Source organism: Varanus komodoensis, unplaced genomic scaffold (assembly GCF_004798865.1).
Source record: "Varanus komodoensis strain SLA01 unplaced genomic scaffold, ASM479886v1 scaffold80, whole genome shotgun sequence".
In the NCBI taxonomy this organism is placed as follows: domain Eukaryota; kingdom Metazoa; phylum Chordata; class Lepidosauria; order Squamata; family Varanidae; genus Varanus; species Varanus komodoensis.
In genome coordinates, this window is record NW_025336482.1 from 2269345 (window position 1) to 2323046 (window position 53702).

General features: G+C 54.0%; 3 protein-coding genes across 9 annotated transcripts; all 3 read left to right on the plus strand.

Moving 5' to 3' along the window:
* The first annotated feature begins 26659 nt into the window (after positions 1-26659).
* Positions 26660-31299, plus strand: LOC123036613. 3 transcript variants are annotated; one of them, XM_044455971.1, is made up of 5 exons: positions 26660-26763; positions 28021-28321; positions 29801-29897; positions 30728-30776; positions 31032-31299. In XM_044455971.1, the coding sequence occupies exons 1-5, from the start codon at positions 26738-26740 to the stop codon at positions 31186-31188; spliced, it is 630 nt and encodes a 209-aa protein (XP_044311906.1). In that variant the 5' UTR covers positions 26660-26737; the 3' UTR covers positions 31189-31299. The 3 variants fall into 3 exon arrangements, with proteins under 3 accessions (XP_044311906.1, XP_044311904.1, XP_044311905.1); XM_044455969.1 differs by lacking the exon at positions 26660-26763 and having other exon boundaries at positions 27746-28321; XM_044455970.1 differs by lacking the exon at positions 26660-26763 and having other exon boundaries at positions 27746-28312.
* Positions 31300-36360: 5061 nt separating this feature from the next.
* On the plus strand, positions 36361-41108 carry CCDC194 (coiled-coil domain containing 194). 4 transcript variants are annotated; one of them, XR_006417175.1, is made up of 5 exons: positions 36361-36574; positions 37849-37981; positions 38563-38652; positions 40183-40336; positions 40871-41108. XR_006417175.1 is itself a non-coding variant. In XM_044455967.1 (4 exons), exons 1-4 carry the CDS (start codon positions 36472-36474, stop codon positions 40878-40880), a joined length of 336 nt encoding a protein of 111 aa, XP_044311902.1. In that variant the 5' UTR covers positions 36361-36471; the 3' UTR covers positions 40881-41108. The 4 variants fall into 4 exon arrangements, 2 of the variants coding, with proteins under 2 accessions (XP_044311902.1, XP_044311903.1); XR_006417174.1 differs by having other exon boundaries at positions 38563-38637; XM_044455967.1 differs by lacking the exon at positions 40183-40336.
* A 5792-nt stretch (positions 41109-46900) lies between these two features.
* LOC123036648 (plasmalemma vesicle associated protein) lies at positions 46901-52768 on the plus strand. 2 transcript variants are annotated; one of them, XM_044456036.1, is made up of 5 exons: positions 46901-47537; positions 47918-48014; positions 50106-50722; positions 51219-51409; positions 52066-52768. In XM_044456036.1, exons 1-5 carry the CDS (start codon positions 47178-47180, stop codon positions 52160-52162), a joined length of 1362 nt encoding a protein of 453 aa, XP_044311971.1. In that variant the 5' UTR covers positions 46901-47177; the 3' UTR covers positions 52163-52768. The 2 variants fall into 2 exon arrangements, with proteins under 2 accessions (XP_044311971.1, XP_044311970.1); XM_044456035.1 differs by having other exon boundaries at positions 46904-47537; positions 51219-51417; positions 52074-52765.
* The last annotated feature ends 934 nt before the right edge of the window (positions 52769-53702 follow it).

Genomic DNA, 53702 nt, shown 5'->3' on the forward strand with positions numbered 1-53702 from the left:
TTTCCTTCCTTCTTTCCTTCCTCCTTCCTTTCTTTCCTCCTTCCTTCCTTCTTCTCCCTCCCTCCCTCCCTCCCCCCCTCCCTCCCTTTCTTTCCTTCTTCCTTCCTCCCCCTTCCCTTCCTCCCCCGCTCCCCCTTCCCTCCCTCCCTCCTTCTTTCCTTCTTTTCTTCCTCCTTCCTTCCCTTTTATTCTTTCTTTCCTCCTTCCTTCCTCCTTCCCTTCTTCCTTTTTCTTTCTTTCCTCCTTCCTTCCTGTTCTTCCTTCCTTCTTCCTTTCTTTCCTCCTTCCTTCCTTCCTTCTTCTCCCTCCCTCCCTTTCCCTTTCTTTCTTTCCTTCTTCCTTCCTCCCCCTTCCCTTCCTTCCTTCCTTCCTTCCTTCCTTCCTTCCTTCCTTCCTCCCTTCCTTCCTTCCTTCCTCCCTTCCTGCATTGTGCATTTTTCACAGCTTTTGTGTCTTTTTTACACCCAGGGTTCCCAAACTTGGGCACCTTGGGCTAAGTGCTTCTAAGCATATTCAGAGTGCCTTTTGCCTCTGCTAGAAAGCAACTTTTTGGAAGGTGTTTTTTCTTGAGGGGGAAAGAAAAGATGCATCCAATGCCAGATTGCTTCTGAGCATATGCAGAGTTCATCCTCCACAATGTATCACTAAAGCAACAAGGTGTTTTGCAGAAGGAAAGAAATGGGGTGGGGGACACCCCACTTGTGAGCCTGTTTCTGCCCATGCACAGACCCTTGCCCAAACTACTGGCTCTTTTGACCAATTCCTCGCAAACAGAGAAGTTGATGTTTTTCTTTGATTTCTACTCTGCCATTGGACCAAAAATGACACGCAGGGGTGTGTCAACTCACCCAGTTTCCCTGCTTTGTCTCAATTCATCTTCTCTTCCATCCTGTGCCAACATCGCCTGCTCCTCCTTCTTTCAGTCTCCCTCCTTACCAACTTTCAAGCTTCTAGTCCTCCATGTTCTCCACAGGTCTGCCCTACTGACTATTAGGGACATTTCTTAGTCCAGAGAGCCCCTTCCAGAAACATCCGCAAGCACGATAGAAAACCAGTGGTTCCATGGGATTGGTAGACCTCCGACTCTCAGAGGAATGGGGGCCACAGATGTGGACGGGTTTTGGGATCCTAGGCTGGAGAGGGAAAGAATTGGGATCCATGGGATCTGGAAAACAGAGGGGATAAATTTACTTGTTCCTCTGAAGGCCTATGAAACCCTCTGAAACTTTAGAGTCATTAGAAACACGCACTCTGAGCTCAAAAGCACATCTGGGGTGGATCTGGGGGCTTGGAAAGCGAACTGATGTTCCCCCCCATCCCACCTTTTGGGGTTTCTGCCTTTTTGTTCAACGCAGGCTTGCAAAGCCATGGATGTTCTGAGGCCTTCCCTCTGGAGTGGGCCAGTCCAGCAGCTGGAGCAGCTGGAAGCCGTGTCTGAGGCTGCCCATCTGTGGTGAGCGCACCAACGGCAGGAAGCTGCTGCTCTTCCCGGTGAAGTACCTCCGGGCCAGCGAAAGTGTTGCAGGAAAAGTTTCTCCAGGACACGCCTTCACTACAAATGCGCACGAAGCCAAGCCCTGTGGGCCCCAGCCTGGGGTTTCTGGCACTGTGGCACAGTTTTCCAAAAGGAAAAGGCATGCATTATGAACAGGCATTCTGCTAGGGGAAACAGCTTGCAAAATACTTTTATTTCAGGGTATTTGACCTTGATCCCTGCCAAAAAGACTTCAGGAGAAGCAGGGGAACTATTAATAAGGAATCATTGGAATGGTGGCTGATAATGAGTGGGGTCTTTTCATCAGTGACCTGGAAGAAGGGGTGACCAGTCTGCAAATCAAATTCAGGATGATACTAAAACCGGGGCAGTGGGCACAACTGAGGGGCAGGTACTCCGGATCCAGAAGGCTCTGGACAGACTATGGAAGTGGACGGGGGGAAACAGGGTGGCGTTCAGTGTGGATAAGTGTGAGGTCTTGCACTTGGGGCATTGAATGGGTGTCATGAGCACAGGGTAGGGGACAAGAGGCTGGAGAGCAGCACTTGTGAAAGGGACCTCGGGGTGCTGGTCGACTGCAGGCTGAACATGAGCCAGCTGAGTGACATGGAGGGGGTGCAGAGGTGGGTCATGGCCTTTTTCCCCCTGCAGAGGAGGGCAGGATGTGCTCCAACGGAGCCAAGCTCAGGGAACCATGGTCCCATTCGGATGCCAAGAAGACCTTCCTGATGGTTAGGACCCCCAGGGCATGGAACGGGCTTCCACGGAGGTGGTTGAGGCCCCATCAGTAAGAGTATTCAAGGCTAGGCTGGACATCCACATGGTGGGCATGTCATGAGTGGAGCCGGCTGGAGCTGGGGCCCGACTAGATGGCCCGGGAGACCCCTTCTGACTCGCTTGGTTTCTCTGTTTCCATGTTTCCACACTCCCCACAAGGCAAAGGGACTGGGGAGGGAAGAGGAGAACATTAAATCTTTCTCCAGGGTGTGCACGTTCACATCTATCAGGCAGAAAAGTACACGTGTATTTTGAGAGCGCTTCTGCATAGGACATTCGCAAACTGGTGCTGGAAGAAACAAGCCATGAGAGCCGGCGGATGAAGCTCGCTCTGCCTCCTCGTCCACCCTTGATCTTCCCGCGTCCGCCTTGCCCCGAGTCCTGCCCCGTGCGCTGCCCTGACTCTATAGTGTGTCTGATTACTGGCTGTCCACGCATCATTCGGGCCGCACCTCACGGCTCGGCACCGCGCTGACAAATATTTTCCTGGTCACTGACCTTCCTTCTACGAGGATGTCCAGATTTTTCAATTATGTGCTCCAAACCACCGGGGACGGTGACTCAAACAAGTCCATTTTCAAGATCATTAGCCCGATGGGTTTCTAGCTATAGAGGCTAATTTGCATAACAATTTGGCTGTCCACCTCTGTGGCAACAGCCTCCCAATCCCCTGCTTTTTCCGATTCTTTGTCTGCCTGTTTGTTTGTTTGGGGGGGGGGGGGGGGGGGAGCACGGAAGCTGTATGCTCCATTTTTCGTCATTTGGTGGCGGATTGCTTGCAGGAGCGGGAGAGCGGGAGCAGAAAGTCATCCTGGGGAGAGAAATCCATTCCATTTGCATTGATGTGAATGACCCTAATTTTGCACTTTTGAATCCTGTACTGGCAGTCTACTAAAGGCTTAGATACAGTAAAAAAAACTCAGTGCTGCGACAGGCTGGTATTTCGGGCCCCATCCCTGGAATGTGGCCACATTGCAGGTTTCTCCGAGAGGAAATGCAGACCTCGGGCTGAGAAACGACCCACACCCCCTTGCTCTGTGGAAAGCAGAACTCACTGTGCTTTAACATGTGTCCTCCTCTGCATTCTGGCAATGGATTGTCCAGTTAGAACAAATATTGTGCAAATGTGCATATTAGAGGAAGTGAATTTTGAGAAGGGTTGTTTGGGAAGGTGTATGATGACCTGCAACAGCAGGGAGTGGGACCTGATGGCCTTCTTGAGTCTCCCTACAAGCACCTTAATACAGCATGTCAGGGCGTCTCAAGTTCCCAGACCTGAGGATATCTGCTCAGACTCACAAGGAGAGATTTCTTTATGAACCACAGCAGTGTATTAGTCTGAGCCCTCAGGTACCCTCTGCAGAGACAACAGTGCTGCCAGGTAGAGACTGAGACCAGCTGCAAGCTTCCAGAACATGTGCAGAGTGTTTCAGAGGTCCTGAGCAACATGTTATAGCAGCAAGGCAGGTAGGGCAAAAAGAAGCACCACACAGTCAAGGGAAGGGGAGAGCTCCACGGCGGGGACAATAGCGTTGACTTCGAGAGACAGATTTAAGGATTCTGGAAGGTGTGGGACGGGGGAATCTTAGCTGTGAGCTTGAGTCATGCAAATGAGGGCAGTTGCAACGCTTCTAAAAACACTTTTCTGGCCGCCTATCAGCCTTGCTGCTGTTCGCACAAGATTCGCCGCTCGCAGGCAAGTCCCGGTCTCTCAGAGTAGCCGCACGGCTTGGGACTCTGCTGCTTTCTAAGAAAGAGGCACAGGTTTGATTTTGCAGCACAAGGGCGCATATAAACAACCCTTTTCTGCCAGGGTTTACCTGAATTTCCCAGCATTCCCCCCCTTTGTCAGTAGCACAACTATGTAACACAAACAAGTGAGGCAATCCAGATAACTCCCTGTTCTGTACTTTCCCTTTCTCACAGAGTAGCTGCCTTCCCAGGAGAAATAGTTAGTCCAAGGCTAAATTAGTGTAAGGTGTGAACTCCAGTCACCTTTTTGCACAAAAAAGTGAAACAGTCGCTTTTTTGTTTTTATATAATTTTACTTTACTTGTTACTGTTTTATTGTTTCAATTCTAAGCTGCAAGCCATCCCGAGATGCTGAGGCATGAGGGGACGGCATATAAAAGTTATAAATAAATAAACTATTGTGCGTGATGAGGGGCGCATTGTTGCTGAGATTTCAAAGGGGCAGGAAAAAGGGAAACAATTGGGAAAGAAACAAAGACCGCAGTTGCATACACAAGATCATCAACCTTATGCCACCAGCCCGTTTGGAAGCCCCATGGTCCTTGCCCCCCCCCCCCCCGGTTGGCTGCAGGAAACTCCGTGCAGGCCAGCTGGCTCTGGCCCTTGCCTGCTCCCCCACTTCAACAGGCAAGGGTACAAGCAAGAGCCCGAGGCACAGCAAACGGCGGGGGGGGGGCACCCAATTATCCTAGAGGGGATGGGGATGCGAGTTCCCACCAGAACCGTCACAGCTCTAAGTCTTCTGGGCAACAGGCAATGCGCTGGCGCAGCCCCCACACAAGTGCGATGTGTGAAGGCTCCGAGGAAGAACATGGGACACGCAGCTCAGGGCTGCCAGCCCGTTTGGGAGCCCCTTCGTCCTTCTGCCCCCCGTGGCTGCAAGGAGCCCCGTGCCGGCCGGCCGGCCCTCGCCCTCGCCCGCTCCCCCACCGCCCTGCAGCAGGGGACCAGCTCTCTGGCGGCCCGGCTCCTCTGCCCCCTCGGCTCCCGCTGGCCACGCGAGCCTGAGACCTTACTCCGCCTGGGCTGAGGCCCTCACGAGGAGGCGCATCCCGTCTGGCGGCCAACCTGGGCCGGCCACTTTGCCAGGTGGGAGCAGTGCGGGGCGAGGCAGTTCCTGTGCCCAGGGAGACGCCAGCTGCCTGCCTGCAGGGCAGTTTTCCGAGGTTTGTGCTCTATGCTTCACACAGTCCTTTCTGCCGTGAATTTGGGCACAGAACAACCTCCCCTCCACAGCTTGCCTGGTTTGAGTCTTTTATTTCCTTGTGGGTGATGGAAGGAGCCGGGGGGGGCACAAAAATGGCCCCATCACAGTGGCTGCAGCTCCTGGCGCTGGGACATCGTGCAAGGCCACAGAGGGCTTGTGCCCAGGGCTGGAGGGAAAGAGTTTTTCCTCTGGGGTGACTGGACATGCGTTTGATCACTTAGCTGTAATAGGTAGCAAAGCTGAACTGGGCCCTGAAGTATAGAGCTCAAAAACAGGTACATTAAAGAGAAAAGCTTTCACATTTTTCTCAGAAACTGGTTGTCGGCAGAAAGCTGCTTCCCCTGCTATTAGGATAATCAAAAGATACACATTAGTTGGGGAGAAATTGTAGAAGCTGAGAAGGAGATGGAAAGTCTTTGTCCTTTTAAAGCGTTGTCCTCACATAAGTAATATACAAAATAAATGAAATAAAATAAGTCTTTTAAGCACAGTCTCAAAATGTCTGAGTTATGCATCAGTCCAGCAAACAAAAACAGCATATGACATCACCAAAAAAAAAAAAAAAACCTTTGCAGAACTTCGGTGTTTCATAACCCTGCAGTTTGCCTGGGCTAAAGGAAAATGTGTTTTCTGATGGAGTTTGTGGACAAGGAGAATACAGTTCCACGCAATGTCTTATTTACAGAGATGGTATTTTTCCCACATACATAAGGTACAAGATGCCCCAACTCATCGTGCAGACTCACAAACCACATTTCAATCCAAACAATTTTTGGGCATTTAGATGAAATTGAATGCTTATGTTTGTGGAAAGAAAAATTCTAGGAAGTATTTTGCCTCTAGCTGCTCACACCTTTGGGCTGGCAAATGAGCTCAGCCCCCACCAAACATTAGGTTGCTCTAAAGGAGATTTTCTCTCAGAACCATCAATTAATTTCCCCCCCCCCTTTAATCTTGGTAGAAACCCCACCCTACAGATTACTGTCTCTGTGAATTTTGGGGGCTGATCAGAAATATTTGGCGATATTTCTTGTTGAACCCGAAGGGGGAACGTAGCCTCAGAGAGATTTGGGGAAGGAAATCTCCCACCCCGACAGTCCCTCCCAAGAGTTTCATCCATTTGCTTCCAACCATTCAGTTGTGGCACAGCAATGACAAGATGATAGACTCAGAATTCAGAACGTGGGTTTTCAGACCTTACCCAGATCCCACCTTGCATAACAGAAGAAACTTTTCCTACCTCTGCACAAAGAGAAAGTGTGGCTTTTATTTTGTCCTTCTTTTCTCACAAACAACAGATACATGCTCACAACATTGCTTTTAGAAGGCTTCCCTTCTTTCTTTGGGGAAAAAAATCACTAGCCCCTCATTGAGAGTTCTCAAAGGTCTTTTGCTACCTTCTTTTGCACTTAAGGGTCCTTTGTTTTCAAATTCTGTCCCCCCACAGATGTTTCCATGAGGCAAACAAGCTTCGGAACAGCCAAGAGCTTCAAACACCCAGATTCTCCCTGAGACTGTCTTGCCTCAGTTGTACAACCTTTTGAGTCTTAAACACCCCTACATTTATGTTGAGTTTAGAAACCCTGGGGCTTCTTTTGAAAGCTAGTGCAAGCACACCCACATCCTGTGGCTGGAAGCAGAGGGGCTCCAACTCCCAAAGGCACTTCTGCATTCTGCACATGCTCAGAGGCTATTGTGTGTGCACTCTTTCTGCAGCACTCACAAATTGGCGGTACTTTCCGGACAGAGCCCCCCAGATCAGTCCATAGTTTCCAGAATACATTTCTTTGAATCCAGTTGACCAGACCAAACCCGAGGAAGAAGCTGAGTTATTTCAAAATCACAGGGTCATCTTAACAAACAAGGCAGATCAACCCCCCTTTTTCTTTTCTGTACCCCAAACTCTTAATTCTGCATGAAAGCATCAATCAGCATTTACCAATTCTTTCCGACATGCCAAGCACCCCATGAACCAAGGAATTCCTGCCAAATGCATCAGCTTGCACCCTCTCGCTCCCACATGGTGCACACAGCCTCCAGCAAAACATCCCTATTGCCTTTCAGTCCAGCCCCACGTCCCAAGCAGTTGCATGCTCTACAGGGGACAAAGAAACCAGCCAGGGAGACAAAATGTATTTATTACCTGCCCCACAGCATGGACTTTCAAGCCCTTGTGGGGGCAAGACCTGCACAGGGCTTTGCACCTGCTCTTCAGCCCCCCCCCTCCCCTCCCCACCATCTCTGGGCGTCTTAATAGCCCATTGCAATCATCCTTCCCCGTTCTGGTTTTTCATTTCCCCTCATTGAACTCCAGCCTGCCACTGCACAGCTACTTGCTGAAAAACAACTATACAAACTTCTGAGAGCTTACCAACCAATTTCTGAAAGTTATAAAAGAAAACTCAGCCTCTGTACCTTCGGCTCCCCTCGGTCCTCTTTTCTTTCTCGAAGTCCTTTCAGAATTCACCCCCTGAGAATTCTCAACACTTTGTTTTTCTGGCCTCTTTTCCCCCTCCTTCCAGCCACTATCCCATCTCCCACCTGCCTCCCCTCCTGTGATAGCTAATGCAATCATTTATTCTAACAAAAAGGAAAGCTTCCTACCTCGAAGTGTAGAGTTAGGCAGATAGAGCTGGTTCAAAAGCGCTGAAAAGACTATAACTCCCGTTCTGGCAAGGAAAGGACTGGCATAAAGCTTTTTACCTACACAATCCCTCTCCCTCACATAGTATAAGCTAATTGAGGATGTCCAGATAACCGGGTAGGACCTGTGTTTTAAAGGGCCACACATACCCCACTTCTGCCTCAGAATTGGGGAAGGAAAGATCTCACATACATGTCCTGATCACGTCTTTCTATTTCCTGAGGAACCCCCCCCCCCGAAAAAAAAGAACCCCACTCTGAGCTATGCCTACCTCCCAGAAAGGGGAACACAAACAGACAAGATTGAACACACACAAACAGCAATGAGCAAAGCCTTCCCCAAACACTGAGCACAAAATTTTACCCAACCGCTTAGCACAAACTCGTCCTGCATTCAGGCACAGCATGTGGATCTTGCAACAAATCCTTCATTTTGTAGTGTCTGGTACACCAATTACAAGATCTTGCATGCAGATGTCTAATTAGTTAGCCAGCTTTATCTGGCCAGCCTTAGATTAATAAACACCAAATGACCAGGAAAGCTGTCCGACGGCTCCTGCAGAAATGGAGCAGTCAATTCCTAATCAAAGCAGGCTGTGAGGCCAACTAAACCCTGGTCCTGACATAATTAACATGGGCCGAGCAGAATGACACGAAACAAGTCAACGGTTTTTGTGATACACCAGGGTGTGTTCTGCCTAGACATCCACGCTGCCCCGCTTTCTCCTGTAGCAGTCTGCATGGGGTAAAATTTTGAGACCCTGAACCCCCATGCCCCTGGGGCAAACCCATGTGCAGTGAGGTTCTGTAACCACAGGAATTCCCTCAACTCGTCCAGCCTGCTTGGGGCGGCCAGTCTGTGGGTCCCCAAACTCAGGAGAATTGGCTGAACTTACCATCGCTCCAGCTTGGGAAATGGTCCAAGGACCTGAAACTGTCAGGAAATCTCAAGTTCCCAGACCTGAGGATGTCTGCTCAGACTCACAAGGAGAGATTTCCTTATGAACCACAGCAGTGTATTAGTCTGAGCCCTCAGGTACCCTCTGCAGAGACAACAGTGCTGCCAGGTAGAGACTGAGACCAGCTACAAGCTTCCAGAACATGTGCAGAGTGTTTCAGAGGTCCTGAGCAACATGTCATAGCAGCAAGGCAGGTAGGGCAAAAAGAAGCACCACACAGTCAAGGGAAGGGGAGAGCTCCACAGCGGGGACAATAGCGTTGATTTCGAGAGACAGATTTAAGGGTTCTGGAAGGTGTGGGACGGGGGAATCTTAGCTGTGAGCTTGAGTCATGCAAATGAGAGCAGTTGCAACGCTTCTAAAAACACTTTTCTGGCCGCCTATCAGCCTTGCTGCTGTTCGCACAAGATTCGCCGCTCGCAGGCAAGTCCCGGTCTCTCAGAGTAGCCGCACGGCTTGGGACTCTGCTGCTTTCTAAGAAAGAGGCACAGGTTTGATTTTGCAGCACAAGGGCGCATATAAACAACACTTTTCTGCCAGGGTTTACCTGAATTTCCCAGCAAGCACCTGTGCAAAGCCTCACATTCACAGAAGGGGATTTTGTGCCGAAGAAGAGGGTTTGCCCAAGCACGTTTGAGGCCTTCAGAGCAAAGGGTGAGTTACTCAAGCGAGACTCACCCAGTTCAGCAGTCGAGAGAGAGTCTTTCTCCCTCTGCATCTGCTGCACCCGTGCAGACAGCTTTTGCAGGTGGGGGGGTGGGCAGCCCATGAGTCTCAGTTGCCGGTCCCTCTTGCTGGAGGCGGGGGGGGGGGGGGGGTGGTCTGCGACATTCAGCAGAGCTGCCTCTTTCAGCCGTCACTGCTATTGGCAGGGGCGATATCAGCCTCCCCGGGAGGCTTCCTTGGGCGAGCACAGCTCAAGCCTGCCCTTTTCCCTTCCTTCCATCTTGCCTCCCGGGGGAAATGGACAGGAGGCAGTGCTTGCTGCCATCCTGCAGCTCCTTGCCTCCTTACTCTCTGGGCAAATTCCTCTCCAATGGGCAGTCCAGCTTTTGCCCCTCTGATCCCCCCTTCCACAGCTATGCTTCCTTTGGGCCTCGGGGGTATTAAACGGAGAGCCAGGACAACTTTGCACACAAGGAGACACATTTCTACCCTGGCCTCCATTCCAGGGCTTGGGGCATGGAGCCCACAGTTTGATCTGAGCCATGATCGAAAAGCGAGCTGGGGCTGTGCGACAGGGAGGTGATGTGGCTTTCTGTTTTGGTCAGGTGCTGAGCCCTGATCAGCAGGGGTGCTAACAAAATCAGCAGCGCAGTCAGACAAGTTCTTTCGCAAATCTCTCCTGCAGGCTCTGGCAGGTCGGTGTGACCACCTCATGCAGACCTTGTAGACAAGTTCCCTTGTGGGACTCTTCACACATTGCTAGCACCCATCAGGACAGAGTTGCGTAAGCTGTAAAGCACACTAGCATGACTGTGCCTTTGTGTTAATCTGCCCTGGGTGTGTGCAAACTCGATCAGCGTTCTTGTTTGTCACTCAAACATGAGCCTAGGATGGAACAAAAGAAGCCAGCTGAGATGCGAATGGGGTGGATGGATAGAACAGCTCCTCCACTTCCCTCTGCTAGGCAGCCAGATTCAGTTTGGGGGCCGAGCTCCTGCTTCTGTCTGGCTCCCCCTTGCATAGCTGGCTGAGTGGGCTGTGACCCCCCCCCACCACTCCAGTGGGGGTGGCCACCAGAGAGGCTCCGGGGGCCCGTCCATCCCATCAACAAGTGTGAGAGGCCAATGCAGTCACCCCTCCGGGGCCAGCCCCACTTCGCCCAAGAGAAGGAACTGTACCCCATTTGAGTCTTCCTGTTCAAACAGCTCATCGGCCGCCACAGGCACATTTATGCAAGCCATTTGGGCATCTTAAAATAGTTTGCGACTCCTGTGTGGCTGTACTTCTTAGAAGATCTGCTAAGTGCTATGGATGCTTCTCCTTCTGACCTCCCATTTGTACGCTGCTGTGACAATTTCCCCCTTCCTCTCTTTTGGCTTCTGCACATCTCGCTTCGTACCTCCAATTTGGCTAAAGTGCCCAACTCTCGCAAGGTCTGGCTGTCTTGGCACAGCTGGGTGCAGAAAGGGCAAAGTCCCCGAGATGGCTGGCAACCTGCTGCTTGTGGGAGCGTGGCCAAACACATCTGGCCACGTGTGATTCGGGGTTTATATTTTCCTGATACTGTCACTGTCTCTGATGACTCTGCCCAAGCATGGAGAGACAATGTTATCTCTATTTTGCAAAGACCCCTCTGGACTTGGATTAGCTCGTCTTTTTTCAGGGCTCGACAAGAATACCTTTCCCGAGTGCACACACACACACACACCCCTGTGCAAATGAGCTGCCTTAATGCACACTTGTGTAACTGCGTACCCCAGAAGTTAAAAGAAAAACAAATGGTCTGCAAACCTCCGGAAACTGAGTGGCATGGAAAAAACCTGTCTGCTCCAGAAACCCCATGTCAGCCTCAAAGAAAGCCGATTCCAAACCCCTTGGAGAGTTCTCTGACAGTAAATGTACTGCACGAAGGCAGGAAAGTGCTGTTCCTCAGTGGGGGAGACCTGAAGCTGGTGACACCTGTCTGCTGTAGGTGCGGGGGGCTCATGCCAGCCTGACACTGCCGGGCCGGATCCGTCCTCCCCTGCCTGGAGAGGGGGCCAGTGCCAGTGACCCCACACCCTCTGCTTTAGGGCGAGCGGGCGGGATGGGGGCACTGTCCAGGGTTGCTCGGCTGCACAGGCTGCCCACCCCATCGCTCAAAAGCCCGAGGTGTGTGGGGGGAGGCTGGTGCAGTCTGGCGGTGCTTCGAGTGAGAGGCCAAGCTGTGGGTTCGGCCCCAGGGCTCTGATTTCTGTCCCCAACCAATTCAGCTGCACAGGGTGTGCTCGCGGCCTCAGAGCCAATTAACATGGAGGTGCAAATACGCTTCCCTGCTAGCCCGCGAATTTGCTCTCCCCCAGCTCATTAATGCACCATCAGATGCTTCTCCTGCCCATTAATTCAAACCACTCTGAGCGGGTGGATGAGCTTGTGCCTGAGCGCTCGGAGGCCGTGCCTGGGCGGACGTGCCTCTGGGAGGCCCCGAGGCAGGATGCGAAGCCCACCACCTCTCCCATCATCCTGGCCTCTGCCGTTTAGTAAGCTCCATTTCTCCTGTGGGCAGGATTTCTATAAGGGCAGCAAGTTAGAGAGCCCTTCCCCATTGCAGATTTGCTTTTCGGCTTTATGGGGGATGTGCAATGGGGACCGGGCAGGATGAGACCTCCCAAGAGCGAGGCAGAAGCGTGGAAGCTGCCGTCTTCTTTCAGGAAGTGAAGGGCACATTTAAGAATGGCCGGAGGGACAGCTCTCGCTCGGAGCTGGGCGCAACCCCGCAGCAAACCTTTGCTGAAAGACGCTCTTCAGCACCCTGGACAGCTCCCAGAAAGATCTCACCATCGCGGCAAAGACGCAGCGGTGGGTGAGGCCCCTGTAGACCGCGGGGGTTCAAAGCCTGCTGGGTCAAAGCCAAACAGCTTCCTGGCTCGGCATCTTGTGTCCAAGGACTGAGAACCAAGGAACACGAGGAGAGCTCGCTGGACCCGACTGGCATCCACCGAGACCTCTTCATACAGCAGCCAAGCAATTCCCTGCAGGAAACCCACGGGAAGGATCGGAGTGGAGAGTACCCTCCTTCCCATGTTCCCCAGCCACCGGTGTGAACAGACACCGACTTTCACCCTGGGGGTAGCCTATGGCCCTCTCCTTTTCCCTTTCGACTTTCGGGGAGGGATGGTGCACTTTGCCCCTGCCTGAATTCGCATTTGCAAGCGGAGGGGATTATCCTGCGAAGGATCAATAAACAGGAGGGTGGGAAGATCAGGGAGGGGCTGCAAGACCCTTCCTGCACGAATTTCAGGCAATTCATTTTGGATCGCATATGGATGCTGACCTGTGGGGGTTCCTGTCATTTCCTGTCTAAACTCTGCACCCCCAACATGTGAATGGAGCACATTTCTCCCCCAAACCTATCACTAGCCTCTCTCATGGCCCAGCCCAAATCTTTACTCTGTCCTGAATCCCACGCCAACATTCACTGGGACGGCTCTCCACACTGGCATGGCAGGCGGAAGTTCAACAGGGAAAAGCTTTTCTCAGGTTTTTTCAAACTCTGGTCCCATCTGTTTGCAAGTCATAAAGAAAAGTCTGAACAAATCTATCCATTTCAGTTCCTCATTTGTTCATTCTTTGGTTCCATCGGAACTTTGAAAATTTTCTAATCTCATGTCAATTTGCCCTGGACATCAAGCATGGTTCCAGTCTTTAGACCATTTTGTCCCAGAGAGAAAATGCAACCTCAGTTTTGAAAACAAAACCTAAAAGTATTTTATACAATTTTCCTGAAGTGCTGTTAGTTGTAAACTTTCACACCAACTGAATGCATTTCTTAAAACTTTCACCAGTTTAGACATACTTGGTACCAGCTTTTTGACAGAAGACTGCAAAATGCAGAAGTGAGGGTCCAGAGTTTTTAAGATGACTAAGTTTCAGTTCACACATTATTTCAGTGGAACAAAATGCAACGAGAATTTCTGCTTCCTGAGATGCATGCAAAAGTGTACTTATGTCACTCTGCATTACCGGAACAGTCTGAAGCTACAGTCAAATTAGACAAATGTTCCTGAAATGTTAGCTTTCTGCAAGTTGGGGAGATTTTGATCAGAAAGTCTCAAACTGAGAATCTGTCAAGTCTGCCAGTGGGGGAGCCTGTACCCCAAGAACTTTAAAATGGAACTTCAGAGTCACAAAGAAAATGTAATTAAATGCAGTCCAACCATCCTCTGGCAGGAAGAGAAGGCAAAGAGGGTGGAACTCTCTCCCTGTGGATTTCTGCTTTTCCCCATCAATTTCTAAAGGCCTGCAGGCAGAAGCCCCAAATAAAAAAGCAACTTTGACTGCTCTGGCTGTGTTTGAATGGGAGCATTAGTCTTGGGTCTCACCTGTGGAAAGATACTCACCTGCCCTCTCCTTGCAGCTTGTTTTCGATGTGTCCAAGTTGGATCCCTCCTTCCCTTCTTCAGCCCTTTGCTTTGCCCTCCCCTTTTATTCTCTGAATGCATCGGAACTATTGTGAAAAAGTCCTAATCAGAACACTTCAATCACGAATTACTCCTCGGGGATCATTAAAGCAATTCACGCAAACTCCAGGATCTCAGATGAAATTGGCAAGGTCGTGCCCACCTCCTGAGCACCAGGCCGCCCCTCCCACCAATCTCTTCCTCACCCAGACCACAAACCTGCCTCTTTCCTGCAGCTTTCTCTGTTGGCAAAAGGTTTTGCCTCCCTGCACAGTGGCCGGGAAGCATGGCTACTCGGTCGGGTCAGCCTCCACACGAGTGGGCATCTTTCTGCCCTTCGGAACCGTAACGCAAGGCAGGACCACAAGATGCCCACTTCTCTGAGTTTTGGAAGGCAGCATTGCATGCAATCAATCTGTGCACAAATGCATAGATTGTGGAACATCGAGTTAAAATGCCGATCCGGTGAGGGAAATGGCTTGCGTGGAGAGGCGAAGTGGCAAGGACAGGTAATGAGAGATAACAGGCAAAAATACAGGTGCACTTACCCATTTTAATGTGGAAAAGAGAAGAACTCATGGTCGAGCAAACAGAACTGAAGACAAGAGTAATTCTCCAAGTTTGAGGCCACCTGAATTTCAGGTGGAGAAAAAGGAGAACCTGGGAGACCAGTCTGCATGATAGCTCACCAAATTTACCTGGGGAAGCCACAAGCAAGAGCAAGAGTGCACAGAGCCCCTTCCATCAGAGGTAGACTGCCATGGCACCAGGAGGTTCAGTTTGCCCTCATAATAAGCCTTCCCCCTGGGCTTGGGAGTCCCGCCAATGCATGCTTCCTGCGGTGTTGGACCTGGGTCAAGTGGCCAGATTCTGTCATTCCAGCTCCGGCGCATTTCCTTGTCCTCAAGGAGCTCGGGTTTCCAGGGGCATGCTGGGATGCAGTGTTGGCTCCTCACAGCTCCCGGTGTCCTGGCCACCCTTCGCCCTCCCGGAGAAGCTGGAGAGAAGAAGGAATTCCCATGCATTCCCAGCTCAGTACAGAGATGATATGGTCATTACAGCAAGCATGACCTGCTGACCTTTCTATTAAATTCCCTGGTTCTAGGAGGATGGGGGCAAGCCAGCAGTGGGAAAGCGTATTTCGTAACATTTTCATTACCCTGAAAATAGCCTTACAGCACACAATTAACTGCAGCATTATTGGGCTGGTGATTATTCACCGAAAAAGGGTGATAAGTAGAAGTTGGATGAACCAAGGGAGAGAGAGAGAAGGGCAGAATTAATGAAGATCTGATAAAGGTCAGCTGTAGCCCTCTTTCCACCTCCCCGGGCGATTATTGAAAGGAGAGAGTGGCTGCATAGGAGCCCCCGGGGTCCGGCCCCCACATCTGTCCTTTCAGTGCCTCCTGCTGGAAGGAGAGGGCTGCTGCAGCGGAGCCCACGGGTGCCGGATTGCGTGGGTGACACCCGTGGCCCCTTGCCCTTGAGGCCCGTGGGTCCCAAGCTCGAGACGCTCACACACGCCCTAGACTGAGCAGGATGCGCTCCAACAGAGGCAAACTCAAGGAACCAAGGTTCAGTTAGGATGCCAGGAAGCACTTCCTGAGAGTTAAGACATGCAGGCTATGGAACGGGCTTCCACGGGAGGCGGCTGAGGCCCCATCGCTGAGGGAGTTCAAGGATAGGCCAGACATGCACATGGTGGGCATGTCGTGAGCGGAGCAAGCTGGACTGGGGGTCAGACTAGATGGCCCAGGAGGCCCCTTCTGGCTCTCTCAGTTTCTATGTTTCTATGCAGTGTGGCAGCTGAGAGCAAGCCAGCAGGCTTGGCTTCCAGATTCCCCAGCACCTCAGAGCTGGGACTTGGGGTAATCAGCCTTGGGATGCGTGGGGTTCAGCCTGACAGCATTTTCATTCTGCTTGCTAGAAAACAAAAACACAGAAACAGAGCAAGTTAGAAAGGGCCTCCCAGGCCATCTAGTCTGACCCCTCCTCCAGCCAACTCCGCTCAGAGAAACATAGAAACCGAGTGAGGCAGAAGGGGCCTCCAGGGCCATCTAGTCTGACCCCTGCTCCCGCCGGCTCCACTCACAACATGAGCATGTCTAGATACCAAACAACTTGTTTTTCAACAAGACTCCAGTGGGCAGAGGGAATGAGGTGATCTCTTCAGCTCCAGCATCTTCGGGTGATGGAGAAGAGAGTGAGCGTTGGGTCCTTTCCTCCCCCACAACAGACACCCTGGCTGCCCACACCTCCATGAAGGCCCCACGGTGTCCCCAAGATCAGAGAGTGGAGGCAGCCAGGGAGGCTGCAGAGCAATGCAGAAGCATGGAACAGAAAGAAGGTACAGGTGGGGGAAAGAAAGCATGGTGAAAGGGGCGTGGCCGTGTGGGAACCCCGAAGCGATGTGTTTGGCCCCTGCGTGCGAGGTTTTGCACCCTGGTTCTACACTCCTACCTCTATCCTACAGTTCAGGGTCTTCAGGCCCTGCAAGGAAAAGGCCTGACAAACTCCTGACGGAAGCCAATTCCTGAAATGTAGGGCCACCATCAAAAAACTGCTTTTTCTCCTTTTTTGAGTTCTTTAACTCAAAATGTCTGTGATTCACCCTCACATCAATCCTGTGAAATAGGTTAGGGGGAGACTTCGTGGCTGGCCCAAGTTCCCCAGTGACTTCCGGGGGCAACTGGGGGGGGGGGGGGGGCGGAGACAGTCCAGCACTCTAACCAGTATGTAATACTGGCTCTCTCTCAATACTGGGAAAATATGGCAAAATATTTTTTAAAACCTTCCTCTGTGCAATTTTAGTTTTGTTAATGCAGGATTGGGATTCACTGGGACCAGCCGGGACTTAACTAGGCTTAGGTTAGAGCCACAGAGCTCAGGGGGCCTTCGGCCAGCCTGCCGGTTTCTGAAGCCCCAAGACTGAGACCGAGAAGCACCTCGTGCCACGGGGCCCCAAAGCCCATTCCGGGGCGGCGTTTGCGGCCCAGGCCGACTTCCAGAGCCTTTCTTCTCTCGGGCTGCGAGTCTTCACCAGCCTTTGAGGCCTCCAAGAGAGGATGCAAACCCCAAGCTTTGACCTGAACTTTTCCTGGGGAGTAAATTACCCGTTTCCATGGGAACCAGGAAAAGAAGAAACTTTTCTTGTCATCCCCGAGTCTCTCTCTGCGTGACACAAGCAGTCAACAGGCAGTGCAAAGGGGAGCAAGACAGAATGGCTAACAAGATCTCTCAGGTGGCACACCTGCCCCCTACAGCCGGTCTCGCTCACCCCCCTCTGCTTGTCTGGAGAGGGGGCAGAGCCAAGCCCCAGCGTATTCTTCCTGCCACAGCAAGTTCCCCCACCAACACTGGATCCCCCACCTCACCCTCTCTGCAGGGAGGACAGGAAATTAATGAAGGCCAAATTAACGATGAGAGACCATCATGTTCCCACAGAACATTTTCACTGCAGCAAAAATCTGAAAACACTTCTTGGTGCCACTGACAGATTTTGGATGACCGGCAAAGACCAAGGTGATTTTGGTCTTTGCATAGCAGACCTAGACGGACACCCAGATAGACAGACAGGCAGAGAGATGGAGACACCATGCCGGTTTTTTTTTTTTTCTTTAATTCTTCTCCCTTTTATTTCTAGAATTCTTCTCTTTTTCATTTCTAGAATTCTCTTCACTTTTTTTATTTCTAGAATTCTTCTCCCTTTTTTATTTCTAGAGTTCTCCTTTTTTTCTAGAATTCTTCTCCCTTTTTTATTTCTAGAATTCTCCCTTTTTTATTTCTAGAATTCTCCCTTTTTTTATTTCTAGAATTCTTCTCCCTTTTTTATTTCTAGAATTCTTCTCCCTTTTTTATTTCTAGAATTCTCCCCCTTTTTTCTAGAATTCTTCTCCCTTTTTTATTTCTAGAATTCTTCTCCCCTTTTTTATTTCTAGGATTCTTTTCCCTTTATTTCTAGAATTCTCCCTTTTTTTATTCCTAGAATTCTCCCTTTTTTTATTCCTAGGATTTTTCTCCCTTTTTTTTCTTCCAAATGGGGGTGTCCAGTGGAAGCAAGCCCCTTCTAGGATACTCACACACAAAGAGATTTTAAAGCATATCGTACATTAACCTTCGTAAATCTGTGTATTGTCTCTCCCACAGGGCAGGGCCTGGCACGCTTTGGGGCCCAGCACCCCCCCCCCCCCATCACAGCACTAAAAGCCTTCCACAGTCTTTGAGCATCCGATGAAAGGCAGGTTGCCCTGCCCTGCTGTTGACCAGATGCAGCAGGGGCTACAGCCCACGCTCCTCCAGTCCAGTCCCTCCACTCTGAGGGGCTGGGGGGGGGGCATGGCAGACAGCGATGGTGGGGACCACATTTCTGCCTGTAATGAGTCTCTGCTGTAAACAAAGCATTTCTGAGAAGAGGCTACCCATGAAGTAGCATCGAGATGTTCTGAGTGAGGAGCGATGCCGTATTTCCAGCTCAGCCTTTATAATCAGTTCTGTGCAAAACTTTAGACTATTCAAAAACTGCCTACGAACATGGAATGTCCTTTTCCTTTTCTGCGGGTGTATTTATAACTCATGGAAAAATCTATTAAGAATGAGCGGGGACAATTTTTGTGCACTGATTAAATAGAAAACTGTAAGAAATTGCCCACTGCGACAGTCCAGAAGTGTTAACTAACTTCTCTGCTTCCATCTGGGCACAGAACTTGGGCAGGGAAGGGTCTGTGGAGCGGCGCTGCCATCACTGAACCAGAAACTTTCTGCACAAGCACAGAGACCCTCATGCAGAGCCACGGATCCCATCATCCCCAGCCAGCGGCCTGCAACTTGCATCATCCTCAGGCATGGAAGACCCCACAGCACGTGCCGTTCCAGCACTGCTGTGCCCCTTCCCTGCTTGCCCGTGTGTGGGGAGCCTGGTGCCATGCCAGCCCTCCTAGGGCACCCATGGGGCGCACTCCCACGGGTGCGAGCAACAGAAATGGCGGTGGGGCGAGAACCTAACCTTTATTCCTGGAAGGGGTGTGATGATGGCGTCTGCGGGCATCGTGCGCACGCCCTCGGATGAGATTCCCGGGTTTGCACGGGAGAAGGGGCACTTTGGTGGGAGAGGGGGGCTCAGACTTGAGGAGGGGGAGTGGAGAGCGCCGATGCTGGAGTTGTTGAGAGTAGCGAGGCGCCAGGGCCCACACCCCCCCGGGAAGCCTGCCGGAGCCAGCGCAAGATCAGAGCACATCAAGGACCACCGCTGAGCCCCCTCCCACTCCTGAGTGTGGAAAGGAGCCAGCGGAGAACAGTCTGGGGCGGGGTTCTCGGGCATGGGGGCGGGGGGGGGACACGGGCACAAGTCTCACACTTGACACACTTGCCCGCTGGACCAATTAAGGGTTCGATGGGAAGAGCGTTGGAGTGTCCGCTTCCATAGGGTGCCCCCCTCCTGAGATGGCCCCGAAGGGTTCTTAAACAAAGCTTTGGGTGAGCGGGGCAGAGCAAGGGGCCATCTTTCCGCCTGGAGTGCCTGCTTTGAGGCTTGTGAATAGGTTGTTTCTGCATGGAATAAAGACTTTTGAGCACTGCTGAAGTGCCTGTCTGTTTGGGAGGGGGCGCCTAGCTCACAGTGGGAAGAAAAGCAAAACCGGCCCTTTCCATGCACCCCCAGCTCAGCCCCATTAGGGCCATATGGGCTGAGGTCTGCGGGGCTGGCTGCGGAGAGCTGCGAGTTGACGAGATTGCCCCAGAGTCTAGGAGGTGCCGTGGAGGAGCAGAGCCAAGGGCACAGCTGGGAAGCGGGGGCAGCTCCCCCGGCCGCTGTCAGAGCAGGCTGCCCTGGCACCCAACGAGTCACGCAGGAGCAGTCCTGGGCTTTTGCACGGCTTACAGCTTTGCAGTCAGGGCAGGCGCAGGATGGCACACGGAAGGCCTCTCCGGATGCTCCGCTTCCCCACAGAAAAGGAGTCATCCTGCTTGGGCCCCCCACTCTGCACTGCCTCTACCTGGCCCTGACTCACCTCTGGCCTCGCCACACCTTTGCCAAGCACCACAGCTGCCCTTCCTCCGTCCCTGCACACCTTGCTAGCCCCTGCCTTCCACCTCCCTCGCCCCCATCTTGGTCCTGGCCTGGGGCTGGCAGGCACGGCCTTGACCGGGCAGGTTCGCACCTGCAGCCCGAGATGAGATGCAAACCCTGAGGCCAGAGAGAACTGGCGAAGGAAGGACTGCTTTTCACAACTCTGGCTGCATGATAAGTGAACTCTCACTGGGAGGAGTGTGAGTGTGCGTGCGTGTGTGTGTGGAGGGGTGGGGTGGGATGGGGTGCCTGGGGCTGCTGAAGTTACTAGCAACAAGTCAACAAGTCGCAATTAGTTCTAAACTTGCCAGTCCTTTGTTTCTGTTTGAAACAAATAACTTGAGTGTTTTATTTTTGCTTTTTTAAAGAGGGAATTCTGGGAGGAAATGAAATGAGTGATCCGTCCATCTGGGCCGGGGGCTTCTGGTGCTGAGCTCTACCAAGCCGGGTCTAGAATCCCTGCGATGCCAATTTAGGCCTGGCCCTTTTAAAAATGTTCTTGCAAGCTTCTCACCTGGCAGGTTTTCTCTGCAACCTCCTTGCATTTGGAATGTAGATGCAATTTTATATTCAGGGAGTTAGACGTGCATATTTATGGATATTATTGTCCTCCGCTGTTTATAACAAACTGGGGAGACTCACCTGGCTGCTGGTTGAAAGGCCACGCAATTCCACGCTCACTGGGCAGAAACCCTTAATTGAAGGCCACCTTCTTCAGAGTAGACACATCGCGATGCCCCACGGATGCAGTTCGGGAGCGGGAAAGAAGATGTGGAAATGCAGTGGAGCCGTTGCTACATCCCCCGCTAGCTCCCCCCTTGGCTCCCCCCCGCTTGCCCCCCCTTCTCCCAACAGTTTGGTTCAGCGGCCACGTGCCTCCAAAGCCCGCCCCGCCGCCAGCAGCTGCAGCGGGAAATTCGTCTGGGAAGTGGCGCGCAGGGCCACGTGCGGAGGGCGTGGTGGTGCCGGGCGAGCTCACCTGGGCCGGTGGATCCGCGGGGCCTCTCTTTCAGCAGGCCCGGGCCAAAGGCGCCCCTCCCCGCCTCTTCAGAAACAGGCCAACTCTGCACCTTCCTAATGACGAGTTTTACAACCCTTTGCAACACAGTCAGGAAAGTTTCTTTGCGGGGTGGGGGGGAGCGAGCAGCACTTCCAATGTGCGAGCTGGATGCTTTGCTCGGTCTTCTTCTGGTTTCAGTCTGAGCATTAACAGGACACGGAGAACTCTGAATGGCGAGCAGGACCCGCTTCCACTCCCCTCTTGGGCCCCGTCGTTTCAGAAGCTTCTGTCTTGGAAACAAAAGCCGTCCAAACTTCACAAAGACCGTGGGGACTAATTTGCCTCCTTTCATCTTCTTTTCGGGCCCTCCCCGCGAACCGGATCTCCCCACTGGCTGAATAGGTGAACAGATCCCATTATCCTCAGCCAGCAGAGCTGCCCTGGAATAATCCCCCTCCCCTCTTCTTTCCTTCAGCTTGTTTGCTGCTCGACAAAGCGTGCCGTTGGCTGACTTTTGTTTCCGGAGCTGGCCCATCCCCCTGCTGATGCCACCGACTCCTGAATGACAGGCATTCTCAGAAAAGAGAGGGGGGCGTGGAAGGGGGTGTGCCAGGAGGGGAAATAGTTTGGCTTTGCTCTCCGAGCAGAACATCGCTCTCTCTGCTTTCTCCGATGGCCAGAAGCATCGCTTGCCAAAAGTGCCCTTCGGCTACGTCCTACAGCCTCCTACAAGATGCCCATTCCGCTGAGCAAGAACAAGATTTTGCTTGGATGTGGGGTTGCCCATATTATCCCCTGGGTCTTATTTTGTGCTTTCCTTACTTTGTATGTTTCTCTGAAGAGATCCAGCCCGGCAGCGAAGTGGAGCTCGTGTGAGGCGGACCTCTACAACCAGACCTGTAAGAAACCAGCCCAGACCGCACGCCTTGAAAAATGCTCGGACGTCCTGGAGGAGGCGCAGAGAAGCTACCAGGAGGAGAACGACAAGCTGTCAGTCCTCCTGGCCCAGGCTGACCGGAGCATGACTGACCTGCAGATCCACTTGCACGCCTGTCAGATGCAGCTGGTAAAACCCTTCATTACCTAGCCTGCCTTGCAGGGTTGTTGTGCACTTCATAAGCCGCGAGAAATACGTGGCCTCAGGAAGTACTGAGAGTGAGTTCAGGAAAAAAGGTGGTCACGATCAGGAAATGATGTTTATTTATTAATGATGTTAATGGGGAAGGGTCCAACCCTACAACAACCCTGTGAGGGAGGCCAGGCTGAGCCAGTGAACTAGGGAGCTAGGCTTGGATGCATAGCCCAGCATGTCCTGTAATCTTTATTTTCTTGTGCTTTAGTAAATTTATTTAAGAAATTAGCTAAAGAAATGCTTACAAAAGCGATGTCCAAAGAGAAGTCTCTCCAAAAATGCTTCTGTTCAGCAAAAGGTTGCACGAATCAGAGTTAACAATGCAATGACTTTAGGCAGGGAGCGATTTAACTTGATCTTTGTCTCTTTCCAGAAGAACTTGGAAGATAATGTCACTGCCGGTGTTGCGGAAGCTTCGATTCATGAGGTGGAGAAGCGAATAATTCTTGAAGGTGGGTTGTCCCACAGCTCGCCTGCGTAGAGTCTGGGGGAGGCTGGGTGCCTCCGAAAAAAGCAGGAATCGTCGCTTCAGCACCGGGGATGGAAGGCAGTCTGGCAGGTCTCTGGGCTGCCACTCCCAGTTCCTTGCCCAGGCAAAGCATCTCTCTTCTGATCCGGAGGTGCTCAGAAAAATCAAGGCTGCCCGCTCCAAAGACGCGCGGCGCCTGAATGCGTGCAGAGACAAGAGGGTCCAGTTCTCCCCAGAGAGGCGACGCGAGTCTTCCGGCAGCCTTCCAGACCCAGGCTTCCCGCCGGGGTGGCGCAGCTCCCGGGCTCCCTCCCGGAGCAGCGCGCTGGGCTCTCCTCCGGTCGCCCTCAGTCTGCTTCGCAGGCTGCCCGCAAGCAGAAGCGCGCCCAGCTCCTGGGGGACAGAGAGGGCGAGCGGGCGAGCGACCAGAAGGCAGCAGCCGGCGAGCGCCCGGCGCTCCAGCAGCAGCTCTCTGAGCCGAGAGAGGCGGCGAGGGCCGTCAGCGCCTGCGTGCAGCAGCCCCCTCCCTTGCGCGGCCCCTGCGCAGTTCGCACGGCGATTAAGCCTCGACAGACGCCCGTGGCTGCGCTCAGAGGCTTGGTCGGGCTGCAGGCGCTCGCTCGCTCCGCGCTCCACAGGCAGCCGCCTTCCAGCGCTCCATTTGAATAAAGGTGGTACTCGAAGCCCCCTGGCCTCCGGCGGGCTCGGGAAAAGATGCGTTCGGCCAGGCGCGCGAGACTCTTCCGTTCAAAAACGGGGAGAAAAAAGGAGAAAATGGGTAAAAGAACACGCGAAAAGCGGTGCTTAATGGCTCTGATGTTGTCTTCCAGCGTGGGGTGCTCGTGGCGCTGCTTTGCTCTTCCCTGAAAAGCTGCTGCTGCTGCCCGTCCCGCAAGAACGTGGGACGGTTTTCCGCGCTCCGCGGGGCGCCCACTTTCTGTCCTTGATCCGCTCCGGCCAGCGAAAGCCCGGCTGCCGCCCACCCGAGCCGCTCTCGGACGGGCAGCCGTGGGCAGCAGGTGGGAAAAGGATGCGGCCGCTTCCCCGCTCGCCCTGTGCCGGAGCCGCGCGAGGCGGCAGCTGGGCAGAACGTGGGCAGGTTCTCGGTCCTCCCGGATGGGCAAACGAACAGGCAGCCCACGGACCCCCTTCCTATTTTATTTTATTTTATTTTATTTTATTTTATTTTGCAGAAGAACTGATGCACCTGAAGCGGCAGCTGAAGGAGCAGCGGTAAGTAAGGCGCTTTTTTTTCCCGGGCTGGCTTCACTAGAAAGTTCACGGGCATCTGGAGGGGCTGCAAGGGCTCCAGGTGGCTTCTGAAAATTCCCCGAAGAAAGAGCATCAATTCTGCCTTATAGTCCAGTGCAGTTTGCTGTCGGGGTGCGGGGGGATCGTTCTGTTCATAGCATTTATTCCTTTGCTCTCTTCTTATTCTCAACCTTAGTCCAAAAAAACCTCCAATCTAAAACGGCACAGGAAGAAAAGTTGGGAAGGGGAGAGATGGCAGAGGGGACCATCCTCCTCTGGGCAGCTCCCCCTCCATAGTCAACTGAATGGCAGGCAGGTCTGGCTATTTAACATCGGCGGATTCATCCTCTATCTCCCAAAATGTTGTCCCAGCCAAACCAGTATAGGCTGGGTTGGGCTCCCTGTCCCACAGCCATGATGGCTCCTCTCCGAGGTGCTGCAAGGAGGGCAGCAGGCAATGGATCCTAGATGTATGTGCCTGTTTCCTTTTCATCAAAAAACAAAAGGGAAACACCAAATCACAGAGAGAATGCACGGAAATACTGCTTCTCAAAGGTGTCCCTGCTGGACCAAGGCATCTGTGTTGCTGAAGCCGGAGGAAAAAATCTCCACCTTTAAAATGACCAGCGAAAAGAGACGTACACAAAGATTTGAATGCATGGCAGCTCTCAAATGTGCAAGGGGTAAAAATGCCCTTTCCAATGCTTTGAAAAGGACAAATAGTTGTATAAAAATGTCTGTAAACCTACGTTTATTTAAATGGATACCATTGTCCCAAATTCTAGAAGTACCAGTTTTTTTCATGGTACAAGAGCATGACCTGCCACCTGCAAATGCTCTCCTAATCTCTTTCCAAACTTACAAGTGCCAGGAAGAAAAGAGAGTGTTGCTTAAATCAACCAGGCAGAAAATGTCACTTTCTCGCAGCAGCGAGCTGCGTCTAAGACAGGCACGGAGGATCGGAGAATCGCTTTCAGCCACAGGTTGAATCCTGGTTCGGAGGCAGTGGGATTCTAGTGGTGGAACTAGAGGCGAAAGTGCGAGGCCAAAACGCCTCCCCACCACGTAACTGTGGTCTGCTGAGCAACTGCGGGGCACATGGAAACCAGGAGAGCGCAGGGCGCCTGGCAGCTGGGAGGAAGGGACATAGCCCATGCCAGGGGTTCTGCCCACCTGTAGAGCTCCCTCCAGGTGCCTGCCGTGGCTTTAGCTGCCCAAGTGCAAGGAGATCCAAGGTTCTGCACTTGGGCTCTTGGGATTTAAGGACAGGCTGGGTTGGAGGAAAGCTCCAGCTATCCCAGCGCGCTGTTGCTTCCAGAAATTCACCCAAGTGCCCCAACCCTGGGACAATTTTCTTGGAGCAGCAGTGGCTCCATCTTTTCTGCTCTTTCCTGCCTCCATGCCTTGCACAAGGAAGTAATTCACAGACATGCACATGGTGGGCATGTTGTGAGCAGAGCCGGCTGGAGCCGGGGGTCAGACTAGATGGCTCGGGAGGCCCCTTCCGCCCTGCTCTGTTTCTATGTTCAGTGGAAGGGATGAAATCATTCCACTGCGACAGGTGCTTCTGCTTCTCTCGTCTTCCCCAGAGAGAAATGCCACAAGCCGAAGGGAAAGAACAAGCAGCAGATGCTGAGAGATTCCAACGGGAGTCCCCTCCTTGAACCCATAACGGCTCTGCTCTCAATCCTCTTCGGAGGCATCATGACGCTGTTCATCTTTTAGTCTGTCTAGATTCTAGTGCCATCTGAACAGACCAGCTTCGCTTTCCTGCTTCCTGCACAAAACCACCCTTCTTCTGGATAGCAGTTGGTAAAAGCACGGAGCCCAGCCCGGCCCTCCTGCACGGGGGCAGCAATGCAGTCTGTGTGAACCCCTTTCTGTCCATGCTTTGCTGTTTGGCACGCAGCTTTTGTGATGTGGTCAGCTTATGGATGGAATTGGGGGAGGGGCGTCTGACTATTCCATCTAGCTTCAGAAAATGAGCATTGCAAAAAAGCACTTTATGTTGAAGAGCAATATTAAAAATCAATAAAATATATAAGCATGGAAAATATTTTTTCGAGTGAGAGAATTTTTTCAAGCAAAGGTCCCTCAGGAACACTTCCTCGGCCCACCCTAGCCTGGGCCTTCTGGCTCCGGGTGTGTTGCAGGGCCGGCGGAAAGGTGTAGCTGCACCATTGCGGAGGGGTTTTGTACATGGGAACAATGGGAACGAAAGAAGGCAAAAGGAGAGGGGGCCGCGGGCTGGAGGGCCCACTGGCTTGGTGGGCCTGGAGGGGGCAGACTGCAGGGGATGGCGGAGGGCAGGAGAGCCTGGGGGAATGTTGTCCCCGGGCCGCGAAGAGTCGGACACAATTTTGCAGCCGAACAACAACAAAATCGAGGAACGCAACACTTGGAAGAACCACTAGATAGCAGCAGAAGCACGTGGAACGCCAAATAGCCCTGCAGGTTCCTGGGACAAATCTGGCTGCAGCCCAGGACCCCCACGCTGGTCCCCCAGCCCCAAAGGGAAGCCCACCGGCCAGAGGGGCGCCCCACGGGACGCTCCCGTCAAACACAGTAGTCCCTTCCCCCACACATCGGGGGTGGGGGGGCCTTCCCCCCAGTTGGTTGCTGGTTGGAGAAGGAAGGAAATTATTCATGGTTTTGCAACAACCCTGCAGGCAGCCCAAAGGCAGCCGGTCTCTGCTGCTGCATGGTCAGGATCGGGGCCGCTCCAGGGCTCCTCGAGCTTGCAAAAGCCAGAAGCAAACAGCCCCCTCTGCTGCAGCTGGCGGGGCCTTCATGAGCTCCACCTGGGGCCGGAGCAAGAGCTATTTAAGAACTGCCCTTCCCCGCAGAAGCCGCTTCAGTAGTGCTTAAGCCGTGGTGTGCTCCATGTCCTCTCCAGCACTACTCCCAAGGTATGACTGACCTGCACCTCCTGGCTCCTGAACTCCGGCTTGTTTGAGCTACGCTTTGCTGGCTGGACTTCACCTCCTTCCCGGGTTGCTCTTCTCTGGCTTGCTGGTGGTTGGGTTTGGCCTCACTGACTGTGTTGCCTATGTGGTAGAGCAGCCTCCGGTTAGCTTTCTGCCCCCACACTGCAGACCTTATGGGGGAGGAAGGGGCTCAGGGGTGCCCGCTTTGTATGGGCTTCAAGTCACAAATCTCTGTTTCAAAGCAACCCTCAGGATGGGGGGGGGGGGGTCCTTTCAGCCCAAGAGCTGAATTTTGCTTCAGAGAGACATGGGGGGAATGCAACCTGTTCGTTTGGGCAGACAAAGGGTGGGGTGCAAAGGCGCCCCCTTTTTTGGTCTATGGCGCTCACTGCCAAAACAGTTTTTAAACTGTGAACGGTTGCTTTTAAATGCTCCCCTTCACCTGCGTTCGAGTAAAGCAGCATTGGACACAAAGGCTGGGGCTGGTGGAAATTTCTATTCCAATGGACCTTAGAGCACAAGGAAAGCAGTGTCAGAGTTCCTTCTAGAGCAACTCGGCGTTCAGTCCACACACAGAAAAGAATGTTTGGGCTGCAAGAACAACGACGACGCTCCGACGGGGTGTAAGGCCACTTTGGCCAAAATAAACATCCAGCTGCAAAGAGAGTTTTTTCCCCGCTCCCCTTTCTCTCTCTCTGTTTGCTTTTTCCTTAGCGAGGAAATGAGGGAGCTGGTTGACCAGCTGCTGCTGCTAATTGGTTTCACGACCTTGATTGGGGAGGGAGCGGACTGCATTCCAGCGCAGGGGAAGAAGTGCGAAGTTCGGCTGCACTTGACCCGCAGATTACAGCGGAGGAGCCGCCCGCGCCCTCCGCGGGGCAGTGGTGTCCAAGGGGCCTGCTCGCGGCTCCTCCTCCAGTCCTCACCCCCTCCTCCCCGCTCTCCGGAGCTCTCCGTCCAAAGCAGCCTGTTCCCGAAGAGCACGGGGGCAAAGCCAGGGCGTTCTCGGGCCGGGGCGCCTCCCGGGGAGGCTTCTGTCCCGCTCATGCAAGGAATTCCGCGGCGAGGGCCCGACCCTCCCCTGCCTTTCCATGCCGAAGGCTGCTGTTTCCTCCTCCTCCCCACAGAAAATGTATTATGGGCGGAAGGACAGAACAGCCGCGCAGTGCCTCGGGCCCCTCACTCCCGCAGCGCCCAGGCCCCAGCTGATGAACGGGGGGGTCCTTCTTCTGCCCACAGGTGCGGCTCCTCCGAGAGCAACATTTGGAGATTGCCCTCCAGCCGTGGACAGGCGTGTGCCATGGACACCAATATCCCTTTCCAATGGGGAACCCGGAAGACTTGGATGGCCGTGTCAGCGGTGGAGCTGGCCATCATCTTCATCCTGGGAGCTGGGCTGGCTCACCTGATCGTGCACAGACCCCATGAGCAAGAGGACATGGAGCGCTGGCCCGAAAGCAACGTGCTTTCCTCGCTGATCTCAGTGAACCGGACCCTCCAAATCGCCACAAAATCCTGCCAGGACCAAACAGTAGGCTGGGTCTGGGTCTGCACAGGGGCAGGGAGGGGTCTTGCGGGCCTAAGCTTGCATTCTGCACACACCGTGTCGGCTTTTCAAAGCCAGTTCCTTGGAGGAAAACGCTTCCTTTTTGGCCCATGTTTAGCCTGGACAATTGCTTGTCAACTACCCAGAGAGCTTTGGCTGTTGGCAGTGTGGAAATTTAATAAATGTAGTAATAATAAAAATAATTGCACAGGTGCTTAGTGTTTTGCAGAAAGGAGGAATTTCTCCGGAAGTGTTAAGTGGGTCCCATCTGATATATACAGAGTGCAAATAGATAGAAATGTATTGAGGTAAAAGCAACACTTCAGTCAAGCTTTGTTCTAGATTCCAGATGGACAGAGTTAATTGCATGTGTGCTAAATTAGACAAACAAAAGCGGAATTGTAAAATGACAATTGTTTGTTCTCATTTTGTTTCCACCTGATGACCAGACCTCTCTGGACAGCTTCCAATAATTGGCCAACTCGCAAAGCACAAATACAAGATAGTGGAATAGTCTTTGCATTGCGCCTACCACAACGGCCTGTGTCCTGGGGTGGGGGGAAAGCTTCAGCTGTGGGTCCTTTAGTCCAATCCCAGAAGATGCAGGAAACTGCCGGCTGCGGAGTCCCTGAAGGATGCCTGTTTGTCATGGGGTCAGTGTAGTCAACCTGTGATGATTCTCACTGATTCATATTTCTGTCCCAGCATTTTTCTGACTGGACTGCACTAAGATAAATAAGGCTCTAGTCCTCACAGTTCTGAAGAAAGGGTGGTTTTAAATAGAAACTTAGAAATGTGCCTCCTCTCCATTTTATGGCACCAGAGACAGTGCTCTTATGTATTGCTTCTATTTTGTACCAAAATAATTTAATGTTTGCAATTACTGTGGTGCTCCTGTCTGATACTTCTGCCGTTTGGATTTATTGGATTTGAAGTTGTATCTTTGTGTGTAGCCCTCTTTCAGGACCATGTCCCCAAAGGTGGCCTATAAATACTTGTATAAAAATAAATCCAAAGGCAGGCTTTTCCTGGTATTGTCTACACACATACACACACACCCCAGAAAAATAAATGCTGTCTCTTATCCCTCCATAGTGAGGATTAAGATTGTGAGAGGCACTCTTAAATTTCAGAAGCCCTTCATTGTGTAAACCAAACTGTCTGTCGCTCACAAGGCTTTTAAAAACAATGGCTAATATCGCCTCTCTCCTGCCTTTAATTCCAAGCACTGCATTACAGCATGTCCCCTTTTAAAGGAAAACTCCATGCTGCAGATCAGAGATGCACAAGCACTTTGTGCATGCTCAGGGACTGCAGTATCTCACAAAGCTGGGAAATGTCTTCTGTTTCGTTTTTAACCAATGCTGCATTTCTGGCCATTTGCTGTACCTGCTGGGGCAGATGGGATTTGCAGGCTAAAGTCTTGGGAGGGCTGCACTGACGGGTGGTCCCCTTTTCCTTTCTCTGCCACAGAGAACGCTGGAAGCCAACACCACCTCCCTGAACTCCGAAGTAGCCAGACTAAATGCTCGTTTGCGCTTACATGCATTGGAGAAAGCAGCTTTGCAAGGTGAGTGCGGATTAACACCTGAACACAGTTAAATGATTTAAAATTAATGTGCTTTAACAGGCAAAGCATGGTAGGGTTTACAACCCTCAGTACTCAAGCTAAGTTTCAGGAGTCTGGGGATTGTGGGCTTGGAGCGATGGTGCCGAGACAGACTGGGGGCCTTGGAGTGAGATTTTTGCCTGAGTCAGTACACACTTATCTCCTTCCTGGGCCAACCTTAAGCATCATTCCAATGGGGTGCAAATTAATCAGGCATCTGATCTGCAAAATAAACCCTCCATGAAAGAAATTAGGAGAGTAAGTACCCGGAGGAGGGCTTTCTCTGCGGTGGCGCCCAACCTATGGAATTCACTCCCCAAAGAGGTCCGCCTGGCACCGTCGTTACTGGTTTTTCAGCGCCAGGGCAAGACCTTTTTATTTAAACATCATTTCAATTGTTAAAACATATGATCTGGCCTGGGCAACTTCTTCTTCCTTCTCTTTCTCATCCTATATTTTTATTTTACACTGATAATTTTAATTTTGTATTTGTAAATCAATGTATTTTTTTGTATTTTTATATTTAATGGTAATTTATGTACTATTGTATTTCCATGTATTTTATCATGTTGTAAGCCGCCCCGAGGTTTCGGCAAGGGGCGGCATAGAAATGTTATAATAATAATAATAATGCTGGAGGCCTGCATGCAAACTTATTTCCCAGAGAATGCAGAATTCTCTTCAAAGGAGGGAGGGTTGTCTGGCCTGGAGGAAATTTGTTTGTCTACAGAATGGAGAGGCCCCTGTTTTGAGAGCAATAACAATGTCTGTATCTTTTCCCCTCTTGGCAGATCAACTCACCATCTTGAAAAACTGGACGCAGCTGTTTCAGGATCTGAAGTAAGTCGCCCCTTAAGCCCTGCCTTCTGTTGTGGTTCTAGACAGACTGCACTCTCCAGGGCTGGAGTGCTGTTTGCTGTGCTGAAACGTTGCCTTCGTGGGGGAGCCAAACCTCCACTCCAGCTGCTGAGCCACACAAACACTGGGCGATGTTGTGCCTTTCCTGCCACTTTATTTCCCTAGACAGCTGCTCCCTCTGGCTACTGATGAACTGAGTCAGCCCCTCTCTCATTCCCCCCACCCCTTGCATTGCAGAGACCAACAGAAGACCATCATCGGGCATTTCCAGAAGGACCAGGACCTGGACCAGGACCCGAACCCGGACCACGGCCACCTGTCCGGCCATGGCCCCTTCATCTACCTCCATGCTGGCCTGGCCTCCTTGGCCCTTGCTGTGCTCCTGTGCGTGTGAAGTGAGGCAGATCGCTGTCTTTGGTCCTGGCAGAAGTGCCACTTCTTGGATGTGGGATTTCACATTTGGTGTGTTGTTTAAATGCTCACTTATTCTGAAAATAAAGCGTTGAACTGCATAATTTGGTGGCCTGATGTTTGCGGGGCACTCTGCACGGGGATTGCTTTCTTGCGGGGGTGCGGGGAGCAGATCGGGGCCGACATCAGGAGCTGGTGTGAGAAAGCACATGGGAAGGCGAAAGCCCCCAGACCCGCTCTTCCCCTTCCCCTTCCCCTTCCCCTTCCCCTTCCCCTTCCCCTTTTCCATTGCGACCTGGCTCTGCTGCTCTTTTGCACAGGCCTGGCATGCCACAAAATTGGCAGGTGTGGGGTTTAGAGGCACATACAGCGGGGGCCCTCGTCTATTTGTGGCGAGAACCAAAATTGCTAGGTGTGGCCTATGGCCTAGAAAGAGGTCTCTGCCCTCCCAGGCTCATGGCCTAAAACTGGGGAGGCACAGCATTTCCTCATGGGCGAAGGTGTCCCAGAAGGATCTGTTTCCTTTGAGTCTGTGGGGGTGTTGCAGGAGGGGTGTGCTTTGCACAAATGCGGAGACACGTATTTTGGGAAGGAGCCGTCTTAACTCTGGCAAAGCAAGCCAGCCCTAATTCTGTGCTGGTCGTCTTAAGTGTGGCCTGCCGTAAGCCACAGATTAGGGGTTTGTGTGCTCCCGGCGAAACCCACGCAGAGCAATTACCGCAGCCGGAGCAGCCAACGTGCTCTCCCGGGGCAGAAGCTTGCCGGAGAGATGGACCGCTCGGCCACCAAGACCACTCTGAAGGTGCTGGGCTCGTGCGCCGTGCTGCTGGTGGCCGCGGCAGCCGTCTCTGTCGCCGTGGTGATGTGGAGCTCGGCGCTGAGCCGCCAGCTGAAGGGCTGCCAGGAGCGGGCCCTGAACAAGACGGCAGCCCTGGCCAGCCGGGTGGCCGAGCTGGAAAGGGAGCACGCCAGGAGAGGGAGGCAGCTGGAGAAGGGGGCCCAGCGGGAAAGGGACCTGCAGAGGCAGCTGAGCCAGGCCACAGAGGGCCGGAAGAGACTCAACGGCACTCTGATGGGCTGCTTGGAGAACACGGTACGGAGGCCGGAGCTGGTGTTGGGCAAAAATGCAGGTTCTTTTTCTGGAGGCTGACTCTGGGAGAAGATAAGCCCTGTTAGATCAAGATGAGGTGGGGGATGCATGTGGTAGAGCACCCTGTCCCTCTCCATCCAGCACATTGCCAGTCACCAGGACTGAATAACCCTAAGGTAGACTGCCCCTGTGCTTGGATGCTCCATTTCACCCTCAACGTACAGCCAAAATTGCAGGATTGCTCAGTGGGAAATTATTTTTTTAAAATTTCCTCCTCCTAGGAAAACTGAACACCTCATCCAGTACAAATTTGGGAGGAGGGGGGCCTGATCTCCCAGCTTTTAGCTAAGGAGTACAGAGGCATCTTTTTGATTTGGCCTTTAAACTACAAGGTGATTATTCAAGATCGCATCCTGCTATTGCAAGGAATCTAAATCCGTTGGCCAGGTTCTCCCGGTTGTTATCCTCACAACCGCCCTGAGAGTGAGCGCAGGGACTGGGCCACAAACACCCAGTGAACCCGAGAGTGGAAAACACCCTGGACAGGACCACGATCTGCCAAGTGCCTTTCTGACACTTGAACTGAGAGGACTCTGTCCAGTCCAAGGTTGCAGCCTGTTCTTCTCTGAATCACGATGGATTTTATTGTTTATCCTGCTTCTGATATTGTCGGTGGCCATCGCCATGAGGATCACATGACGGATAGTCTTCCTCCATGCCTTTGCACCCATATCTGGTGTCTCCTGGGTGGAAGTGAGTCCCATGCCTTACCTGTTCCCACCTGAGTCCCCAACCCACCACCTTTGGGAGAACACATCTGCCTCGCCAGGTCTCTTTTGGGACCAGGGCGTTAGAGGTACTTCAGGGACTGGCAGGACTCCTATAAAGAGGGGGCTGGTATCAGGGAAGGTGGGGGGAAGGAGGAGGCTGGGGACCCAAAGAGAGGGATCTGTGGGAAGGAGCTGAGATGCACATATACCCATGGTAGGAGCATGGGAAACCAGCGGGAAGAGTTTGAAGCTCTCCTGGGAATGGGAGGGTCTGACCTGGTGGGATGAAAGGCAAGACTGGAATGTGAACCTGGAGGGGTATCACCTGTTTAGGAAGGGCAGGAAGGGGAAGAGGGGAGGGGGCGTAGCGTTATATGTCAGGGAAGGGATAGGATGCAGTTTTAGGGGTTTCGACAGGGGGAGGGACTTGACAGCAGGGGTTTGTTTTCGCTCTCCAAGTCAACTCCAGACCCTGGATGAAGCCCTGACAGGCCAGATTTGAAGGATACCTTGGGGGAAGGACACGGTAATTACGGGAGATTTCAGTCTCCCCGATATTATTCGGGAGTTTCACTCTGCGGCAACGACCAGCTCACGCCGCTTCCTAGGAGCTATAGAGGGAGGGTGTTTCATGCAGAGGGTCTGGGAGGCGAGGGGGGGGATATCCTTGAGTTGGTCCTGACCGACAGGGAGGAGCTGCTAGATGGGGTGCGGATGAGGGGCGCTCTGGATGCGAGTGATCACTCCGTCCTTCGCTTTGAGATCATGGGAACGGGACGAGCGGCATGTCGAGCGCTAGAAGCTGGGACTCCACGAGCGCCGACTGGCCAATTTGGCCACGCTGGGGAACTGCTCCTGGGAGGGGGGCTGGAAGGCAGGGGGGTCGAGGAGGGGTGGATGGCGCTGAAGGGAGGTCTTGGAGGCACAAGCCTGGAGGATACCGCTAGTTAGCAGGGCGGAGGTGAAGGAGAGCGCGGCCATGGATGTGGAAAGAGGTGGTAAGGGGGATTAGGGGAAACAAACAAAAGGGTACACGGGAAGAGGAGGCCCAGAGGAGGTTTCTTCACAAAGCTGAGGCTGATTGTGAGCTGAGATTTATGAAGAATACCAGGAGCAACAAAAAGGGCTTCTATGTAAATTCCAAGTGGCAGGGGAGACAGGAGGTGAGACCGCTTAATAAGGAGCAAGGGGATTCGGTGACGGATGTGAGGGAACAGGCACAGATGCCAAACGATCATTTTGTCTCTATGTTCTCTCCAAAGCAGGACGGGGGAGATCTACATGGGGGACTGGATGAGGCCGGGGATTTAGGGGCACAGATTAGACTCACCCCCCTAGAAGTCGAGGGGCTCCTCAGGGCACTGGACATTGCAAAGGCACCGGGCTCTGACGGGTTACATTGAGGGAGTTGGTGGGACCCTCTTGTGCCCGCTGCCTCTACTTTGCTCCTGGTTGGGAAACTGGGGGTTTGGGATAGAGGAATTCCCTGTCCGATGGATTAGATCAGGGCTGACAAACTAAAAGCAGAGGGTAGCCATTAGTGGGAAATCACTGGGATGGCGGCCAGTGACAAGCAGGGTCCCCCAGGGTCCCCCAGGGTCCCCCAGTCCAAAGTCCTTTTTAAGATCAACTCCTCAGTGCATGGCTCTTGACTCCTCCAGTGGTGAGCAAATACAATCCTCACCGCAGTAATTACATGTAAAATCAAATATATAGCCTATTTATCAAAATCATTAAGAATAATATCTAATAAAAAAGAAAAATCCTCAGGTTTAAATTTGTGTTTACATTTCCAACATCTGTCCAGCCTATCCTTAAACACCCTCACCGTTGGGGCTTCATCCACCTCCCATGGAAGCCCATTCCATGACCGCGGGGGTCTAACTGCCATCCAACATAACACAGAGGACTCTGGTACACACACAACTGGAGTACTGTGCTCAGTTCTTGGCCCCTCATTACAGGAAGGATATTGCCAGTTTGGAGTCAGTGCAGCGCAGGGCCACAAGGTTGGTGGCCGGTTTGCAGAGGATGGGGTATGAGGCGAGACTGAGGGAACTGGGCCTCTTCAGCCTGGAGGAGACTCAGGGGGGACCTGTTGGCGACATGCAGGTGTGTGAGGGGGTGTCACACGGAGGTGGGCAGAGGCCTGTTCTCCCCTGTGGAGGAAGGCAGGACGCGCTCCAACAGAGCCAAGCTAAAGGAACCAAGGTTCAATTTGGATGCCAGGAAGCACTTCCTGACAGTCAGGACCCCGAGGGTGTGGAAAGGACTTCCATGGGAGCTGGTTAGAGCCCCCTTGGTGAGGATGTTCAAGGATAGGCTGGACATGAACATGGTGAGCATGTCATGAGTGGAATCGGCTGGACCTGGGGTCAGACTAGATGACCCGGGAGACCCCTTCTGACTTGCTCAGTTTCTATGTTTCCATGGTTTCCTCTCAGGCATCATTCTGTGCTGTGTGTCCGCTTCCTCCTGCTTTTTCCTAAGCTAAACCGTCCTGGATGCTGTGGCCTTTCCTTGCTGGGCACTGGGCCAGCCCCTGGACCGTTTCCGTCGCCCTCTGCAGCACTGTGTTGGACTACAGCTCACAGCATCCCCTGGACAGCATGCTGGAAACTGCAGGACCGACGCAGCTGGAGGGAGCACGGTGTGTGGGCAGCAGGCTAGAGCGGCCTGCAGGGAGCGGCCCTTCCTTGGGAGAGCTTATTTCGTGTCTTTCTGTAGGTGGGCCATCTGGAGCGGTCCCAGTGCGGCTGCTTGTTCCTAGCACAGCGCAGCCCTTTTAAAAAGCCAGTATATAAATTTCTGCACACCTCCAGCAGTTGCGCAGCGGCTCGGAAACGGACCGAGAAATACAAACGTGCACGCAATTGCCATCACGACACTTCCTGAGGAAAAGGGGTCAGGAGCATGGCGTGTTCCTCTGGGAAATCGGCCCCTCCCCGCATTGTTCTGGGCTGCTTCCTCTGCAGCTGCAGGAGGTGGAAGGAGACCCTGCCGCCGCCCCCCACGGCCACTTCGCCACTCCGTGTGCGCTCGGGGGCTGAGGGAGGGCCGGCGGCCCCCTGGCCGCTTCACTTCTGCAAAGGGCGAGCTCTGTCAAAAGCAGAAAGTTCATGGGGCGGGCAGCTTTTTTTCTGTTGAAGATTGTGTGCCTGGAGGGGTAACTGGGGGGGGTGCTGGGAGGTGGGGGCAGAGGCAGAGCAGGCAGTCCCCCGTTTCTCTCTGTGTGCGCCTCAGCCACCCCCTTCTCTCTCTCCCTGCCTGCCTGCCTGCCTGCCTGCCTGCCACCCCGGACCGATCGCGTGCTCCTTCCGACCGTTCTCTCTCAGTGCAGACGGTGCGGCTCGGGGGCAGACGCACCCGGAGGCCTGCCGGAGCCCACGTCTGTTTCTCCTTCCTCATGCAGACGCTGCTGGCAGCCACCCTCTCAAGCCTCCACGGTGAAATATCCACCCTTGTGGCCGAAGGGGCGCAGATGGAAACTCGGAACGGGGTTCTTCTAGGTAAGGGGGTGCAACTGAGTGGCCGGAGTCTCCAGGGAGGGGCGGGAAACTTGCTAAGATGTAGCTGCTCTGGCCAAATCCTGACTGAAACTGGGGCCAGGAATAAATATGCCCGGGGGTGGGGGCGGCTCTCCCTGCCCAGCAGACACATCTCCTTCCGAAGAGGCCCCGCCCCTCGGAAGCCGCGCCCCGCCCATTCCCAGGGAGCAAGGGGGCTGCAGTGCCGTCTGCCTGCAGCAGGGGGCAGGATGGGAGCAGGGGAGAGGCTGTGGGGCTTTTGCAGGTGTCTGGTGGTGCTGCGCCAGGCGCTGGTCCTGCTAGCACAGCCTGTTCCACTTTCGCCGGGGATGCTTTTCGCCGGGACGCTATTTGGCAGGCGAGGGCTGGAAAAATTCAAGTACATCCTGGTAGAAACAGGATGCTTATATGTGTCTTCGCACTGTAGCTTCAGTTTGCACCTCTTTCTCAGAGAGCACGAGAATCCCAAGCCCGGCGCCTGTGGGCTGTTCCTTTGAGAGACTAGAACTCTCAGCTCACCTGGCTCCTGAGGAGCCACCTGTCTGCTAACACCTGCCTGTGCTTGGGCTAACACCAGCCGGCGCTGGTAAGGCGGCCAGGCTTGGCTTTCCAGCAGCTTTGCAATCACCCTCATTTGATGCTCAGCCACACAGCCAAAACTGGCAATAATCCCTCCTTCCTGACTGGCATGGCCATCTGCTATAACCAGCACTCTGCTCTTGTACTGAGTCCGGCCTGCAAATCTTTCACATTCTCCTGTGTTCTCCTTATTCCGTCACCACCTACCCCGCTGCTATGACATGTGACTCCAAATCTCTGCAGCACTCTGCACATGTTCTGGAAGCTGGTAGTCAGCTGTGAGGACTGCTACCTGGGAGCATGCGACCATGCGTTACTGCAGGGGCCTGGGTGACCTCAGCAATAAACCCCTGGGGTGGCTGGCGATTTGATCTTCGCTACGGGTCCAAGTGTTCATTCCCACCGTCGGTTCGGAGGCTCTGGCACAAGTCCCTGGGAAGCACAGTGCTTGCCCCACGACTCTTGGGAATCACCCTCCGGAAAACTGGATTTTTTCCAGGTGGAAGGGACACTGCCATGGAGGGAAGCAGCCAGCTGGGGTTTCTTCTCCGCAGGTCCCCGCAGGGATTTGGGGCCCCAGCAATACGCAGCCACCGACCCCCAGCACTGCCCCGAAAAGCATCCTGTGCCCTAACCACTCTTCCTTCCCCGTTCGCCTTTCGCCCTGACCTCGGTAGCCGAGGTGGCCCAGTGGCAGCAGAAGGTGGCTGTGCTCGAGGAGGGGCTGCGGGAAGCCACGGAAGCGCGGGGGGCCGCGGAGGCCGAGAAGGAGCACTGCGACGCGCGGCAGAACGTGCTCCAGGAGAGCTTGTGAGTGCAGCCGCCCCACGGGGGTGGTGAGGATGGGCCCGTCGGCGGGCTGGGGCGGATGGGAGTGGGCGTTCTGCCAGCTGCCCATCGGCTCCACCCTTCCCCACCAGCTCACTTGTCCTGCAGGCGTTTCCTCTGTCTGCCGCTTTCCGGAAGCATGTCTGGGGTGGGTCATGGGAAGGGGGCACAATTCAGCCGCAGTTCTGCGCCCCAGCGGGAGAGCTTTGGATGTCCCCAGTGCTGCTGGCTTTCCAGCACTGGCTAAGGACCAAGCCATTCATGCTGGTTTCTTTTGGCTAAACACACCTAGGACTGCCCTTAAAACGGGGGGGGGGGGTGGGGGGGGATGACTGCCTTGCAACTCCAGGCAGCTTTAGACTGGGCGGGCCCATCACAAATACCCAGGGGGGGTGCATCTTCAGCAGGAGAACCATCATCCCCGAGCATTGCTGACTCTCCCGGGCCAGGTGACAAGGCACCCGACTTGGTCCGGGACAGGCTGCAGCATGGTTGCAGCGCAATGGGGGGGGGAGCAGGGGAATGCCCCCCGCCTGACCGCCCTTCCTCGCCTCTTTCTCCAGGCACGGCTACCTGGCTGAGATCGCCTCCCTCCAGCGCCGGCTCCAGGCCCGCTCCTCCTCCTCCACCCGCCGCAGGTGCCCCCCCTTCTGGTACTTATTCTGGGGGCTGGAGAGCTTGTGCGTTCTTTACCCGCTAGTAAATTTTGGAGCAGAGAGAGTGACCCTTTGGGTGGTCCCTGCACAAGGGGGGCAGGCGCCCTGTAGCAGAGAGGGAACCCTTCCTCAAAACCTAGTGTGGGGGGGAGGCAGGTTTACGAAGCATCCGGACGTGTGTCCAGGAAGAAGTCCACTCACCCTAAAATGCAGAAGTGTCCTGCATAACACAAGGAACTGTGGACACACCATATTAATGTACTGATTTATTTAAAATATTGATATCCCGTCCTATACGCAAAGCATCTTAGGACAGCTTACAGAAACCAAAATGCACAATCCATAATCAAAACAACAATTGACAATAATTAAGAATATGCATAAAACCAGCAATAACATATCACCAATGAAAACAGAGTCAAAAACAAATCAAGATAAACAAAAATGCCAGCTTCCATATTTGCCCTCCCGCCCCCTGAGATCGGCGGCAGAGGCCCTCCTCCGGGAGCCCTGCGGGAGAGACATCAGGAGGCAAAGTACCCGGAGGAGGGCCTTCTCTGCGGTGGTGCCCCGACTGTGGAATGCGCTCCCCAGAGAGGTCCACCTGGCGCCGTCATTATTTGCTTTTCGGCGCCAGGCCAAGACCTTTTTATTCAAACAATATTTTAATAATTGTTAATGTTATTTATTGGTTTTAATTTTTATAACCAGGGGAATCCAGATTTTATATTGTATATGTATAATTGTTTATTATGTTAGAAGCCATCCTGAGGCTTATGCGACTGGGACGGCATCTAAAAACTCCAAATAAATAAATAAATAATACATCAGGTGGTCCAAAATAGAGTGGCCAGGCTGCTGATGGGGACTGGCCCTTACTCTTACATAACGCCAGTCCTCTACCAGCGCCACTGGCTCACAAGTCCAGGCCCAATTGAAGTCCAGGCCCAATTCAAGGTGCTGGTTTTGACCTATAAGCCCTGAACGGCTTGAGACCGGGATATCTGAAGGACGGCCTCCTTCCTTATATGGCCTCATGCCCCTTAAGATCTGCGGGAGAGGCCCTGCTCCGGGAACCCTCCCTGAAGGAGGTAAGATGGTCTCCACCCGGAGGGCTTTCTCTGTGGTGGCCCCCAGACTGTGGAATGCACTCCCCAGAGAGGGTCGCCTGGCGCCGTCATTATTTGCTTTTCGGCGCCAGGCCAAGACCTTTTTATTCAAACAATATTTTAATAATCATTAATGTTATTTATTGGTTTTATACTTTTATTGCCAGGATGAATCCAGATTTTAGATTTTATATATATGTGTGATTGACTGATTGATGGATTGATTGTATATTTTTCAATGTTGGAAGCCATTATATGCAACTGGGACAGCATATAAAAACGCTAAAGAAATAAATAAGAATAAAAACAAAATACGCCTATGGAGAATTAAAAACCAGATTAAAATTCCTAGTTCCACACGTGCTCAGAGAATAGCATAGTTTTTTTATTTTTGTGCCCTGTCTTTTTTCCCTGCAAGAAACCTGGAGCACCTCTCCCATCCCTGAGAGGTGAGGCTGCGAGCCGAATCAGTGTGGGGCACCCAACCCTACAGCTCCCAGGCCAGCCCGGCTCAGTGCTCCAACCACCTACAACAGCCTTCTCTTTGTTGCGTAACTTCGGAGAAGCGGCGCGTGAGTCATAGGACATGTTTCTATCTAAAAAGCCATCATATACTATCCTGACTCACATCAATAGCATTAACATTGCTGTGGAGTATTAGTGTGAAATGTAATTCAGAGCGCGAGGGATAACAAATAGCCATTTCTTAGCATTAAGGGAGTACATTGGGGGTATTTCTGAGAATGAGCTATTTGCAGACCTTTTAGATTAAGGGAGAGGATGTTCAAAAGCGGAAAAAACAACTGACGGAGGGGCAGTCCCCCCCATCCTCGACTCCCAGTGGGCTGCAGGTGCCCCCCCAGTCCTAAAGTTCTCCATCCTGTGGTCCTGTGCCCACTCACTGGAAATAAGCCCCACTGGTTTACCTTAGAGGAGACCCATATAGATCTATTTCCTCCTCTACTCCTACAAGGGTATAGGATACAATGGATGCATTAGTCTTTAAGGGGCCAAAAGAATCTTGGTTGCTTTCATGGCTTATCCTAACTTTGATGTGGGTTTTGTTGCTGTATCTGTGTGTCTGACCCATTTTCATTATGTTTCAGGAAAGGCTGAACCAGCTCCCTTGGGGCGAATTGCTAGTGCCTTTGAAGTGGTGGGAACCGATGGGGGGCTTCATCACACCTTTCCCCCCACCCTGAATAATGGACCTGCAGAGTGGTTATCTGTGCAAGGAAGAGCCAGCAAGAAGAGCTCAAAACACTCATGAAGACCAGAACCGGGAGAGCTGTATCCAAGGAACTGTAATTTCCCCGTTGAATTAAATTGCCAGGTTTCAGAGTCGGTGGGGCGTTTTTTTCCTTGCAGTTTTCAACTGTGCCAGTGGTGGAGAGCCTCTTTCCTCCTGACAGCCATTGCAGGAGCTTGTGGGGGGGGGGGGGTGCATGGGGGGGGGGGATTAGAAGTGTGGGGCTGGAGGCAAGGAGGAGCCTATTTCAGCTTAGCGCTCCTCTCTTGCAGATGCGCATCGGCTGTTCAGAGCTGGGGTCACAGGGCACAAACAACAGGGAACCCCTGGCCGATCGAGCTGGTCGGGGGGGGGGCAGGCCAGCTGGCTTTCCCTCCCCAGCTGTCAGATCTCACATCACCAGGGAGCTGCATCATGGCCTGGCCACGGGGAAGCGCTCCGAGAGTGCGGACTGCTGTGACCTACCCATTCCCTGGCCAAATCTGCCAAGTTCAGACTGGGGCGCCCGGCAGACATGTTGGCCGAAGAGTCCTTTCTAGGCGGGCACTGCCATGTACCTGTGGAGAGACGAGAGACCGCCCTGTGGTGTGAAAGGATCGATTCTTCCAACATCAGTTGCCCTGGTTCCCGTCTGATTTCTCCCCTGCAGTGGCAGTCCTCTAGGAGGATGCCCAAATGACCGCTAAAAATGGGGGCCTTTTTTTCTTCACCCTAATTTCCACCTTTCTAACCCACAACGTACACATACCTCAGCCCCCAATCCCTTAAGCGTTTGATCCAGCTTCCTACTTGTCTGAAACACTGGGCCCTCTGCAGTTCTGTAAAGTCCACCGGTTTTCTCCGAAAGGAGAAGCCTGCCTGTGGTCACCCTGTGCCCCTCGAGGTCTTGCTCTTTTCTTTTCATGAGGACCACCTGGCAACTTAGATAGGTTGCCATGATCTGCTGAATCTCCTGGTACGGACCGGGGGGCACCAAATTCCAGGCAGCCACCAGTGTCCCTGTGTTCACACAGGCCTTTCCGTGCACGTGTTTTGGGAAGTCACGTATGAGCGGCAGGGAACCAGGAGAGAAGCCACCATCCTGCACCGTCTGGAAAGGCTATCTGCTCCGCCACCACCCGATCCTCTGCAGGTGAACACGAGGGCCTTCCTGAGTCTCCGGCCGTTTCTGGCTTGCCCAGGGAACAAGAAACAGCAGCACTTTATCAGCCCGGCATGTCAGGCCTTCGACGCCTCATGCACCAGTCGGGTCCCCTGCCATTTCGCAGGGTCCGTTGCCTTCCCTGTGCCGCACACCACACGGCCCTGCGAGGTTTCCAGGAGCTCTGCAACCTGCTGCCTAGAGACTGGAGAGACTCTGACCGCCGCCCAGCCTGTCCGATGTTTTAGGGCTGCAGAGGGTTTCCCATCTGTTCAGTCCATTCCCGACTCTCCAGTCCTCCTTTTGCCAAAGATCCATCCAAGGGTCTTGCTTCCCCCCGCCCCCACCCCTCCATTCTTGCATTCAGCCCATGCCTGCTCTCCCTAAGTTCAGCTCAAAGAGCCATCGGATGATATGATCCCCACTGTTTTGGTACAGTAACCACGGCCTTATCTCCCGCAAAAATATTTGAGCTGGCCATTTGGCCAAATATTTCTCCCAAGCAAAGGCACTGAACCGTTTGGTGACAAGACAAATTCACGCCTCAAAGTGCTCTCTCCGACTTGGCTGGCTGGCTGCGTGCTGTTCCCTCCACCCCTTAATACACACCCTCTCTCCCCCCACCCCCAGTAAATGCGTGGTAGCCATAGCCTCGTAGGTTTTCCTTTCGCTCTCTTCTCCACAGGGCTTCTGAGCCCTTCAAGAGGAGATGTGCAGCATCGTTTGCACATCATTCCAAGCTGAGTGGTGAGTCGGAAGGGGCCCTCCCCTGCTCATCTAGTCTGACCCCCGGCTCCAGCAGACCCTGCTCATGTAATCCCCAACATGAGGCTGTCCAAACTCCGGATGGGCCTCAGCCACCTCCCTAGGAAACCCACCCCATTTTCTAGGGGTTCCTGACCCTCAGAGAGTACCCTCTGACTTCCAACCTGAAACCTAGTTCTTGGAGTCTTGTTCCATTAGAATGCATCCTGCCCTGCTGGCAGAAGTCCAATTAGTGCTTTGAAACAAGCTCACCACCTTCTCAGAACCCTTTGGAAAAACCAGGATTCTGATTCTTCCAATTAAACAAACCAGAGGTGGCAAACGGTTGTTAAACAAACACAAAATCGCCCCCAGGCGGAACCGCCACAGCGCGTCTTACAGCCTGCTCGCTCGACCCCGGTGCGGTCCATTCTCGCAGGAGAGGCGCCATGCCCCCTTCCTCTCCCCTTTGTTCTCCGAGCCCTGTCGACACAAGGCGCTTGATTTCCCCTCCAGCCCCCACAAGCGCCAGCTGCCTCTGGGTTTAGGGAAAAATCGGAATCGGGCCCCCAGCGCCAACTCTCCCCTTTTCCATCCCTGAGAAAGCCACATTTCCTCTGCCCCACAAAATCACATCCGACGGGTTCCAGTATCTGCCCCCGCCCGTGTTAGGGAGGACAAGCCAGCCATCTCTGCGCCCTTTTCCTCCTCCGCTTTCTCAGCGCTCACAGAAACTCACCGCCTGCAAGTCCAGCAACAAATCAGAATCAGCTCTGGCAACAACAACCCCCCCACCCCACCCCACCCCACCCCACCGTCCCATCTCCCCACATTCCTGAGACAAGGGGCAATCCTTCCCCACCCACACGCCTTCCGCCCCTTTGTTCGACTGCTCCAGAATCTGCCCCTTCGTCGGGGTCCCAGGAGGAGAAAGGGAGAATTGCCCTTTGCATTTGACAACCGGGGGAGGAAGGGGGTGCAAGAATAGCTCCCTGCCGCCCCTCGATGCGCCCCCGCAAGCTTGCCCTGAGGAGACTGCATGTGCCTTGTACACAGCCTCCCACTGGCCGGCCGGGGTTGCGTGGCGTCGCCCAGCCCGCCGCAGCCCTAGCCGCCTGCACCCAAAGGCGCCGCACAGTGCTCCTCCTGTTGGGGTCTCGGTGAGCCCATCCCCCCTCCGGTGCCGTCCGTGCCCCGTACCTTGGAACGGGAGTGCTTTTACTCTTCCAGCCGCGTCCGACTTCCCGTTGCCGGGGAAACCCAGCGCCGGTATCTTGCATCTCCTAAGGGGATCGGTCACTTGAGAAAATCTGGGTCCCAAAGCATGGCGGTGCCCCCCCCAGCACTGAGAGAGAGAGTCCACAGAGTTTTCTCAGGAAAAGTCCCATCTGGGGTGCCATTTCTGTGGCAGAAGTATCCGAGTGTTCCTTTTACCTCAGAGGAAAAAGATCCCCCGTCCCCTTTCATCCCAGGGGAGATGGTGACACACCAACGCCTCTGGAGTTAAGAGGTTTTTTATTGAAAAACCAGCTGCAGCAGGTGGAAGCGTGGCTGATGCCAAAGAGACGCCAACTACCCTAACCCTAAATGTCTTTACCCCCCGGGGGCGTTCGTCTAAGCGACCAATCAGCAAGCTCCGCACTCTGTCCTCCACTTCCAGGGTCTACCTGGCCACCACGGTGTTGCCTTCTGCTTTCTCAAACCTAACCTTTGCCGACACATCTGTACCTCCAGAGATAAAGCCATTTCGGGAGAGTTCTCGCTTCAGCTGTAAAGATGAAAGCGTTGTGGGAGTGGGCTTGTTTCAGGTCTCAAGAGCGTAACTAACTGAATACGCCTCCAAAGCTAAGATCAGGCTATGAATACTTCTGAGCTGCATTTTTCTTCACAGAGGGCTTCCAAGGCGACGGGGACGTGGCCGTGCCCCCCGCAAAGCCGTCAGATGCATCGTGACAGCCCTGTGGGCTTGTCTCCTGCTAATGCATTTTTCCAGGCGACTGCGTGTGTGGCGTCCGTTCTGGCTTTGTCCCAAGAGGGGCTCTCCCCGCAGGTTGCTCGCCATTTAGGTGATGCCAAAATGGTTTCCGGCAGTTCAAATTTGTGGAGGCCCCTGTGCAGAACTATTTTCAGCCTGAGGAGCAGATTCCGTCCAGGAGAGAATCTCAGGGGCTACATTCTGCTGGTGCTGGAGCAAAATGTATCAGCCTGTTTACCTGGAAGCCCTTCTCTGGGGAGAAAGCATTTCTTCCCATCAGGAAGGGGATAAAAGTGCTGCGAAGCCCAGGAAGCCACCAAGCAACTGAGGGCCAGGTGGAAGGGGCCAGGCAGGACGGGGACTCTGGGTGGCCAGGTGGGGGGGGGGGGCAGAAGGAAAGCTGTCAGCCTGCATTCCCCACGGAACTGGTGTTCCTACTGGGGGGATAGGCTTTACTTCGCGTGAACTGGGACCTCAGCAGGACACAGGAGTGGTGGGAAGATGCCTGAGGCACTGCATTTCCCTTCTAGATCGGGAGGGAGGAGACTCATCACGGAGCTATTTCCAGCTGTGGAAAGGAAACCGCAGCCTCTGGAGAGGGAATCCGGTTATTCAGCAGCAGTCCAGAAGCTGACCAGACGCCTCCACCCCTGTCTCCTTTTGGGCAACCAGGAAGGAGGCATCAAACTTATCTTGTGCACAAAGCCGTCGCTGAGAAGGCTAACACTTTGGGGGAAGCTCTGGGAGGGGGGAACACGTCTGTGTGATGTGGGGTTTGCCTGGGCTCTTCTCCCTCTCCTGGCATGTTAGAACAAGCATACAGAGCACCTGGCCCAAATTCAGCCCATCAGGACTCTTGGGTTGGCCACACCCCTTTCCCAAAACCATCACCCCTTTGGTGGCTTCTGCACTTTTCTGCAGTTTCCTTGCAAGAAACACTGATGCGTCTGTGCCCCTTAAGCAGGGCAGGATCATACCCTTCAACTGGGAGAGGTGAGGGCAGGTGGATTTCAGCTTGTGGGTTTCCCCGCATCCTACATAGGACACCTATTCCCACATCCTGTGGAAACACTGCCCTATGAGGAGAGACGGAGAGAACTGGGGTGTTCAGCCTTGAGAAGACTGAGGGGGGACATGAGATCCCTCTTAAGTCCCCCAAAGGCTGTCACAAAGAGGAAGGTCAAGGTCTCTTCTCACTGATAACAGAATGTAGGACACGGAATGATCAAGTCCAGCTGCAGCAAGCCAGATTCAGGCTCGATATCAGGAAAAGCTTCCTCACGGTCAGAGCAATAGGCCAGTGGGACCAGCTGCCTGGAGAAGTGGGGGCTCTCCCACACTGGAGGCATCCAGAAAGAGGCTGGACAGCCACCTGAGTGGGGTGGTGTGACTTGGTGTCCTGCAACAGCAGGGGTTGGACTAGATGGCCTTCAGAGCCCCTTCCAACTGCACTATTCTGTGATTCTAAGAAAGCCCTGTGAGGAGAGACTGAGAGAACTTGGCACTTGCCCTTCCTGTTCAGCCTTGAGAAGAGAAGACCGACAGGGGACATGATAACCCTCTATAAATCCTTCAAATACTATCACAAAGAGGAAGGCCAAGGTATCTTCTCACTGATAACAGAATGTATGACGTGGAATAATCAAGTCCAGCTGCAGCAAGCCAGACTCAAGCTAGATATCAGGAAAAGCTTCCTCATGGTCAGAGTGATAGGCCAGTGGGACCGGCTGCCTGGAGAGGTGGGGGCTCCCCCACACTGGAGGCATCCAGAAAGAGGCTGGGCAGCCGTCTGAGTGGGATGGTGTAGCTTGGTGTCCTGCACCAGCAGGGGGCTGGACCTGATGGCCTTCACGGCCCCTTCCAGCTCTACTATTCTAGGATTCCATGATCCTCATCCATGTGGTCACGGGGGGCACCGCCCTTCGGTTCACCTCTGCACCTGCTTAGTAAGAGAAGCGGGTCGTCCTCTGGAGCGGCCCAAGGCGGTTTGTGTTTCGGACTTGTGAGTCAGAGCGGCCCCTGGGGAGAGAGAGGCCCCGCTTGGCAGGCTGCTGCGGTTGGCGGAGGGGGACGAAAGCGCACGGAGAGCAGCGATGCAGTGATTACGGCGGAGTTCCCCTGACGGGGCTCTGTTGTGGTAACCCAGGGACCATCAGCTCTTCCGGAGAGCCAGGAAGGAGCCAGGAGCCGAGAGAGAGAGAGAGGAAATATTAATCAGGAGCAAGATAAACACGACAGGAGGCGCGTCCCGCCCAGCCGACCCAAAGGCGAAGCCGCCTGCCAGCCCCGGCACTTGCCGGCACGATGGAGAAGAACCCGTACAGCATGGCCAAGCTGAGCCTGGATACCAAGAGCGGCACCGGGCCCAAGCGCGACTGCTGCTTTTACGCCAAGTATTTCTTCTTATTCCTCTCCCTCATCCAGTTCCTCATCATCCTGGGGCTGGTGCTCTTCATGGTGTATGGCAAACCCGAGGAGGTCACCAAGAAGCGCCTGGAGGGGCTGTCGGACCAGGTGGAGCAGTGCCGCAAGAAGTCCGCCGACCTCGGCACGGAGATCGCTGCGCTGAAGCGCCAGCTCAACAGCAGCCGGGCAGAGAGTGCCAAGACCCACCTCGAGGCGACCCGGATCAACAACACCCTGAAGGCGTGCACTTTCGAGAAGGTCTGTTGCACACTGCCAGGTGGCACAGTGGTGGGGGGCGCTTGGGGAAGAAGTAGATCTGGGGACTGCTGTCCCTTTCCCTGGGATAATAATTGGGGTCCCCACCTCAAGAAACCTGTGAGGGCTCCTTTTGCTTCTTTTCTGTGTATAATATGAGGAACCCAAGAAAGCTTACAGAATTCTCCTTCCCCTTTGTAGTTTAGAATGAGAGTCAACCCAGGGAGTGGCCCAAGCTGATGCTCTAACCACTAGGAAATACTGCCTTTCCCTCGAAACCCCAGGTAGTCTCGGCAGATTCAGCAATGCTAACTGCCAGCTTGACGTCCTCATGCTCGGCCGGCCACAAGGGAACCCTCACTGTTTCTCAAATTTTCCCTCAGGCGAAGATGGCGGATCAGCAGAAGAATCAGGGGTACACCCAGAAAATGCTGCAGGAGTGTATCTTCAACTTCCAAATTTTGAATATGACCTGTCCAGGTAAGAACCACACCTTGCCCTTTGATTCAGCTTGCTCCTGCATTTTTGGGGTGGGGAGGAGATGCAGCCCCTCCAGATCAAGGCTTGGATGCAAAATCTGCCCTCTTCTCTGAGAGGGAGGGGTCTGCTTGATGAGGTCCCTCTCCCCAGTTTGGGGAGCTCCCCAGTCACCCCCCCCCCATGCCAGAGCTCACCCTATTTGGCAGGGTCTCCTGGGTGCTGTTTCAAAGCTCCACCCCAGCATCCCAAATGCTTCTTCCCCCCACAATGCAAGTCTGGAATTTTGGGAGGGCCTCGTGGGTGTTTGCACAAGATGGCTGTCAAGGAGTGGGCTGCCCAGTCATCCCACGGTCCCTGTGCCTGGCTGTGGTTGAACAGAATTCAGTCATTCCCTTAAAGGATACACTGATGGGAGAAAACGGCAATTCACAGTGCCGAGAACAGAAGCGCAAAGCCGAGGGAAGAGCAGTCTGGGAAGCGCAAGAGAGAAACATTCTTTGAGAGGCCATGAAAGGGTGCCAAGGGCAGCATTTCCTGCTACGGCAAGCCAGACCAACCCGGTTTTGATTTAGATTCCGATCCTGAAGGAATATATATATATATATATATATATATATATATAGTTGTTGTTATTAGTCGCGAAGTCATGCCCGACCCATCGCGACCCCATGGACAACCTTCCTCCAGGCCTTCCTGTCCTCCTCTATCCCCCGGAGCCCAGCTAAGCTCACGCCAACTGCCCCAGTGACCCCATCCAGCCACCTCATCCTCTGCCGTCCCCTTCTTCTTTTGCCCTCAGTTGTTCCCAGCATCAGGCTCTTCTCCAGGAAGCCCTTCCTTCTCATTAGGTGGCCAAAGCGTTTGAGCTTCATCTTCAGGATCTGGTCTTCAAAAGAGCAGTCAGGGTTGATCTCCTCCAGGACTGACCGTTTGATCGCCTTGCGGTCCAAGGGACTCACAGGAGTCTCCTCCAGCACCACAATCCAAAGGCCTCAATCCTTCGGCGCTCAGCCTTCCTTATGGTCCAGCTTTCACAGCCATACATTGCAACTGGGAAAACCATAGCCTTGATTATACGCACTTTTGTTGGCAGGCTGATGTCTCTGCTGTTTAGTATGCTGTCTAGATTTGCCATAGCTTTCCTCCCCAGGAGCAAGCGTCTTTTTATTTCTTGGCTGCAGTCCCCATCTGCGGTGGTCCTGGAGCCCAGGAAAATTAAATTTGTCACTCCCTCCATTTCTTCCCCATCTATTTGCCAGGAAGTGAGAGGACCGGATGCCATGATCTTAGTTTTCCTAATGTTGAGTTTCAAGCCAACTTTTGCACTCTCCTCCTTCACCCGCATCAAGAGGCTCTTCAGTTCCTCTTCACTTTCTGCCATGAGAGTGGTATTATCTGCATGACAGAGGTTGTGGATATTTCTGGACAAATTTAAAAATGTGAGATTCTGAAACGTGCAGCAGCAAAGAAAGCAGCGTTGGTTTATCTGCCCATCTTGGCTTGGCAGGACGGCCAACCCGGCCAGAGTCCTGGGTTCAAGTCCGCACTCATTTGCAAAGCTCCCCAGGCAACTCTGGCCCAGTCTCTGACTCTCTGCCTGGCCTACCTAACCCTGCAGGGTGTTGTGAGAGGGGGATGCGAGCGGGCCACCAGGCATGCTCTTGGGCCAAAGGTGGAGCAGCTCTCAGGGGAGCCTGCAGACCCAGAGGTGAGGAGGAGGGGCGAGCCCCCCAAATCCCATCCCCTTTGCAGCTGAGCCTTGCAATGGGGGGGAGCAAGACACAACAGTGCAGAAGCCCCCCAGCCACCCATGGTTGGGGGAAGGGGGCCCAGGCAGTGGGTGAGCCCCAGAGGGCCAGAATAGGAGCCCCTGTGGGTAACGTGCCCCCCCAGGTCGGAGGCCATAAACACATGTCCTGAACGAGCAGGAGAGCGAGAAACGGATGGTGGCAGGGCCCGCGTTGGCCTGGCCCCGCATACAGTGCCCGCAGCAGCCCCAAGGAAAACCCACACGCTCCGGGCCACGATGGGGGGGGTGCGTGGCGCCCGCTCCTCCTGGCCTCACTCACCCCCCCCCCCCCGTCACCACAGTCCAGCTGAGCAGCCTGCAGGACCAGCTGAAGATGGAGTCGCACATCCTGCAGGAGAGCAAGGAGACGCACACCCGGCAGGCCCAGGCCCTTCAGGAGCGTCTCCAGATGGCCGAGAAGGAGCGGCAGGACTGCCAGGTGGAAAAGATGCACCTGCAGAAGCAGGGTGACACCTACCGCCTCCTGGAGTCCCGTGTGCTGGACGCCATGAGTCCCGTGCGCGAAGCCCTGCGGGGCGCCGTGGACCGGACCTTCCTCTCCCCGCCGCACTCGTGCTACGATTTCAGCACCATCCACCAGGCGTGCCTCACCCTGGGGCCCTCGCTCCAGAGCCAGGTGGAGGGGCTGGCGCGGCAGGTGGACCAGAAGGTGGCCGAGGTGGCCCAGCGCACGGCAGACCTGGAGCGCGACAAGGCCTCCTGCGGCCACGGCCTCCAGGAGCTGCAGCGCCAGATCTCTGCAGAGCAGGAGCGCTGCAAGCGGGACAAGCAGCTCCTGCAGGAGGCGCAGGACGGCGAGACCAAGAAGATGTACGGCGAGCGGCAGAAGCTCGTGGGCGAGAAGGAGATGCTGAAGATGCAGCTGGAGCAGAGCAAGGAGGCCTGTCTCCGGACGAGGGTAAGCGCCCGGGCCCCGACGGGGAAGGAGCCCGTCTTCGCCCACCGGGTGCCCCTCTGACATGCGGACCAGCCCCACATCACCCCCAGCTGTGCCCAGCGGGGCTGCAGTCCCCACATCATCGGGAGGGTGCTGCAGGCAGAGCGATGGCACAATGGGGAGGCCCTTCCCTGCCCCTCATCCCAGAAGCTGCGCCGGGCGGTGCCGCCTGCTGAACGGCAGGGCAAGCTGTGGGCCCAGCCAGGACAGGGGCTGCTTCTCCCCCGGGGCTCGGGGCTCCTCTGCCCCACCACTGGGAGGCAGCCTCATCCTCTGAGGGTCGCGATGCTGCAGGAGCGGACCCCAAGAGAGAGAAGCTGGTCCGGGGGCAGGTTCTGGTGCCCGGCGATTCTCCGGGGGCCCTTTTCTCGGCCCCCGCCTCATCGCTGCGGATCCCGCCCTGAGCACGAAGCTCGCCAGGTGCGTCCCAACGGCATGTCCGCCACTTGCTTTCCAGATCAACACGTCGCCTCCCATCCACACGGGCCTGCGGATCCCCGGAGCTTCTGCCGGCCTCAACCCCTTCGCCCTGAACCTTCCCCTGAACACTGGGGGGGCGGCAAACCCCATCGGCCCGGTTGCAGCCCCCAATACCTACAGCAACCCTTTGGGAAGACCCCAGGGCCTGCCGGGCCCCCACACCCTAAGCACCGCAGGTGAGTAATGTGCGCCAGCGAACCAGGAGCAAACATTTCTCTTACCATGCAAAAAAGCAAAGCGTATTAAAGTGCTTGGCAGGAATCAGCTGCCAAAGAGCAAAGTGAATGGGGATTCTCTGGAGTCAGTTCACGGATGCAACAGGACCAGACACAGTGCTGGACCAGGGTCCCCCCCCCCCGCCCCCCATGCCAGGGTTCCGCAGCCTCTGCTGGTTTTGCTGCAGCCACCGCTGGGAAGGCGAAGGGCGCTTTTCCGCTCCCAGTGCTTGCCTGGTGCCCCCAGGCCCTGTCAACTCACCCCTCCACACCCTTCAGAAATGCTCGGGCTTCCTGGTCCCCCACCATCCTCTCCCCGCCTGTGCTGGGCCCTTCATGCCCCACGCCCCCTCCTCTCCATCTGAACCCAAACCCTTCCCGTGCCCTTTCAAGTCTGCAGTCATGGCCCCCGTCTGCACTCACCCCCATGCCACCCGGAGCAGGGCCCCCTTGCAGGTCTTCACGCATTTCGTGGCTGGCTCCGGAAGGGGAAACAAAGGCCTGAGGTGCCCCTGGGCCAGCTCGACTGCCACGAACCTGGAAATTTGCACTCCCGCTGCCCCCACGGACCACGGAGAGAGGATGGGTGTGCATAGACCTGCGTCTTGCCCCTGCAGAACGGATGCGGATACAGGAGCTGCTGAAGGAGAACGCGAAGAAGCAGAACCAGACCATGGCTGTGAAACCGGAGGCACGGCCCAGGTAGGGGACAGGGGGGCTGCAAAAACAGCCGGTCTGGGGGCAGGATGGGAGTTTCCCATACTCCAGTGGGGCAGGGTGATAGAATACGGGGATGCAGGAATGTTATTCCTCCGAGTAGACAGGTGCAGTTCAGCCCTGCACCATCTAGATTCGGCCTTCCTCCTCCTCAGAGATAAACCTTTTAAAAACCTGCCTGGGAGACAGTTCTGAGGTGAATCCAAAACTCAGCCTGAGAATAACCCAGTCCAAAATGCATGGTGCGAGGCCAGAAGACATGTGCCCTGTTTCAAGGGCAGAAAATCTCTCGCTCTCCCGTGCTGTCTCGCAGTGTGTGCGTGTGTGCGTGTGCGTGTGGCCCTGCATCCTATTTCGGATATTCTCCTGTTCTGCCTGACCCTGAAAAATGGCTGTCCTCTGAAGTAGGAAAGACAAAGCCCAGAGAAATTAGTCTCAGAATCAAAATGTGTTCACATGGCCCCAGAACTCTGCTTGAACCCCACTCCCCAAGGACCCAACTCGGTTTCCATGAGCCTCAGACAATCTCCTAAAGTCTCTTCCCCAAGGACCCAACTCTTTATCCCAGGTGAAAGCATGGAGTACCTGTGCCAAGGAAGAAAATCTGTTTGCCAGGACCCCAGAACACCCCCCAAATTCTCTTCCCCAAGAGCCCAACTCTGTTTCCCAGGGCCCCAGACCACCGACTGCACTCTACTCCCCATGGACCCACCTCTGATTCCCAGGACCAAATAAAACCCCCTGCAGTCTCTTCCCCAAGAGCAAGTTCTGTTTCCCTGCCCCCCCCCCCTACATCCTCCTGGCGTCTCCTAGCACAGGACCCAGCCTTGTCCCTCAGGGCCCCAGACCACCTCCTGCAGTCTCTTCCACAGGGTCCATATTCTGCTCCCCAGGGGCCCAGATCAAAGCCTGGAGTATCTGCCCCAAGGAACAAAATGCATTCGCCAGGACCACAGGCAACACCCTAAATTCTTTTCCACAGGGACCAGACTCTGTTTCCCTCAGCCCCAGATCTCCCCCTGGAATCTCTTCCGCAAGGACACAACTCTGTTTCCCCGGTACCCAAACCACCTCCTGGAGTCTTTCCCCCAAGGTCCATGTTCTGTTCCCCAGGGATCCAGATCACAGCCTGGAGTTTCTGTACAAGGAAACCAAATGTGCTCCCAGGGCCCCAGAAAAAACTCCACCAGTCTATTTCCCAACGTCCCAACTCTGTTTCCCAGGGCCCAATACCACCTCCTGGAGTCTCTTCCCAAAGACCCAACTCTGGTTCCCAGGCCCCAGATAACCTCATGGAGTCTCGTCCCCAAGGTCCAAAGTCTGTTCCCCAGGACCCCAAACCAGGGACGTAACTCTGTTTCTCAGGGTCGCAGGCCACCGCCTGAAGTCCACTCCACAACGACCCCACACTGTTGCTCAGGGCCCCATACAACCTCCTGGAGTCTCTTCCCCGAGGACCCGATTCTCTTTCCCTGGTCCCCGTACAACCTCCTGGAGTCTCTTCCCCGATTCTCTTTCCCTGGTCCCCA

Coding starts and splice junctions, on each gene's coding strand:
- LOC123036613 (XM_044455969.1), top strand. CDS start 27,827: ATGCAAGGAATTCCGCGGCGAGGGCCCGACCCTCCCCTGCCTTTCCAT. Junction 28,322..29,800: donor AGGACCAAACAGTAGGCTGG/GTCTGGGTCTGC, acceptor TCTCTGCCACAG/AGAACGCTGGAAGCCAACAC. Junction 30,777..31,031: donor CAGCTGTTTCAGGATCTGAA/GTAAGTCGCCCC, acceptor CTTGCATTGCAG/AGACCAACAGAAGACCATCA.
- CCDC194 (XM_044455967.1), top strand. CDS start 36,472: ATGCAGACGCTGCTGGCAGCCACCCTCTCAAGCCTCCACGGTGAAATA. Junction 36,575..37,848: donor TCGGAACGGGGTTCTTCTAG/GTAAGGGGGTGC, acceptor TGACCTCGGTAG/CCGAGGTGGCCCAGTGGCAG. Junction 37,982..38,562: donor AACGTGCTCCAGGAGAGCTT/GTGAGTGCAGCC, acceptor CTCTTTCTCCAG/GCACGGCTACCTGGCTGAGA.
- LOC123036648 (XM_044456036.1), top strand. CDS start 47,178: ATGGAGAAGAACCCGTACAGCATGGCCAAGCTGAGCCTGGATACCAAG. Junction 50,723..51,218: donor AGGCCTGTCTCCGGACGAGG/GTAAGCGCCCGG, acceptor CTTGCTTTCCAG/ATCAACACGTCGCCTCCCAT. Junction 51,410..52,065: donor CCGGGCCCCCACACCCTAAG/CACCGCAGGTGA, acceptor CCTGCGTCTTGC/CCCTGCAGAACGGATGCGGA.